The sequence below is a fragment of the Alosa pseudoharengus genome, unplaced genomic scaffold (assembly GCF_046254945.1).
Source record: "Alosa pseudoharengus isolate Yale_2024_CS ecotype anadromous, Long Island Sound unplaced genomic scaffold, YU_APseudo_1.1 YU_APseudo_1.1_scf_6, whole genome shotgun sequence".
Classification (NCBI taxonomy): domain Eukaryota; kingdom Metazoa; phylum Chordata; class Actinopteri; order Clupeiformes; family Clupeidae; genus Alosa; species Alosa pseudoharengus.
The window spans coordinates 19,740,656-19,801,603 of NW_027468848.1; the positions used below are offsets into that span (position 1 = coordinate 19,740,656).

The 60,948-nt window shown below is 42.6% G+C and overlaps 1 protein-coding gene across 1 annotated transcript; it reads left to right on the plus strand.

The window, feature by feature from the left end:
- The first annotated feature begins 9,789 nt into the window (after window positions 1–9,789).
- On the plus strand, window positions 9,790–57,391 carry kcnt1b (potassium sodium-activated channel subfamily T member 1b). The gene is made up of 31 exons (XM_076270263.1): window positions 9,790–10,171; window positions 11,235–11,283; window positions 11,817–11,987; window positions 27,601–27,680; window positions 31,792–31,894; window positions 32,218–32,268; window positions 32,395–32,443; window positions 33,615–33,674; window positions 33,973–34,047; window positions 34,959–35,042; window positions 35,879–35,973; window positions 38,273–38,453; window positions 38,703–38,867; window positions 39,414–39,550; window positions 39,929–39,992; window positions 40,118–40,226; window positions 40,346–40,454; window positions 42,617–42,766; window positions 43,516–43,751; window positions 44,676–44,889; window positions 48,195–48,300; window positions 48,856–49,028; window positions 49,613–49,684; window positions 49,994–50,128; window positions 50,482–50,593; window positions 51,098–51,199; window positions 51,338–51,421; window positions 51,558–51,686; window positions 52,849–53,146; window positions 56,851–56,935; window positions 57,224–57,391. The coding sequence occupies exons 1-31, from the start codon at window positions 10,141–10,143 to the stop codon at window positions 57,339–57,341; spliced, it is 3,627 nt and encodes a 1,208-aa protein (XP_076126378.1). The 5' UTR covers window positions 9,790–10,140; the 3' UTR covers window positions 57,342–57,391.
- The last annotated feature ends 3,557 nt before the right edge of the window (window positions 57,392–60,948 follow it).

Below are 60,948 nucleotides of genomic sequence, written 5' to 3' on the forward strand. Positions count from 1 at the left end.
ACAAAAGAAGTATCCTGAAATGTAATTGAAGACATGCACTGTCTTGTAAAAAAAGTCGTCATTTTCCCCTCTGCTTTTAGTTTCTAAGAGTTATGGGCCTTCAACTGGCATGATACAGCCTCGATTGAACAATCTGATCTGTTATTTGAGAATGAATAGGGGCTTTGTTGTTCTTTCCAGAACAGGACATTTCAGCCTGTTGTTTTTAAACAATGTCTTCCAGATTCCATTAAGTATTTCAACAAAGAAGCAAGAGAGAATGAGCTATTCTTAAATATTGTGTTCATACAGTGAAAAGTTTGTTTTTCTGCAACTCTCTCTCTCTCTCTCTCTGTGTGTGTGTGTGTGTGTGTGTGTGTGAGAGAGAGAGAGAGCGTGTGTGTGTGTTTGTTTGTCTACGTGCACACATGTGTGTCTCAGTGTCTGTGTTTCTGTTCATGACAGTATATTGATATTTTGTCTCTGCGTGTAGCCGTTCCCATGCTGAGAAGATAGATGGAGGCACGCTGTTCAAGAACCCCACCTGTTTTTGTAGGTCTTCTTCTTTACTGATTTCTTCTGTCCTTTCAGTTGACTTATTAGGACCTAAAACATACAAATCAAATACTCGATTGACTTGTTTTGCGAGTTTGTAGGCAGACATGGTGGCAGGCATACTTTTCGAATGCATTTATCTGGAAAGTGCTCAAAAAGTTAGAAAATGAAAATGGAAGGCTTTTCTATATCTTTTCCCTCTTTTCCCTCCAGGATACATCATAAACTCCATAATCATATTTACCCATTCCTTTATCAGGGTCGTTCAGCCCGCTATCACTCTCCTCACTCAGCTCCAGCTCAGAGGTAGAGCCGCCACCAGCACTGTGGCCGTGTGAAATACGCTCCTGTACGGCTAGTCTCTCCTGCTCTAGGTGACAGAACAGCAGACACATCAATTGGGCCTGTTATCAGCTCAACAGATGAATGAAAAAGGACAAAAGGATGTTTGTTGTAACCATAAGAGGAGCTTTCATATTTCATGTATACCAGCATTAATTATAAAGGACATGGCATATAGCAATGTCTCTCTAACTAATGCATAATGTGAAAGCAGAAAATTGCTCAAATCGACATAAAATTATTCTTTACTCACTGTGTACTTTGAACCAGATTTTCTTGTTTGGGATTGTTTCTAGGCTAGAGCTCATTTCGACACATTCCTCATAGAAGTCTCTTCCTCTGGTTATGCCATTGCTCCCTAATTCTTCCTCAGTCCTCTTTGTCTTTCTGCCCTGCTTCTTCTTAGCTCTGTCACGATGCACTGGACCTTTTCAAGCATAACAGTGGTGTGAACTTTTTTATGAGCAATTTTAGGAGCAATTAGAAAAACTTCTCAACCATTTGATCTTCTGACATCTAAAGAGTAGATAGATAAGTCCATTAGACGCTGAACTTACCAGATGCCTGGGTTTGATGTACAAGGAATGGATTGTCTTCCCGTTTGATATTCTGTGGGTTCCGTGGGCTGAGAGTTTGTGTATTAGGGGCATTAGATTTGTTCTCTGTAAGTTCTGGTTTGTACTCTAAAATGGTTGGTCTATTCTCTGGAAGATTCTGTGTGTTTTCTCTAATATTTACTCTGTCCTCTGGGATATTTGGTTTATCATTTGGAACACTCTGTCTGTTCTCTGACATATTGGTTGTATTGCCTGGGACATTAGACCTGTTCTCTGACATGTTGGTTGTATTGCCTGGGACATTAGTCCTGTTCTTCGGGGTACTAATTATGTTTTCTGGAATATTCTGTTTTTGATCCAGAGTGTTTGTTGCACACTTGTGGACATTTGATCTTGTCATATCATCTGTGTTTTTCCTGACATTTTCTCTGTGCTCGGAGACATGTGACCTATTTTCAGTAGCATTCACTCTGCTCTCTTGACCCGTCTGTCTGTTGTCTGGGATGCTCTCATCTTTGTGGACTTGGGAGACCTCTGATGCTTTGCTGTTCTTCCTTAGTCTGGGCTGCTGCTTGCGGCTCTTGGCCCTTGCCCTCCCCCTCCTGGTACCTTCCAGCTCCTCACTGTCCGTCGATGTGCAGTTCCCGTCTTTAGAGGGCGCTCTTAACCCTCGTAGGGACTGCTCAGTCCCGATGGGAACAAACAGAGGGGATGAAGGGCATGACTCCGGAACATCTGCACACAAATGTACTGAAAAGGTCATCATCATTTTGCCTGGGAAGCTTTTTGTTAGACAGTTTTTCTGTCATGCAAAAGATGTTGATTTGATCTTTAATCTTTGCAGAAAAAACAGCTATTCAGACTAACAAAGAACAATTTTGTTACGTACTATTTTGGGGGAGGGGCTGCGGAGTTGTGACATATCTTGCATTCACACACCTGAGTTAGAGCAATGCAAAGGTTATTGGATCTTACAATGGCATTCCACTACTGCTCATTCTTAACTACCGTAATTTCCCAACTATTTGCCGCGGCTTATACATTCATTTTGCAAAATTTCTTCAGCTATGTGGTTAATACACGGGGTGGTAATATGGTATTAAAATGGCTTTGTTTCTTTTAACTTGCATAAAACACTGTCCTGCGGCTTATACACAATGAGGCTAATACATAGAAAATTACTGTACTGAAATCTGGTAGTTGCTGAAATGTTGTACCTGGTGGATGTTTATGATTACACACTGACCTATAGCAAGGCTTCCCTCCAGCGAGGCGTGTCAGTCTGAAGCAGCTCTTTCTCCCTTGATGAGCACCAGGGGTGTAGCGGTACTCACAGCAAGAGCTAATTCTTCGTGCCATGATGCCATTCACGTAGAGCGTAGCACTGAAAGGGAAGCCCATGTGCCTTTGGGATCTAAACTGGAATTCCTCTGCAGGATACACGCAAAAGGAAAAATGCACATACACTTTACAGACAAACATAAACAATGCCTAAATTTTTGAACAGTTTTGGGCATAGTTTACATGCTCAAAAATACATTATGGTTATGGGATTTTGCAGACGCTTTTGTCCAAAATGACTTACAAATAAAACAATGCAATAGTTAAATTACCAGTGAACAGTTTTAAAAGTTGGTAAGACTACATTAAGAAGAATAGCAATAATAAACAATAATATCAATGGCCTAATGAATAGCCTAATCAATAGCCTAATGAAAATAAACAATCAAAATAAACAAATACTATAATATACTATAATATAATATACAAACCATAACTCATAAGAAACGCTAATTAACTAAGTGCATGCTGAACAGATATTTACATATACATTATGTATGAATATACATGTACATATCAACAGAGTATCTGTAGTTGGTCCCACCTCCTGGCTGCACAGACCCCTTGAAGACACAGAGGTTTTCTCCTCCACATACTTGCTGCAGAACTTTCACATCGTCCTGGGAAGTCTTGCTCAGTCCCTGGCCCATGTACATCATGGTCACTGTGACATCTGATCTCTGACTCTGCTTCTTTGTCCTGGTGGAAGTCTAATCACATTATGTTTAGATTGTAATCAATGAGCCAGCTGCCACTGTCACCCTTTCTCATATTACATCTAAACAAAGCTGTAGTAAATAAACTGTGGTCAATGGTCATTGTTTTCATTCATGTGAAATATATTTAGATTCACATAAAAATGATGAACACCACATCAATATTCATCTCTCCCATTTCCTGGAAGAAAAAAATGTATTCTCCAGCATGGCTTCCAACCTGTTTGGTATTGTTGGTGGCTCTTTGTAAAGTGGACGAGGCGTTGGAGCTACGTCTGTTGTACAAATAGGGGCAGGACTGACTAAGTGTGCTTCTGACCAGCCTCCCAGTGATGGATGGTAAATACTGCTCACCCAGCTGGCCACCCTGCGGTAGCGGGCTCATTCTCCCAGCCTGTGAATACAGGACACCAGACTGTGAGCGCTGAAAGAGGCTTAACTCAACACACAACCAACTGTTTAGCTTGACAACAAAACACCTACAGCTGTATTTCTTTTTTTTTTATCAATGAACAGAGTAGTTAATGATAAATATATATTAATTGAGTGCTAACACTGTTAGCACAATAGAACAAAAACAGTTAAAATAATTCAAAAGATTTTCAGAGGATGCAAGGCTGAATCACTGGCAAATTTGAAATGGCCCTGTTAGATACAAGTTTGGAGAATGTCAATGTGTCAAGGAGTGGATCATATTAACTATAGATTTTTTTATTAACACTAGATAATATTCTATTGTATTGTACTATTGTATTGACTACATCAAGTTTACTAGTGATACGCAGTACAGCAACCTTAAACGGCCAGCTGTAGCTATCCGGCCCCGGGCATTTTGGCCCCCAAAAGAAGGAACAGATGTGCGCACACAGATTGGCCTACGTCAACGAACCTCCAGAAGAGTCAGATGTTCGATGCTGGATCTGGGTGTTTGAGAAGGATCACTATCACTAGGTTTGCTAAATTGGACTAAGAAAGTCTATCTGTCAAATTTTGAGACCAGTCACTTTAAGATAACCAATCTGGGAAATTATGTGCCATTGAATTACAATTGTCACTGAATAGTTTCTACAGTCCTAAGTGTTCGTAAGTGTTTCCTCTGGAACAAAATGGAGGGGGGTGAATTTTCAGTCCTGGTTCTGGGGATGGGCCTCTGGAAACATCCATAAGGGAGTTGAACAAGCAGCAACGGGTAAACCAGAGACTTACAGGCAGACCAGGGCTGTTAGGTTGCTACAGCCCATCTTATTTTTTCCCCCCTGGTGATTCAGGCCTTAGCCCTAGAATAAGACATACTCAGAGAAGCCTGAGATTCTAATATACGAAAGATCTGTCGGCAAGGTCGCTAGACAACCCTGCTCACCACAAGTAAGGTAACAAACCACCAACATTTGATTAAGTGACTACCCATTGGGAGTAGTCACGCTTGAGTTGTATGATATGGGTGTAGTTATGCTTGACTTATGTAGCCACTGAAGTATATAAGCACTCTTAGAATGTGAAGCTCTTTGTTTCAACCAGCTGTGTTATACAATCCTCCATCTTTGCAAAGATTCAATATAATTGGATGATTTTGATCACTGGCTCCTGTCTCATGTTATAGCTACAGCTGACCGTCTAAGGTGGCTGTACTGCGTATCACTATAGGACTTGCAGTTTCCACAGTTTCAGTGCAACATCCAGGGAATATTAACATTAATTGTGTATTATTAACATGTCATGAAGACTGAGAAGCCCCAGACAAGCAGCATCATCAGCTAAAGCAGCATCAACAAATGGTGGAGTTACTAGGGCTTTACAGTACCGGTATATTAAATGGGGTTCTTTCATTTACAGTAGATACTATTGACTACTGAATCTAATAAGCCATTAAGCTGTGTTATTAACAAGTAGAGTTTAATTGGGCTTCTTAGGTTTCAGTGCAACATCTAGGGAATATTAACATTGTAGGCCTATAATTAAAATGACTCATTGACTCATCCTTGCCTTCAGAGGCTGCACCTTGGCCACCATTGGAGGGGTGTTGAGGAGGAGAAATCCCCTATTAATCACATAGGGGTCCACTGCCAGGGAGTGAAGGTAGAAAGGTTTGGACATTTTCTCTCCTCTTCCTGACAATGACTGGGTCTGTATTCCGGAATAAGAAAGAATTTAGTGAGTCAAGTTAGGGTCTTGAGAATAAGGGGTCAGTTTGGAGTATGTTTACAATTAGTGTTTCTGCTCTCTTTAAAATTCCCATGACATAATGGGATAATGATAACAAATTGATATATGCTCTCCGGGATTGCGTCTGATTGACCACCATCATTTTTTAAGTATATTTTGGGGCTTATGCCTTTATTTTTGAAAGGACAGTGAGAGGAGAGAGAGAAGGTGTGGGATCGGGAAAGGAGACTTGACCCCGTACGGGCGCCACAGCGCCCCCCTGAATGACCACAATTTTAGATGCCTTTTCTCAAGTGACTCTATGGTCTTCCTGGTGACTGACCCCGATTGAATTAACAAGAGATCTTTTCCCATTATATTTTCCAAAATAACTGGTGATAAAGTATTGTGTGTCCCAATGTAAACAAAAATCATGGGAATGACATTCAGCTCTGGTTGAACATCTGGAGTTGAGTTTCCACACTACCTACCTCCATGTCTTTGCCTCGAATGTGATGCTGTTTGAGAAATGGATCCAGGTGGAGATTCAGGCTATAACTTCTGGATCTTCTTAATGGCCTTTTCTGAGAGGAGTCCATCACTGTTCCTTTATCACCCAGACGAATGGAAAGAACTTGTTCAACAGTTTATGTCATTAACAGCCAACAAAAAACATGATCTGTAACATAATAATGGATTGGCAGTTGTGCCACAGGGTTGTCCAATGGCAACAGAAGGCAAGAAGCAGGCAGCAAACAGGTACAGTATCCAGTGGAAAATGCATTATGCATTACGGCAGGTCTCTATCAGATTTGGTCAGAGAAAGGACTCATTTTCTGGCCAGCATTGACAAAATCTGTATTTTATAAAAGATAAAATCAAAACAACACTTTGTTCAGTGTTGAATGTACCTTGCCATGAGCTATAAATATAGCCTATTAAATTACAGAGACCATTACACACACACAGATAGCATCAGGATAGAATGTCTGTTGCTTTTGCTTCAGACATCAGTGTTGTATACTGTAGTGTTGATGGAAAAGGTTAAGGAAAACTTTCCCAGCGTTCGTTTGCCCTCCACATGGATGTTAACAGGATGGATAAAAAGTCCTACACTCCATTTTGTAGCCCTTTGAATGTACATACACTGCATCACCTTTTCCCTAATATTTAATAGCAACTTGTCAACTGTTCACAACAGTCTACAACTGTCACTATTACTTCAAATAACCATAATAACCTGAACGTCTTACCTAGTGCGTCTTTTTAAAAGTATACTCCTCTCTTGTGCGGTTGGCTCAGTGTTGCCTGACATGCCTCCCGGTTGTTGATCTTCTCTCACAAGTGAAGCGCTCACATCAAGGTGACACCCGAGAGCCTGACAGCTTGGAGAGAGGGCCCTGCCTCTTCTACACTAATTATTCATGCATCTGCTCCAAAACCTCTTGGCTCTCTGTCCTCAATAGGAGTTCATGGTGGTGGCAATAATGGACTAGAGTGCATTAAGTAATTGTTGTGCTTTTTGTCATGATAAATGTTCTTATCCTGCATTACTGTAAAGTCACAAGGTCCTCTCTCTAAATGTGTGGGATTATCATGTATTCCTATACTTAGTGAATATGTATTGAAGACACATTCTAATTACCTAATGCCAGTAAGAAGAACAATAACAAACTGCTTTCACACAGATTATTGATGAGGATGTTTGCAGTGGTGGGGGTTTCATGAAACGCTGTAAATTTCTGACTGACATAATTTATAAATGTGAACTCCATCCCCACAATAACAGACCCACAACCACCCTCCCAATCACCCCCACCCGCACCACACACACAAAAAAGATCCAAAAATATAACCCTGCCATAACGGGAACTCTCTCTGTGGGAAAGGGGCCACAGGAATGTCTCACAGAGCAGACCAACGGCAAAAAGCTCAGCCAGAGATGAACAAGCAGTGATCCAACCTTGACACTTCTCACGGACAGAGCAAATGTGAAACACTCGTGATGTCATTGTGGAGGACAGTGTCTTTCCAAATATAATTCTGAGTATAAGAAAACATCACCATCACAGTTGTGAAACTAAAATCTGAATGTTTAGGGACTAAAATACCCCATGTTTATATTTAAAGATTTTAACACTAAAAACAGATATAATTCTCCATGTTTTTGCTTTTTGATGGGTTTACAATCTAGATTTTATGAATGTTTCATACTGGGGACAGCAGGATATTACTAACAGTAGAGCACCTGTCATCTCAAAGTATAAGCATCAGTAATGAAAAGGTCTAACCAGGAGAGGTGCTATTTGATATGATGGATCTTTGCCTTTGTGAACAACAGGCCCATCTACTGTATCAGAGAGCACTTTATATCTCTCAGCTGTGTCCTATTCGACTGGGTGTGTGAAACTGCCTATGTTATTTTCAAGGAGAGTGACAATATCCACATATTCTAACGCATGATGATTTGAATATACTGTAAATGCTTAGCTGTCTTGAGAGAAAGGGGAATTGAAAATACTGCTACAGTTAGGTTGAAGTGTACAAAAATTGGGCTGTTTCAATCCATATTCTTATCATATAACATAAAGCACCAAATGTCAAGAGAAAGTTTTCAGCAGTTCACACTGTCTCTAAGGCTCTCGAATATTGCTGCAGTAGACATTCTATAAAATGACAAAAAGGATTAAAAAGTGAACTTGAAAAATACACAATCCGTTATGCAATATCAGCTAAGAAGCAACACTATTCATAAGGCTTTCATTTATAATTAGATGCAATACCAACACCTGGGAACCCTATCTGACTTCTTATATGAGTCATATCACACAAACCATCTGGACCCATTTCACTTTTAACACCTGCACCTCACGGTGTGATACTGAGTAATCACCATTGGACATTCCCTTTACACATTGAACCATCAACCTGATGCCATTCAATCTGACAGTTACTGACTTAAGCTGTTTCCTCTCCTGTCCATCACCTAAAACCCCACTGGGACATTTAGCCATGGTCGCACTTTTGAGGCTGTGCTCTGTAATTGCACTCGGTTCACAATTTTTGACAGGAGCTGCCAAAAATGTAACCAGTGAGCAAAACTTTGAATGTACTATGAACTATTTATTGTCAAGATGACACTCATCATTGACAAGATGACAAGCATTTTTGGCATATACTTTGCTTTATACGGGTAGACAATGTCAAAGCAATGTCAATAAGTATGTGTAATGCAAATATCCAAAGCTAAAATGTTTGCATAGATACAGGCAAAACACAAAGCATGTACTTTAATAGTTTTGATATACTTTTTGTGTAAGTAAATGTATATTAAATAAATAAAATGCTTTATGTATGACATTGTTGTCTTATTACATGTTCATAGTAACAACAACAACAACAACAACAACAACAACATATTGTATTTATACAGTGCTTTTCAAGGCACCCAAAGCGTACCCAAAGGGGGTACCTCACTAACCACCTCTAATGAGTAGCACTGGGTGATGCATGGCACTATGCACTATGCCATTATGCACCAGAACACTCACTTAAGTGCCACTTACTTCTACTACTACTCTGCTACAACAAGCAGAAATCTGAAGGCACCACATTTCTGTTTTTTTGTGTCAAGACAAAAGAAGATAAAAAATGGTTGTCACATTGCTATTACATCCACTGCATTTTACTGAGAATACACAGCTGACTACAAAAGGTTGTGTCAACACTGTCACCACAACACACTACTTTATCTTCTGGTACCTAACCCAACCAACCTATGATATCAGAAGATTTGGCCAATTACAGTCAGTTTCTTTGAAGAGAGAGAGGGGGGCGGTCATTTTAAGGATACCATTTCTCCCCTGGGAACACATCTGTCCCCACATAGGCTACATATCCCACTATGAGGCGAGCACCTGAGCAACCACTGTGCACATCATAACCGCGATGGCGTCATGTTAATTTTCTGCCAGAGTGGCTGTGTGCGCATGTCCACCAACCAAGAGCATCAATGTGGTCAGCATGTCTACATACAGACTTTCACCCACGGCCACTGTGCTCTAATGACTGCGGAGGATAAAGGGTCGGCCACCGCTCAGAATATAGTGCCGCGCTGTTTATAGTCGTCGGGGTCTACGTTCATTTTCCAGGAAGCTGTTACCTCAGAGTGCCGAACCTTGTCGCAGGGGTAGAGCGCGTCTCTGTAAGCGCAAATGTTGAGTTCCAGAAGTGACAGAACAGAACAGGGAGCATGAATATCAGACTGAAAGTAAACCAGTACTAAATTAAACCTAGCTGCTGCGGTGACATAAGGAAGTTTCGTCTCACCCCCTTGGAATACATTGTGGAGCTTGTGGAGGTATGGCGACCTTCATCTTTCATGCAATTGTCCAAGGAGGATGGAGTTTACAAGAGGACGCTACAGTAGGAAGCCTTCAACGGTGACTGGGTTGTGGGGATAAGAAACATGTGCGACGAGTCTGTCAGAAACAAGACATACATTTACAATGATGGGACTTCACGTTCACACACAACCAGGTAAGGGATATTACATGTTTGGCATTCATATCAACAAAATACGGTCTTCTACAGTCTTCTAGTCGTTATTGTAAGTCGGGCTGTTATTTCAAGATCTGTTCTAGCGGTAGCGTCATTGCATCCTGAACAAAAAAAGATTTGTTTTGATACTGAAATCGGTGTTTTGATATTTTTTCGACTGCTCTTTTCCTTTCCCTCCCAGGAGATAATTCTGAATCTCAGTGTTACTGTAACTCACTTGAGGACATGACATATTTCCAAGTGTTCTGTTAGAAAACAGATCAATGTCAACATAATAATATTGACATTAAAGGTCTAGACTCTAGAATATACAGAAGGACAACAATGGGAAGACATTTAAGTCTCGCTGCGCTAATTGCAAACGTCACCCCATTTGAAACAATTTCCCGGTAATGGAATGATCACTCGAAATGACCACTGATTAGGCTACTCTTGGCTAGAAGCACAGGAAAGCGCCTGCAGTTTTCTTATTATCCTATCTCTGTGTGCACGAGCCTTTTCAAACTCGCTTTCACATAGATTATCGGGATTTGCCAGCTACATTGGAACTCTTCTGCTTTCCCCTACCCGCTCACAGAGCCCAGCCGAGCTGCTTTGCCAGCGTCAGTAAATTATGCATTTAAATGTCAAGACAGTTTTTTTGGGAAACAGCTCACCGACTGGGCTGGCCAGGCTTGTGACGGCTGTGTGAAGACTCCTAAGATAAATGGGAGCTTAGGGCCTTCATCTGCAGGCGCACTTAAACCTCAGCAACTGATGCAGAACGACAGAGCAGCTTAGATATCATAACAGTCATTAATACATGATTTGAACTTTCAGGTGGAAGTTCTAAATAAAAATAGATTGATGCATGACTGTGTGCCTTTTATCTGAAAAAAACAACAACAACACTTCTATTGCTATACTGTCAAAACTGTTGCAATGTGCTGTACTAACAACTGCTGTCATGTGAACTAACTGGAAGTGTTCAGGTGCAAATGAACCTCTGATATTACTGTTGAGCACTCTTCCTTCACTCTTCCTCCCAAACGCTGCCCTATAGACACAGCCACGGCACTTCCCCAACAGTCCCCCAGTTCCACTGGTGACAGGTAAAACAAACACACACGCCCACGATCGTGGGCTACACAGTGTGCGGTCATGAGCATCTCCTCAGTATTTCAACAGACTTCTGTTTAACAGACATACAGTAGAGGTCCAAGGCATGGAGGATGTAGAATTTAATTAGCAGGATGAATTTAGTGGGAGCACAGTGCCACACTGAGTGCAGTGCCTGTGATATCACTTCTCCAGGGATGGGCTTAGGCAGTGTAGCAGAACTGCGCTTATATAATGCACGCATGCACACAGTATTGCAGTGACTTGATATGTGTATTAACATTGATTTGGCGAATTGAATGTGTGCAGAAAAGCAATAAATGTGTGTGGTTAATTTCATATTATCTTTGGTGGAAAATAGATTCAGTTTAAAATGGACATTACAGTGTGAGCAGCTTTATAACCAACAAGACCACGAGGAGCAAATGAAAAGTTTTGATTGAGAAGCAGTGGTGGTGGCTTATCGTAAATAACGGCCTCTGCCCCCCCCCCCCCCCACCACCCCACTCCCTTCCATCCCCTGCAGGGGCTCCACGGAGTCTGTCCAAAAGAAGACCAGTGGGGGCAGCACGGGGGTGATCCTGGACATCAGCAACCTCAAGATTGGCGACGGGGAGTCGGGGGTGCCCCCTCTGCCTCCACGCTACAGATTCAGGGACCTGTTGCTCGGAGACCAGTCCTTCCAGAGCGAAGACAGGTATAGGCTTACGTTTACTCACTCTCTCTTTCTTTTTTTTTTCTCTCTCTCTCTCTCTCCCTTGCTGAACAGCTCTTAGCACGGCCATATATACTGACGGCTGGAAGAGCTGTCTACTGTACTGTATTGCCACTGAACACGCAATTCAATAGTAGCACTGCTTTGTCTGAATGAGGCTGAGTCCTGAATACCCCAAGGCCATAGATGTTTGAGTGGTGTAGAGGCTGTACAAGTTTGAATACTTATTGTGTTGGTTTAATATGCTGATGTGTGGTAACAACAAGGCAGATGTGGGTTTGAGCATCCCTGGTGAGGACTACTGTGGTTGTCATTCACGTGTATCTCTAGATATTCCGCTGGCTGATACTCACTAGCTTGACTGTGGCTTGACATGTACAAGAGATATAGCCTACCTCCGTATATGTATAAGGTTTACGTTTCGGCAGCCATTCTGGTTGGCAGTGTATTTCTTCAGTGTTTATAATCCCATACTATCTGTATGTAGAATACATAGTACATGGCAGAACACACCACAAAACATGTATTCAGTAGCCACAATGAGTTCATCATTACTATTATTATTATTAGTTAAAATAAGGTTGATGTTTATAAATGTATCATGTTACTCTGTCCCAACATATGACCATGAATGTGGAAAGCTTCTGTCAAACATAATAATGTGCAGCTATTCTTAGATGATCAAAAACCTCCATGTAGGGTGCTAATTTGTATTTCAGCAGGGTGGTGGGTGACAATGAGCGGTTAATGGCACAGCTTTGAAGACAGCTCAAGTCAGCTAAATCATCGTGTGAAACTGGAGGATACGATAACAAATGTTTAATATTCATTCTGTTTCTTTTCGAAAGACATTTTGCATAAGCCAGCATACGTAAACACCCTGCAAAAGGAGGAGCATCCCTGACAAAAGCCCTTCTGCCTCTGATGGTGGTGGACACCATAAAACCTCTCTGAGTATGTGTTAGGACGTAAATGCCCGTTCCAATGTGAATACTCTCTGACAGCCTTGCTATTGCCGGCATAAATACTTGTGACAGTGTGCGTTCCTATTTGCACAGGAGTGCTTTTATGATGTGTTCGTGTGTTGTGTGCTGTATGCTGTAGGGCATGAGTGGAAAGCGAGTCCAACTGCACAGTCCTCCAGTGCTGCTGCTGCTGCTGTTGCCGTCTGCCACTGCCTCGCTGCAGGTTAATAATGGGTGGCCGCGGATGCAGCTCACTGCCCACATATGAGTGAGCTAGAGATGCAGTCGTGTTGGGTACAGATTTAATCCTTGTCATTATTTCTGGCACAAGACGCAGTAGCATCATGTAAAAAGGTTTTAAATTGTGCTTAAGTGGCTGTTCATAGTGTCCTTTGAATGTACACACATATGCGTGTTCTGTATTGGCTGTTCTGTAGAGGAGGATATTGTGTGACCAGCTTCTCCCCTTGGCCTGCTTTGTAGAACAGTGAAAGTGCCTATCTCAGCAGAATGGTTCTTCCTTGGGAATTGGTAGGACTTGGGGCTTTGCTGAGAGTTGCTAATGTCAGGCTTCAGCTGCTTAGCGACAGTTGGTCTTAAATTTTAATGATTAGTTGTTGCTTTGAAATTGAGAAAAAAGAGAAAACTCTTTGTTTTGCATTGCTTATTCCAAAGCATGGTTAAAGCGGCAAATTTTTTGTCGGCCAGTTTGTTTGTTTGTTAGACTGGAAACTGGTTTGCCTTGTTTGCCTTTGGATGTCGCCAATTATAAATGGAATTTCTGACAAGTAGGACATCATCCGTGTTCACCATTTAATACTCCAACAAGGACCTCCCAACAGACAGGCATGAGTGCGTCTGTGTGTGTGGGTGCGTGGGCGGCTAGGTGCTAAGAGGATCATTACGAGGGCCTCACAGATTAATGTTCCCTCGCTCTCCCTCTCCCTCTTTTTTCTCCACATTCCCTTTCAATTTTTCTGTTTGCCCCTCCACACACACTCACACACTTACACACTCTCCCTCTCTCTCTATCTCTCTCACACACACACACAGACACACTCACCCACTCTCTCTCTCTCTCTCTCTTTGCTCTGAGCAGTGAAAAAAACAAAAAAACAATGTTTTTACTCATGCATGTTTTTACTCATGCATGTTTTTACTCATGCATGTAAGCAGCATATCATTGGTCAGCAGGCACAAATAATTTCCATCTGACTGACACAAATATCCGGATACATTCCGTTAAATGAATTGTACCGTCAACAGGAAGAATGTTGATAATGTTCCCTCAAGGCACAGAAGTACTGTGAACTCTGTATCATGGCCATGCAATGATGAGCACAATAGATGAGCTTTTTGGCATGATGGAAGACACACAAAGAGACATGTCCTTCAGCACATTGTTCTGAGCTGTTTTCTTCTCCCTCATCTTCCAGTGGACAATAACCAGTTTCCTTTTTGCTCTATGGCAGTTCTGCCTGTCCCTGGGAAATAATGACTGCTCTAGCCATGGTACAGCTGTCAGACGAGAGAACGGCGTATTGACACTGGCCTGCCTCGCAGGCTGCCCCTGCCGCCTATTGTAGTCTAGACTATAGTCGAGATTAGTCACCGGTGCAGAGTGAGTGAGTGGGTGGGCGTGTGTGTGCTGCTGGATGCTTCGAGCGAGCCTCCACGCATATATTTTACACAGCTCGTCCAACAAGTCGGAAAAAAAATAATAATAATAAAAGCAGTGCAAGAGGGAACAAAATAATTTCTGTAACAACCTAGTGTGAGTCATGATGCACATGCAGAGGTAACTCATGTGGAGTCACATAAGCGTGCACTCATGACATTCACATGTCCGCACTCTTCTCTCGTCAGTTGTTGCCGCACGACTGCAACACAGTCAGTTGCCCAGGGCACTGTAACAAATGGATGCACTGGGCTGTCTTGACAATTAAATGAATGCATGCAGCCCTGCTGTTTCTAATAAGCTCCTAATGAGCCGGGGTTGGGGGGGGGGGGGGGGATTGATGCCCTGTCAAAAACTCTGCCTCCCCATTATTGAAATTAAGTTTCCTGCTGCTCCCCTGAAGGAGCATGGTGCCAGTAACACCCTTCCAAAAGGCAGTGCTTTCCTTAGCCAGGAGTTGTCAACAAAAGATAAATCACAAGACTTTTCTATATCAAAGCAGTTTCAAAAAGACAGCATTTGTTGAGTTCTCCATATATAAAAGAGCAGCATGACTCCAGACTTTCAGCTTAAACTGTAAATAAACAAGGAACAGATCTGCCTCGGTCTGCCCCTGCAATCACTGCTCCTGCTGCTGTGTGTGTGTTCTGGTGATTGCTTGTCTGTGATCAGCGGTGTGGGGACACACTTGTAGGAGTATGGTACTTTAGTGTGTAGGATAATAGCCCTCTTAAGGATCGGCAGGTTACAGACCTCCCTCTCGTGGGACAGAAGAATGAGAGGCAATTACTCTCCTCAAAATATGTGGGCAAGAAGTGTTCTGCGTAGCAACAACCCCAAGAAAAGCAGCAAGCGGCTTCATGCCACTTGATTGCTTCTCCAGTGTTGTTCCGAAATTAAATCAGCATTAGAGATTTAATGACGTGAGCTCATTGTTCCATGGGGATTTTCATGTTGTTTTGCTAAACGCGTGACAAGTGAACCCTCTCACATATGAGTCGCATTGTACTTTGTTTTAAATGTATTCATGAATTTAAGATGAACCTTCAGATAATGAAAAGCTAACTGCTGAGAGCTCAATGACATGTTGCATAATGCAGCTTCCTTTAAAAAAAAATAAATAAAAAAAACGTGCTCTTTGGTATTGATCGCTTTAACAGCCCACTGTAATGAAAATGACATCAGGGAAAAGACAAAACGTTTTTCACTTGAGGCGATGATCTGCTGGAGACAAGATAGATGACCACAAGCAAAAAGCCTGGCGTCTGAACAGCACCGGTTAAAATGGAACCCTCTCAGCTGTGGCAGGATGAGTCGAGAACAGGGCGAGAACAGAGTGAGAGGGCAGCAGGTACAGCAGGGGCTAGAGGCCTCAGATGATGTGCCTATCAGAGGCTGCTGCACACAGGAAGCCAGGCATCGCTTTATGGCATGAGTTGCAAAGGGATGCCACCCACACACACACACCCACACAGCCACACACACACACACACACACACACACACACACACACACGCACACACACACACACACACGCACACACACATACACTCATGCACACCCTAGTCATGAGTATGTCAGCTCATTTCCTGTAAACTGAACAACAGAAAATCTTGAGGGTGCAATCAACCCCATACCGAAAGATACTTTTAAACTTTTGCATTTGCAAGAATTAGTCTAATTGTTCTCCTGGTGGTAAGTCAAGACATTTCAGGCTGTTAAAATCAAAATGACATGCAATGAATGTTCCTCCCTCAGTGTTTGATATTTAGACACTATTGTTAGCATTGTTCAGCATGCCACTGCACATTGTCATTGTATATTGCCTAGTGGTCCTGGCATATAAAAGCTTTATTACAAGAGTTTCAGTGTGATGACACCCGCACACACATCCAAGTCAGAATAGATAAACCAAGAAGACATGGCAAACATCAGGATACTCCCATAGAGAGTAAGTTATTACATTATACAAATGAAGGCTCATTTGATGTTCTAACTATGAAATAAGATCATTGTCATTTGAATGACTTGAGATGGAGTTCTCAGGTTGCTAAATAAAACCTTGCTCATGATTATCTAATGGCCCTCCTTATTCACCGCACGCTCTTGGCATCGATAGTGCGGCGTGCCACTGGTCGAAGCTGCGGGGATTGCTGGGATATGATGACGTCCGGGAAGTGCTTGGCCGGACCGCTCAGGTTCATGCTCCACTACAAGTCTGGCTGGCGGCAGGGGACCTTCAACGCCCAGCCGGGAGGCCACCTGTCACCTCCCCACTGGTCCCCCACACCAGGCAGGCAGGCAGGCGCATCTGGCCTCCAGCCAGGGGGATGGTGGTGGTGGTGCAGGGTGCAGCCGTGGTCAGCATCATGCTGCTCTGCACACCTGCACTCCACTGCAATCAGGGTGTCCTGACTGCCTTACTAAAAGTCACATATGAGCAAGGTCACCGTGAGCTATATTTACTGGTGAATTGATGCTACCTTACTGACTGAGTAATAGCTCCGTCTGGTGACTAGCGCTCCTGTAACTTGGCTGGTAGGGTGAGGCATAAAGCATAGTGCTAAGCTGTGGGATATTATAGGGACTTGTAAATGCAGATCACACTGTTTTGATTGCATGAAATTAACTATTTTTTACATGTATGAAGTTGGCACAGTATATAGTTATGTTTTATGCATGCAGTTTTATGGGTGTTTGTTATTCTATGAGTTTTTTAGATAAAAAAAAAAATACCGGTACAATATTGCCTTGTCAATACGCAGCTTTTTGGATGAGAGTGTAGTGTTAGTGATCAATGGTAAATTAATTGCATTTAAAATGCGCTTTTCTACTACTCTGAGCACTCAAACCGCTTTACAATTTCATGCCTCACATTCACCTATTCACACACACACACACACACACACACACACACATACATCGATGGCAGAGGCTGCCATGTAAGGTGCCAACCGTGTACATCGGAAGCAGTTTGGGGTTCAGTGTCTTGCTGAAGGAGCCAGGCTCAAACTGGCAGCTTCCTAGTTGCCCAACGACTACCTCTACCTCCTGCGCCACCGCTGCCCATAAACACAGCATTCATGTGTATGGCAGATCCTCCATGTCCCATATGCCCTCTGGATAACCCTGAGGGCTCCCCCTGCTTCCTGTCCTCTGAACAGCACCGGGAGTCAAGTGCTTCGCAGACGGCTCTGGTGTTTTGCTCCCCAGGGTGTTTCCTGTGCTCCACCTGCCTAGAATGCAAATAACCCCACCAAACACACACACATACACACACTTTACACAGGCACAGACACACAGACACAGATACACACACACACACACGCGCACACACACACACACACTTCACACAGGCACAGATACACACACACACACACTTCACACAGGCACAGACACACAGACACAGATACACACACACACACAGAAACACACATACACACACACACAAATATTCAAATTATGTCTGCACCTGAGAAAGTGGATTTATGTTAGGCAGCTGGCACTTTGGAATGAGTTGAATAGTAGGGCCTTAGCTTTAATTCATTGTGAAAAAGATGGGAATGGCCTACGCCCAGCTGTGCCTTGTTTTTGTTTTGCCCTTACTGCAATTGGCTCTTTGTAGATGGAGCTGACAGATGAGATTAGGTGTTTGTTTGAGACAGTGTGTATGTGCAGACTGACTATATGTATGTATGTATGTACGTACGTATGTACAGATCATGGTGCTTAGCCAAAGGAAATTAAGTCATTAGCTTCTATATAAACTATACAAAGCATATTTCTTTCAGTCAAACACTTCTTTACTGTCTGTAAACCACAGGCAGAGAAATTATACAATGTATTTTATTGATCCTAACAGGATGTTCTTTATTATATTGATATGCATGACATCAAAAGGTATTCTGGATTGCATTTCAATATTGTATGGTTGATTTTCTACTAAAATTTACTCTAGTATTAGTTACCGTACTATACCATACAACATGTTATAATTAGTTACAGTTTTTTTCTGATTGCTTAAGCACATTTTTTGTAACTATTGGCTATTTGCAAAACTCTACACACAAATAGGAAAACCTTTCACCAAACATTGTAGTTCTCTTGAAAAAGCTAACACACCTTGCTTAACTCTTCACACCTTCGTAAAAATGGTGTTTTCGTATCAAACAGTAAACACAAGCCATCACAATAGTAAGCACACAATGTGCCAACTACATGGTATGAATAAAAAACACATCTGGCTTTTGCTTTCTCTGTGCACATGGTAGGCTATGTTAGTTTGAGGTTATACTTTTGTCATAGTTCTGTAAAGATACAGGGATCCAAACTTCAAGTATTGGTGTTTATTTACACACAAGTGTGTTTTTCCAAGTCAAAACACAAAATAGTAATTTCTATTCGTCTACATCGTGTCGTCTCTCTCAAAATTCCGTCTAAATCACATGCAATATCCTCTAGTCCAAGGCACCGGGGAAAATATCTTCTGGAATGCCGTATCCAGGCCTGACATGATGCCTGGTCAATATCCCCACATGCCTCCTCCATTGCCTGTAAAAGGGCTATGCATTGATGGAGATGACGGTCATAGACCTTCCAGCGCCAGGCAAAGAAGAACTCTTCAATTGGATTCAAGAATGGAGAGTATGAGGGGAGGTTGAGTACAGTGAAAAGTGGGTGACCTGTAAACCAGTTGCGGACCAAAGCAGCCTATGGAAACATTTCAGTTCAAGTTAGGCTGAACCCGTTCCCTCAGGCTTCCCTCAGGGTCATTCCGTGGTTGATTACATGGTCCACTATTGTAGCTCTGATGTCATCAGTAATTCTGTTTCTTACTCTTCTTCCCCTTCCTCTTCCCCCCCTTGTCCTCTTCCTCTAACTTCACCTCCTTGTCGTCCTCTTCCTCCTACTTCTTCACCTCCATGTCCTATTCTTCGGCCTCCTCTAATTCTTACTCTTCTCACTCTTCCTGCTCCCTCCATTGTACGCTGTAGCAGCAGCCGTGGCCTTCTGGTTAGCACTTTGGACTTGTAACCGGAGGGTTGCCGGTTCGAACCCCGACCAGTAGGAACGGCAAGGCACCTAACCCCATGCTCCCCGAGCGCCGCTGTTGTAGTAGGCAGCTCACTGCGCCGGTAATAGTGTGTGCTTTACCTCACTGTGTGTTCACTGTGTGCTGAGTGTGTTTCACTAATTCACGGAGTGGGATAAATGCAGAGACCAAATTTCCCTCACGGGATCAAAAGAGTATACTTATACTTACTTAACAAAGGTTATGTTATGTGATATGTCCTAATAGGGCCCCTCAATCATATAACATAGGTTATATTATTCACCCTGATATCTAAATGGGGCCCCTCATTCAAATAACACGGGTCACGTTATATGTGATAATCATGCTTTGCAATTGCCATCTTTTTTCACAGCAAGATGCCTTAAATGTGTTGATGGTTACTGTATATCAATCTGTCATTTATTTGCACAAAACTTGCCAGAAGTTCTAATTTAAGGGGTTATTGCCTTTTAGCACACTCAACTGCGACCCAGCTAGAGAATAAAATGGACGCCTATTTTTTCCACTTCATGTGAGTGGTTCTGTGCAGAAATACAAGACCAGTTGATAGTCATAATTTGTGTTTAAAAGGGGAAGTATAAGGCTACATATGCGCTATAATGTAGCAGAACTAAGGTGACCACCAAGCAGACTCTGAAAAGGAGGACAAGTTATCTATAAAGTGAGGACAAATTGGCAAAAATGAGGACCCCCCCAATGTCTGCTCATAGGCTTATTCCAGTTGAATACCTGTAGCTAGCTGGTACATATCTGTGTAGTGTGTATACTGTGTGAACTTCCTTCCTAACACCTTAAGAGTTGTGCTAGTAAGGGAGACAGCAGACCGGGCTTTTAGCTCGATTGTTAGCACGCTTGACTCCCGAATCCAAGGTGCTGCTGTTTGTGGGTTCGAGTCCGGGCGAATGCAGGGCTGAGCCGTGCAAATCAGCACAAGGCATTGGTGCCATGACCCAGATCAGCAGTGAGGTTTAGAAATGAACACGCAATTTGTGTTAAAAAGGGGAAGTGGGGGCTACATGTGTACCATAAAGTAGCAGAAATAGCATTACCACAACACATCTTTGGGCCATTCGCTCAACCCAGCACAACCTTGCAGCAAGTGCAGCTTGCTATCTGTAAGCCCTGTCTCTTTTATTCAAAGTATTTGTAAGCTCTTTTTTATTCAATGTATTTAATTTTTTATTTTTTTATTTTGAAGTAATCCAAAAGTATTCAAATTACGTTACATTATTTTTGTAATCCAATGGATTACGTTACTGATTACAAAAATTGGTGTGTAGGCCTACTCTGTAATGGATTACATTTCAAAGTAATCTGACCCAACACTGACTATAAATGAGGATGTTGATTGATGTTGATTGTGTTTTTTCCAGTTGTGTTGAGATGGAACATGTTGGATTTGCGCTACAAGTAAATAACTAACTAGAACTGACATTGGTCCATAGACAGGCCTCAGCTTTGAGCTTAATTTTTTTCTTATGTTTTTATAGGACTATTCAAGCCTACAGCTGCAGAGATGGTTTATGGCATGGGGGAAAGTATCCGTAAAAACCTCATTTAATGGATGATTGATGATGCTCATATAACCCATTTCCCCTTATTTGGCAAAGCTCTCCGTTCAGATGTCCTATTAAGAGGTGTTCACGCGCTGCTGGTACGCTTTGGTCAGCAAGGATGCATCGTTGCTGTCAACAATTTTCCAAGCCTCCCGTGTCCAGTTATTTCATTCCGTGGTGTGGCGCCAGTGCAATTACTTGTTTTGTTTCAGAGAAGTGTGACGCCCTGTTTGTGGCAGGGAGCGATGAGTTGTGCCTTCTTTTACTGCCTCCAAAGCCATCTCAAGAGTCTGACCAGCACTCCTGTCTGTTCCATTCCCACTAATTGGTTTACATGTATCTGGCAAAATCAATTGGGATCCTCAGCTTTTCATCTCATTTCGGCTGCTCAATGACTGTGTAATGAGGAAAAAGCTGGAAGTGAAAAGCACTGGGGAATTGTGGGATTCTTGTTGGCATGCACGGAATATGCGGGCGCAGAGAGAACCTCTCCAAGTTCTCTCAGGCTCATCCGAGGAGCCTGCACTGCTTCAGAACATGCGTGTTCCCTCAAACCATGATACATCTTGTGTGTGTGTTGACAGGCTGAGCCGGCTGCCTCCGCGACAGCCCTGCTGTTATTAAACTGCCTTATGGGTGCTGCAGACTGACACGTCGCTCATTGCACAAGGTGTGCAGCTCCTCATTACTGAGGTCTACTCCCACCTGCTGCATTGAGTGGGGGGAAGTGATGTACGACCAATTATTTTGCTGGACTAGTGGTGCCTCACTGTACCACAGATTATTTATAAAGAAGCCTAGGCTGTACATATAAGCGCTAATGGTCTGAAGTCTTATGTATACTTTTGTCAATTTCAATTCAATTTAATTTCACTTATAGAGTGCCAAAACATTACACATGTCTCATGGCGCTTTACAGGGTGTAAAACATTCAGAGAGGGCCCACGAGTAACAGGGGCGAGGAAAAACTCTCTAGAATTGGAGATACATATAGGAAGAAACCTCGAGCAAATCCACAACTCAAGGGCCTGACCCATCTGAAGGGTAGTCAGCACTAGCGCAGGCAGGGATGGATTACTGCACAGGCCTACCGGGCCCAGGCCCAGGGGTCCAAGGGGTCAGGGGGCCCTGAAGCCCAAGCCTTTGCATGGAATCATTGCCTCAATATCAACAAATCAGGATGTAGGCTATGAATCTGATTGAATTTAGTATTGGCCATCCCCAAAATGCACCAGAATACAGGAAATCAAAAAAATCAAAAAAATTCTGGGGGAGGACCCCCAAACCCCCCCTTCCACATATACGACAATAAGTGGGGGGCCCTTAATACATCTGGGCCCAGGAGCCCGAAAGTTCATAGTCCGACCATGAGCGCAGGTATGGTCAGTGACCACCATCGCACGCATGACTGGGGTGCAGTCACATGAGGACATAGCAGGGTGGTCCATTCCAAAAAAAAAACCTGATGTGGTTGAAGTTCCACACTGCACCATACCTGAATATTATGTATAAGCCTTTTACTTATATGTTGTTGGCCTATACAGTAGCTATGTACTTCCTTACATAATTTGCTTCTTTAGTCATTACACAATTCCAGACCTTTCCATATATTCATTTTCATGTATGTCCACAGTGCATGAATGATGACTTGGTGATACTTGTGGTTGCATCGCCACGGGGAGTCACTGTGGTATAGAGTAACCTCTCCTGTTTCTCGATTCTCCATCGGCGTCTTCCTCCAGAGTTGCGTGTTACGTAATCCATTCGGTTTTCAGCACCCGTGTGGCGTGAGACTGTGCGGAGGATGCAGTTCTTAAAGCAGACTGTTTGACTTGTCAGTCAGTGTCTCTGTTTTGGTCGGGCAACCGGTTCGAAAAACATTTATTTTAAACGAGCCTGCATGCATAAGTCATTTTAACATCTCAAGAATAGACTGCCACACACCAGTTTGTATTCTCTGTTCACTTAGTACTACGGACTTGTCCTGCTTTCTATATTTAGATTTTGCCATACATTTCCTTAGTGTCCGAATTAAACTTTAATGTGGTGTAGGGGAAGGACTTCGATAATTGGCAATAAAAACGATGGAAATATTTAAATAAACAATGTGCACTGTTAATATAAAATGCGCTAGCAGTTAACTGTGTTTGTAGAGTTCTTTACATAGCTTAATTAAGTGTGAAACCTTAGCGCAGAGTGGCTTGCGCGGTTCATTCGTCTTGCGCAGTGTAAAGCATGCAGCGTAAAACCAATGGAGCTCCGAGCAGAGATGCGCTTGAATTTGACAGGCTATTTCTGCGCGTCTAGACCTTCGAAGACTGAGAGGATATAATAAAATATATTCCCTCGACTCGTCGGTCCTACAACTTATGTGATCATAGCTTTCAGCGCTCGGCTCTTGATGAGCCATGGGATTGCAATAGGTCCACGGGTCTGATTATCCTCCTTGGCTGGCGTGAAGTAGCAGACCGAAGGAATGGCCGGTGCCAATCTCGCAGAATCGCCGTCGGAGATCGACACAGACGTGCGGACCGATACGCAGAAAGCGCCGGATCAAACATGGGTCCATCCATCGATGCCAATTCGAACCATGGGCTCACTGGGGAGCGATGCTGGCCAAAGGTACTGCAGAACCTTATCCAACTGTATCGGTTTTGGCATCGATCTGTTGCATTCTGCAGAGTGATCCAAGGACCTGACATAAATCATTAGATTAGTCATTCAAAGTGCGATAAAATAACAACCGGAAAACTGTTGTAACGCAAGACTATTTTTAGGAATAATCTCGCCTCGTCTTGAAAAGAAATGAAGCAGTCTGTCGCATAGCCTACTGTGTTAGTCATTCATTGCATTTCAGATAATTACGCAGTTCCTATGACTGTTTAATGGACTTGGGAAATGGAAATAATAATGAGGTAACAGTCTTAGCTGCCATCGACTTCTTTCACGTTTTACATAAATACGAGAATGCTGCAGTTTTCTATGAGCTCTGCACCAGTGTGAACCGTAGTGATGGGATGATCAGTATTTGAAATTCTTCTCCCATTCATACATTAACCTGTACATATGCAATTTCACATTGTGGTTTAATTGCATTTTCATGCTTGCGCATTTAGCGATTTGATGGATACACGCTACTGGTTTTAGACCAGGCTGCGGGAGATTGTTATGTGTGTATCGGCGAGAAATATGATGTGGGCGGGAAATGTTTCATGCTGTTGGTGTGTGCTGTGCACGACTCAAATGCATGTGCGCCTTATCAAAACAATACATGTTTCATGACACCATTCCGTTGAAATCGCCATGTCGCATGGTCTCATGTAAGTGACCATGTGACTGGACCAAGTAGAAGGCTTCCTATGAAGTCTTTGTCAGTTACTGAGCATCTTGCCATACCAGTAATCTGATAGCTTTACTGAAACAAAAAGCATTTCCTGCTACTGTCTGAATAACCAAGGTCACCATTCCCATAAACCTATAAACTCATTTTAGATGAGCAACCACACTCTTGATCTCATTATTAAAGGTTTGTGAAAGCCTTGGATGGATAGATGTGGGGGGAAAAACATGCAGAGAGGAAATGTCTCCAGAGTGCATTTCTATCTTGGGATGTTTTTCTGTGTCTGATCAAAAGCATTATTGAAGTAGGCTATCTGTCCTTGTCCATTTCAATCAAATATGAGAACTGAACTCACACTGCTATTGTGTCAAGTAGTGTGGAGTTCAGTGCCTTGCCCTCATCCTCTGTCTGTGGTCTTTAATTTTCAGATTATGCCCGTACATATACAACCAGTACAGAACAAAATGTACAGCCACCGCCAACCACATGTGAATCTTCCTAAAATGAGTTTTGCTCAAGGTTTCTTCTTGAGAGTTTTTTGAGTCCATCCAACTCTTACCAACCAATGCCATGACTCATAGCCATCATGGGCAGTTCTTCCTTTCAGAGGGACCACCAAGGACATGCCAGTCCTGCTGGAAGTAGCCTAGGTCTGTCACACATTAGCCATTAATTAAACAAAATGTACCTTGGGTCATTCATAAAACATATATAAATTATTTTACAAGTATTTGTACAAAGAAGGGGGGGGGAGTAGGAATAAAGAATAGTGACACAGTTGTCTTAAATTTGTTATATTCAAAGACTTTGGGAGGATTACTTGTCTGCCCACCTAGCTTCACAAGGGCGCAGTGGCACTGGTAAGGGCTACATCTCTGCAGTGTTTTGTCCATTGCTGCAATGGGCTTAGTTCAGTTCTAAAGCCAGAAGTAAACGGGCTGACAACAGAGTGCACTGTGTTACCGACTGCCACAAACTCCCGTTGTCTTAGTCTACAACGACTTCATAAATCCCTGGCCCTGGAGAGTGTCTTTGCCTCAGACAGGAATGGTGCCAGAGGCGTTTGCTGCACTTTGCCTCTCCTAGTGTCAGGTCTGTGTGATCTGGTGTCTTGCCATTCTGTACAAGAATTTACCATTTTCAATAGTCATATATCAGCATATTAATGAGAGAATTATTTGTTGTTCTTACATTTCAACCCACTTGTAAACAATCCAGTTGCAATGATTTCACTATTGCGTAATTTGCTACTTAACTTGCTACAGTGTCATTTCATCTGGTCTCTTAATTGCTTCAGAGGTTGGTTGAGCACTTTTAAAAGCAGCGAGAACCTCATATTTCTTCAAAGAAAAACAAATTTGTGGTTTTGTATTGAGGATACATATTTTGCATGCAGATAGCTCTCAGTATAGTCACGTAAAATAGATTTACAATCATTTGTACTGGTACAAATGACAGAAGTTCAATAGTAGCTGTACGGAGAGGAGCATCTTTGCCATAAGAGACCCAGCAGGTATTAATAACCTAAACAGTCATAAATATAATATAACAGTCATAAATATAACTGTTTTCTCTGAATGTTGAGACTGGAATAGGGGGAGATGAAGAACTTAGTCGCTGGTCCTACCTCCGAGATATTTCTGTCATTTGTCTTTAGTAATTGTCACTGGTCCATTATTGTTTATGAACAATATAACGAAACAGTTGAAGGCTATGTTTAAATGCTTTTAAGTGATTACTGCCACACAGGAACATAATTTGTTTTTGTAATTAAGCTGGCTTGAAAAGTCCAGACATTCTAACCATTGTGAATATGCATTCATTTGTATGTTTCAACCATTCACTGGCTTCATGGACTATTTTTGCTTTCTGATCAGTTGGTATACACAGACATTGTTAAAGATTTCTACTTGAATTCTCCAAACATGATTGTTTGTTTACAGTGATGTTATTGAGGATGGTGAGTCATTGCTCAAGTCGAACATCATTTACTGGCACCACTCAAAGCCCAAAAAGATACTTTAAAGGGGTTTCTCTTCTTAGCCGTTCAACGAAGCAGATACCTTTTTAGTAATGAGCACATTCGGACCAGTAAATTAGATTCCAAGGCGCTCGGTAAGTGCTAAAAAAAAGTGCTGTCTCAGTGATTACCTGTTTCTCTGTCTCTCTCTCTCTCACACACACACACACACAGCCACACACACAGACATACGCATACACACACACACACACTCACTGAGAGAGAAAATTGAGTCATCTTCACAAAAGCAGCATCCACAAACACACTCAGTATTCCATCAAGCGTGCGTGCCTGATAATGAGAAGCCATTTCATCCAGCCCGCTCCCTCTCTGTCTCCCTCTGCTCCTACCCTCTGGCAGGTGAGGGGATGCCTGCCTGTCACTAGATGGACACACAAGAGACCTCAAATGGACACTTCACCCCCCAGCAAACCCAACCCAGAACATCTCAGTACTACCCTTGAGACCCATATATAGAAACAAACACTTATATTTTGGGGCTTTTGCAGTTGTTTAGATTTGACAGTGGAGAGAGACAGAAAAAGAGTGGGCAGTAGAGGAAATGACCGTGACCTTTGACCTGCATATGACTGGGGTGACACTGCTTGCACTAGAACTCTTTTAAGGGATCCTTGCATCACTTCACCTGAGGGGATAAATTAGACTGTGTTCATCTCCACACACACCCTGATAACTCATTTAATTTTGTCCATATGTTGTAACTGTGCTGATGTTTGTGCTGTCTTTCTGCCATACTCTGGGGAACAGAGCTAGGTGCCGCTGTGCAGAAGCACAGTAATTTGACCAGCATCACTGTGTGTAAATAAAAGACTTGAATCTTGGTGTTAATAAAGCAGCATGATGCTCCCATATTCTAGTGGTTTGTTTGTTTTCATATTGTGATGATAATATACTGAGAAGATTATGCTGTTTCGTGATGTTTTTTGTTTTTTGTTTTACAGGGTTCAGGTGGAATTTTATGTTAATGAAAACACCTTTAAGGAAAGGCTGAAGTTATTTTTCATCAAAAACCAAAGGTCAAGTAAGTAAAATTGAGCAATGAGCCAATCATTCTGACAAACAACTTAAATGACCAAGCAAATGATTATGTGGGCTACTATCTGTGTTGTTATGGGTGTTTGCTAGGCAACTATGTGAGTGCAGCAGAGTTACAAAAACAGTATGTATTGCTGACAAAACATTTGAAAGACTACAGAAGTAAATCTTTTTTTTTTTTCTGTACTCATTTTTTATTGTATTTGGTGGGTAACAACATATATGAAAGGCGTTGTTACAATACAGATACACAAACCCAAACATACCCCCCACCCCCCTACCACATGGGATACAACACAACTATCAGTGTAGCACAGTCAGTGTACAGAAGTAAATCTAAGTTTATAAATGAAGCTAACAAACTCCATAAACGCACTGTTACTCACTGTAAGTCTACTTATTACCCCAAAGCCATGTTCCAATAAAGGCGTTTGAGTCAGAGGCTAGAGGGTGCTGGGGAGAAAATAAGAGCTGTCAGAAGGGATCGAAAGTGTGAATTGCAGTAAGATGTATAATTTACGTGTGGCCCCCAGGTCTTTGCTCCCGCCCCCTGTCAGGTCCACCCAGTAATGAGTCAATGGTGAAAGTGTGGTAGCAGACACGCCACGGCCAGTTATGGGCTCTGTGCCATCTGTGCTTCACCCTTAAAAGCCCTGGTGCTCTTAAACGCCCTGGTTGACAGGAAATAGTGCAATAACTGCCCATTGGGCCCCAGCTGATAGCGTGGCTCCCATATCCTAATGGCGCTCTCTTCCCACCAGCAGTGAGTGGAGGGGGAGGGAGGGAGGGAGGGAGGGCCGTGGCCTGGGCGGTATAACGACTCAGTGATTGCCTGCCCCAGCTCCCTCAGGTCCATCTGTATTACTTAGTCAAGGCCGCTGTCCGTGGTGCTGAAGCGGTGTGCAGTCACCCTGGTGATGAGTGAGAGGAGCTCCAGCTGTGCTCAGAAAACCCCATTAGATCTCTGGCACTTGCAGAGAGAGATAATGCACTTGCCTCAATTCAGTACAATATATTCAATTAAATTGTATTTACATAAAACAATTGAAATTGTCTCAAGGTGCTTTACAGAGCTCAGAGCCTGAACCTCATAGAGCACTAAGGCAAGGAAATGCTCCGTTTTAACAGATATCATCAGCAGAACCGTGGCTCCAAAGGGGTGGGGAGGGCCAGCCAGATAGTGAGGTGGTCATAAAAGGTGTAGGTGGGGGGGGTGGGGGGTTTCGTGTGGACGCAGAAAGCAAGAGAACTTGTAGACAGAATCTATGGATGCTTGATCTAATCTGTGGATGCTTATCTAATTTACTAAATGGCCAGCCACAAATTATATTGTATCCTATTGTGTAGGGAGTACTTTGAGAGTTTGTGTGAGTGTGTATAAAGTATTGAGAGTGTATTGAAACTGTCAGCACTGCATGAAGGAATCTAATGTGCAGTTACTCATTTTAATTACATAAAATATAATCCAAAAGTCTTAAAACCTGTGTGATTAACTGATTAGTTCTGTGGTGTTTATATGGGCACCCCAGCTGGTTCATGTACAGTAAATGATGATTGGAGGAGATTGATATGAATGCAGTGAATGGATAAGCTGAGGATGCAGGAGCAGGAGGAGGTGTTCCTTCCAGCTAGAGTGGATTGCTTTTCTAATGCAAGGTGCTGTTGGATGCAGGACAGGGCCCAACATAAATTGTGATTGTTTCACAGCTGTTGGCCGATTGCTCATAGTTATTGTGGAACAAAGTAGAGCCTTTCAGTAGTAGACAAAGGGATATGCTGTTCTTTTGGATTCCAGAAGAAAGAAAACTATTAAATATGAAATATTAGATAGAACTACTTCCTAAAATAAAAAAATATAAACAACTTTGACTGCGTGGCTTCTTTCTCTGTGCACCAGTCAGGATCTAATGCCTTAATTATACCAACTCCAGAAGTGCTGTAGGGTTTGGCCAGGGCTCAGCGTGGGTTTATTGACGTCAGTCTCTGACTGATGGTCTCAAACACAAGCTCCATCCATCAAAGAACTCTTTTACTTAACATTATAATGGGCTTACTTTTTTTTGTTTGTGAGAGTTCAACTACATTTATCCAAGAAGGGAAAAGCCACACATGCTGTACATGTTTTATAGACATAAACATTATATATTATATACATTATACAAAAAGGCAAAAGGACAATGTCACCACCATACCACCACCAAATATTGAATCCATCCTTCATGTGCTTTACAATGTTGTGCGAAGCAGACCCTGTCTTCCTGTCCTGGTTTCAAGGTTTCCACCGCCACATCTGGTACACAGCTGAAACAATTATTTGCTTACTTACATTTCCTCAAGTCACTAGTTTGTCATCCCGTTGCAGGTGTCGTAGGGAAGCTTGTGTGAGGCTCAGGTGCTCAGATATAACAATATCCATCGTATACGGATGGATTACAGTGATGATTTAGGAACAGAGAGAAGGTGTCTTATTTGCATGAGCCACTATTGATGCACATTGTTTACAGTCACCTGAACAGCATGGATTTCAGTCATCCTCAATATCCAACGTAGTCAGATATGTTGGTCCTTGGTGAATGCATTACTTTCAAAGCTAATGCTAATAGCTCAGACACTCAGAAAATTGCCTGTGTTGTTCATCCTCGACCTCCACAGCCCCATAGCTTGTCAAAGCCTCTGCCATTTGCTACACAGATAATATGGTACTGTAATGACTGGTTTTGCTCTCGCCATCTTTAAAAATAGATCTAAAGTGGAATATATTCCAAGCAGAAAATGGCTGGTTGTCATAGAAAAACAATGGAGACCTCTTTTATGGGGTGCAGACAAAAACTCAAAAGACTTTTGAGTCATAATAGCACATTTGCCTGTTTTTATTTTTATCGAATCTAAGCTGAAAATAGTAAGTGTATGTTTTAAACTACTTTAAACGCCCCCACCCCCCCGCCCCTCCCTCCTTTTGAGCAACATCAGCACTGAGCCAGAGAATGCTCCACGTAAACATTTGGATGTTCTGAAAATGGCACACCATCCTTCAGGCTTTTCTGCATCATTGAAGCAGAAATCAGTTTTCTCAAGAAATGCAGAGAAAACACTATGGGGTGTATGGACCATTTGTATGAACCATTTCGTGAATTCTTGTTTATTTATAGTTGTATGCGTACCATACAGTGTATGATGTATGGTTATGCCTGTATTCAATTGTACGCTATATACTTGTCAGAAGTCACACACAGTCAGTGGCACACTATAGGGAAGAAAGACATTAGTCATGCTTTTGTGACCTTACATCATGACTACTGTCCTGTTTACGTGCCTAAATGATCATAGCATTGCTTAACTTCATCAATATGATCACCTTAGATGTGCGTCATAGTCTGGCTCCAAATGTCATTTTAAAGCTTCAATATCCCTATGTTCCCTCGAGCCCCTTAGATCGATTCTTCTTGGTCTTGGTGCTGGCGTGTGTAAATTCTAAAAGTGATGGCTCCTGTAGACTTGTGGCTTTTAAACAGCCTGACAAATAATGTGAGATTTTTTCATTTATATATTTGGACTTCTGGCTTTTATAAAGAGAGGACAGTGAAGAGTGACAGGAGGCGAGTGGGAGAGAGAGATGGGGTGGGATCGGGAAGTGACCCGGGTCAAACTCAACTCTGGGTCCCCATGGGCACTTGGATGTGGGCAGTGTTTTGGGTCAGTGTTTCATGACGTCCTGTAGGTTTTGCTTCATTTAGATTCATACACTCTTTTTAGGCATAATTTAATTGAATAAGACATTCATGGGGTATAATCTAATTCAATTTGGGTTCCGTTTTCTCTTATTTTAATTGGTTTTAGTGAGTTTTCTATAATTTAATAGCGTTCCTTAAAGAACCACATGCTCATCGCATCAATTGACTTTTTTATTGTCAAAGTACTTTAAAAAAGTGTCAAGGTGTCTGAAATTCTGTAACAGTGACAGGCTTTAGAGATGTGAAAATCAACCTGCAAGTGAACCTGCATGGAAGATCTCTTGGCTTTTTAGTCATGTTGACCTTTTGAAAGGAATCCCAAAGGAATGGATGAAACCCCTTTGTCTGCTCTCTTTCATGTTCCAGGCCTGAGAATACGGCTTTTGAACCTGTCTTTGAAGCTGCTGACATGCCTTCTGTACATAGTGAGGGTGTCTCTGGACGATCCCACTGAGGTCACACGTGCAAGGTACTGCCCAAGACATCTCCATATCCTTAGAATATGCTACACCATAGTCAGGGTGTCCCTGGGACACAGATGGTATTAATATTCTGGGGAGGGGGTTCCTAATAAAATGATAGTAATTATGTACATTTTGTTGTGACAGCCATAGAGTGTGATGAGAGCCATGCAGTGATTATGGTTCATTATCACACTAAAAAGCAAGTCACATCAAAACTGTGCCACTGTAAAGTTACCAAGGCAACCCTCAGTTAGATTAAGAAGCTTTTTTTGTATTAGAATGTGTTGGTTTGCCCTCATTTTACCTGTAATTATTTTTGTCCGAGCAGCAACAGCACGCACACGTACAACATAACCGCTGATCCTTCAGATATCAACTGGTAAGTCCCAGAAGTGGGCCCCCCTGTTCTCTCTGCTGGATAGAAATACACCTCCTAATATACCTGTAAACTAAGGCTAGTCTTTGTCTTTTGTCTTGTTTTTGTTTTGTTGTTTCTCATGGGAAGGGCATTAATTATCTGGGTAAACAGAAGAACACCTGTCTGGGCTATTCAGGTAAGAGGACTGTTGCAACTAGAATTGCGGTTCCGAGGAACTGCAAGAGTGGGTTTGATCTGGGGCACGGAACTCGGCCTCATCCAAGGATTCCAACGGTACCTCATTTATGAAAATCGGACATACGGGTCAAAAGTTACATGCACACACCTTCATATACACAGACAGCCCAGCCCAGCCCATTAGAGCTCTGCCAGGTGGCTTAGAACTCTTCCAGGTGCAAGCTTAAGCAATTAGAGCTGTGATGTCACAATCGAAATTTGAATTCTGAACATTCCGCCATTCATTTCAATGGGCCCAAAAAACGCAGAAAAACGGGAATACCGCGAAAACGACAAGGGCCAGCGACACGAAATTAACAAGCAAGTTACACCGGTTCGGGCCTGAATTTTTGGAGTTCGAACCGCGTTGATAGCTCAAACGGTCTAGGAGCAGTAGTTCGGCCAAAAAGTGGGTGAAAAGGAATAATAAATAAATAAATAAAGTAAACTTAAGAAGAACAATAGTGGGCTTGCTCCGCAAGCCCACAGCATGGCTTCGCCATGCTGTGGTCTTGCTGGATCAAACCCACTAATGAAATGCCGCAGTAATGAACTTGACAGCACAGACTGAAAATTGGCAACGTGCACCTCACTTTAGCACAATAATTACACTGAGGTGTTTAATTCCTGCCCGAATCTCCAGAAGGTTATTCCATTGTGGGTTGGGGGAAACTCACACTTTATTATCACCATACATCAGTGCCTTAGAGATTGAATGGGTGCTGAAAACCAATTACCTGTCTGCTTTTAATTCCCCATTACTGTTATTGTTGACTGGTCAAGTCTGTTTCCCCAGGCCTCTGTGAGTTAGTCTCATAGACTCATGTGTCACGACAACTGTCCCTGCTGTATGGCCTGGCAATGAATGACACAACAAAGCAGGGATTCCATTATTGAAGCTCTTAATTAGTCCAACTTTCCTGCCCTCTCTCAATCTGGTGGAGATGCTACAGGCCATCAAGTAGTATGCTGGTAGAAATTCCTGTGTGTGTGTGTGTGTGCGTGCGTGCGTGTGTGTGTGTGTGTGTGTGTGTGTGTCCAGGGGAGTAATTCCTTAACCTCCCACTCAATCGTATCTCTCTCCCTCTCTCCCCCCCTCTATCTATCCCTTTCTCCCTCTCCTGGTGTAGGTGACAGTGGCCTTAATTAGTTTCCTAGAGGCAATGCTCCTCACATATCTAAGTTACAAGGTGAGACCCATCTCCTTTAACCGTTTCTTAATGCCTTAATTATAATTTTAATGAAACAAAATCCCAGATGGATTAAGTTAATTAAAAAAGTCAACATATTATGATTGTTTAGTGCCAAGCACTAACCTTGTTAACCTTTGTTTAAAAAAAAACATTGTCACGTAACTGATGTATTATCACTGAAAATGATCATTTACAGCTCTGTGTAACATTGAAAGAGTTATTATGGCAGCTGTGTTCATTCTTACCTCCCTGTGACTCATTGGTGATACTCAGTCTTTATCTGTGTGTCTCAAAGGGAAACATCTGGGAGCAGATGTTCCAGATCTCCTTCATGTTGGAAATGATGAACACAGTGCCATTTATAATAACAGTAAGTTTGCAAGACAGATTCACACCTCAAAACAGAGACAGCTTTTGTTGCAATACAGCCGGGCTGCACGGGGTGCGCAGTTGAAACGCTCCATGCGCAGAACTTAGTTTTAGAAGATTGGTTTTCAAAAATACACGCCACTATCACATCTGGTGTAGCCAGTTCCATTGATTATAGTGGAAGCTAAATGTTGCAGCATATGCTTCATGCCTGGTGTAGCCTGCCTGTTAGTTAGCCTGTTAGAGGTCTATCAGTAAAAATGTATGATTTCAATGTAATACTCCATTGCTCCTATTTATGGGTCTGAAGCCCTTCAATTTGACAGTTTGTAATTAGCGACTTTACGCCTGATAAAACCGCTTTATAAAACACTGTGAAGAGGAATGATGAATAAGTAGATCAGATGCAGGTTACTGTATATTCTTGCAACTGTGTTTGTTGTTGCTATTGTCATCAAGTGAAAGACAAAATTATGTCTTTGTAATGTTAGAGCTTGACCAAGATGGCTATTTATTTATCGTCTCTTATATTATGTACATCACTATCTTATGCTGTTTACCCAAAGCTCCTTAACTGAGAATTGTGCCCTTAAAATCCTCTCCAACTCTCTGTAGTGCAGTGTGTCCTAGCGTGCGTCCCTGTCGGTCATGATAGATTATGGTCAGATTCAGGTGTGATGAATGAGTCTAGAGACAGTTGTAGTGGAAAGGACACTAGGATAATGGATTCAGCAGGTTAATGATTTAGTTTTTGAAGGATCAAATCTCAAACCTGTTCTTTAGATGCCCTCTGGGAAGGTTCCCAAAGGCAAAATGGAGCTCAATTATGTTTTATATGTCTGTCACTCATCTGACAAAATAATGCCGTTTTGTGTGATTGTGTTATTAAAATATATTGCCATTGGTCTACAGATCTTCTGGCCGCCATTGAGAAATATATTTGTACCTGTGTTCCTCAACTGCTGGCTGGCCAAGTGCGCTTTGGAGAACATGATCGTAAGTGCTTTTATGGCAATGACCTTTTGTTTTTTAATCAGGATCACATCATATGAATGAAAGTCACTTGCGGCAGATTGTTGTTGGAAAACCTCCTGTTTGTTTTGCTGATAAGGCAGCCTCTTAGGTGAAGGGTCGCATACGACTTGGCAGGGAAGCGCTGCAGGGGCCAATGAGATTTAGTTCCAGCTAATAGCAAATCATTAGATGTCAGAACCTAGCAAGGCATGACAGTAATGATCCGTGATGACTGTGTGGGTAAATAACAAAAGCCAATTAAAAGACCAAAAATTAAATAGCAGGCAGATATTTCATTTTCTAAACATATCACAAATCATATTATAATCAGCAAGCCCCCTGTATATCTATTACAAGTCCAACCCAAACCGATTCTTTGTTGCAAAAGCATATGGCATGTAAGTAAGTAAGTATAAGTATATATACTTTTTTGATCCAATTTGGTCTCTGCATTTATCCCAATCCGTGAATTAGTGAAACACACTCGGCACACAGGGAACATACAGTGAGGTGAAGCACACATTAATCCCGAGGCAGTGAGCTGCCTGCTACAGCGGCGCTCGGGGAGCAGTGAGGGGTTAGGTGCCTTGCTCAAGGGCACTCCAGCCGTAACAAGTCCGAAGCGCTAACCACTAGGCCACGGCTGCCCCTTCATTGCACATCAGGAAAAGGAGAGCTTAACTTCCATACAAGTCTTACCTGTATTCTTCTGTCTTACACGCAGTAAGATAGTGTATAGATCACTGGCACATGGAATCAAGAGAGACCCTGTAATTAAACATGTCCCCCCCACCCCACCCCACCCCCTCCACCACCAGAATGACCTCCACCGTGCCATACAGCGGACCCACTCTGCCATGTTCAACCAGGTGCTCATCCTCATCTGCACCCTGCTCTGCCTGGTCTTCACCGGGTGAGTAGCCACCAGCCTCCGCAGTCAGCCCTCAAATTGCATTACATCGGCATGCAAATCCTGTCAGTCCTTTGAGAAGCAGTGAACAGAGGGGACATCAATCAATTAGGTTTTAGCAAATCTGATTTGTCAGGGCATTGGCCATTGTTCTTTGTCAAAGGGCAGATGAAAGAGCTACCACTGAAACACCTGACATTGGCTGTATGGCCGCACACCTTCATCCAATCAGTGTTAAGAGTATTTCAAGTGTCCTGTTTGCTTATCTCACCGTCATAGTAAATCTGTGCCCTGCATAACATTCATCATACGGTGAATCAGCCAGCTCTAAAATGACTAAAGCATTCTTGACTGTAATGTACGTTTTGTCATAGTGTTGTCTGAACAAGCTAGTTATTCCATTAGCAATTCTATGGCATTCTAGACGGCAGGTAGGCCATCAATATTCTCTGCATGCATCTCTCACTAAAAAGGACGTAAGGCAGCTTGATGCCTCAGGTTGTCAGTTCACTGTGCTGCTTCCCTGTTAGTGGAACTCCAACTGGTTTTGTCAGATGCCTCAAGACTCCTGCATTATCTAGCTTCTGTAGCCTTTCCTCAGCTCTTTGTGATTGTAGTAATGATATTGGTCAGACTGTTGCAATTTAAGCAAAACTAAGCTGTTGATCAAGCCCTAAGGAAGTATAATTGCACCGGCCCCATGCCATTGTTGGATATTACATGGCAAATTAGCCATGTGTCTAATTTAGCTGCTGTTACCATGGCGACCTTAATACCTTGTGTAGCCATGGCAGCTTTTTTTTATGGAGATAAAGCGAGGCAGTCGGCTGAATTCAGTTCAGTGATAAGGAATATCTGCACAACTATGCAGAAACTGAAAGCAGATGCATAGAATAAAATGGCAAAGCTTCACTTTCACTTCACCTAGAAGATAATAGTTGAGTAGTCTAAGTCTATTTGAATATTAGTCTATTGGTGGTGGTTAGTAAGGTCCCCCCCCCCCTTCACTGGAAAGTGCTTTGAATATCTAGAAAAGCGCTATATAAATGTAACGTGTTGCTATTAGGACTTGATTTGATATTTTAACCTTTTTTACTTTTAACTACAATTGGCATTGTAAAATGATAATGAGTGTTGAGTGATAAAATGGTTGAAATGAGTTTCTTAGAGAATAAATTGGTCAACAACAAAGGGAATTTCAGCTCACTTTAGTTGTTATTTACTGTATTAACTCACTGTAGTTAGTTTATTTTTACAAGCCTGATGATTCAAATATCAAACAGAGAACTTTCATAATGAGAGCAGTGCCCTTGTTGCACGTCCCATATCACCATGACAAATAGCTGTAAATAGTTTATTATGGGTGTACCTACTAAAGCTAGCATGGCACATAGAGAAAGTTGTTTTCAAATCCCAAGATGTGGGCTTGCAGTAAATAGTAGGAAAAAGATAAATGTAGGACACTGCTTGGTTTCACTCTAGAAACAGAATTCAACATTAGAGAGAGAGAGAGAGAGAGAGAGTGCTTTCATCTTATATATGGAGTACAGTACTGCAAGCGCATGAAAGCTGATCGAGCCATTATTTGACCATACCATCCAACTGATCCCTATGTACAGTATATGATGCACAAACACTAGATATGTGTAAAATATGAAAGTGACACAAAAATCAAACACAAAAATAATGATATATTAATGAGCTGCGGCTGGTGAACTTGAATATGTAGGCCTACATCTGTCAGTGGCTGGTAGATATCGTAACACCTCTAATTATCACCCAACAACAATGTTTTTTAATACTTCAAAATAAAATTTTTCAGTAGCCATAGGTGTGTAGATTTGAACAAAATCTGGTTTGGTTCTTACCGGGGCTTTTACTGCCTGAAATATCCGATTTTGTTTGCCGCGCTCGGAGGTTAGTGCTGGCCTGGTGGGTCGTCTACTTCCACCCTTTCAACGGCACATGAGCGGTTAGACTGAGAATTCTCGTCGCTACTTCAAAATTCCACTGGAGCTCCAAGCGGATTTGTACACGCATTTTACAAGACTGTTTACAGCTCTTCGAGTCACGGTAAAATGTAATTTTTGGTACATAGCTAATTTAGATACACTTATGGTGTGGGTGCTTGCGTTTCCTTAGGAATCCGCCGTCTTGGTTTGTATAGAAATGAATAGTAAGTGACACATACACGTAAGAGGACAGAAACACGGGACTGGTGGTAATAGGGGGGGTTCCGATACATTAGTTTCCCACGCTGCTGTATACTCATGCGCCAGTCTTCCGTTGTTGTCATTCCTAGTGCCTGTGGAATACAGCACCTGGAGAGAGCAGGGAAGAACCTGTCCTTGTTTGACTCTGTGTACTTCTGCATCGTCACCTTCTCCACGGTGGGCTTCGGGGACGTCACCCCTCGCATCTGGCCTTCCCAGCTGCTCGTGGTCATCATGATCTGTGTTGCGCTGGTGGTCCTTCCCTTACAGGTAACACTACCCTCCGAAACGCACTGACTGACCATAGGGACAGACCTCACTATTTTGTAAGGTTTTCTTTCTTTTTATAACACATGGCATAACTGTGAGAATCTTCCCGTTTTAAAACATCACCAAAAGGAATCAATTCTTCCAGCTTTAAGACTATGATTCACATTCATCAGTTACTTTTTGTGTCTGACATAATTGTTGATATTGTAACCACCTATGTATGTACTGTATGTTTTGCGCTTGTCTCAGTTTGAGGAGCTTGCCTATCTGTGGATGGAGCGTCAGAAGTCAGGAGGAAACTACAGCAGGCATCGAGCCCAGACTGAGAAGCACGTGGTGCTGTGTGTCAGCTCGCTCAAGATCGACCTCCTCATGGACTTCCTCAATGAGTTCTATGCCCATCCCAGACTGCAGGTGCGCAGTAGTATACTGTAGGCACGGCAGGGTTTCTGTGCTGTCAAGTTGGCATCACTAAACTTTGTTGAGGCAGGAGAAAAAAGGTTTTATTGTCTTTCTTTTCCCCCTTTTTTGGAACTTCTTGTTCACCTATAGAGATTATACCATCCGGAGGAAAGACAGAAGTTCTTTTTTTGATAATGGCATTATTAAGTTGAATTACTCACACTTGAGGTCATGCATCTGATATAGTTGGACTTTCACATGTAAAGCCCTATAGCCTTGTAAAAACGCTTGCCTTTATATATAGCTTCTCTACACTTCCAAGCACTCAAATCTCTCTCTCTCACACACACACACACACACACACACACACACACACACACACACACACACACTCAGGCTCATACACCTATGGTGTAGGCTGCCATTCAATGCACCAACGTGCACAGGAACAGTTCAGGGTTCAATGTCTTGCTCAAGGACACTTCTGGTTGCCAGACGGCATCTCTACAGTAGCTCTTGAGGCAGCAGCGGCCCTTTAATAGCACTTCTCTCCTGCAGGATTACTACGTGGTCATCCTGTGTCCCACGGAGATGGACATCCAGGTGCGGCGCGTGCTGCAGATCCCCCTCTGGTCCCAGCGGGTCATCTATCTCCAGGGCTCCGCACTCAAAGACCAGGACCTGATGAGAGCCAAGCAAGTCATTCATGTCATTCGTGTTGTGCTGTTCATGACTCACTAACTTTGATGCAGGAAACTGCTGAGCTGATGTGACGTTCACTGAATGCTTTTTGATAGCGGTAATAATACACAGAACAGACTTCAAACGGGGCTTACACTATAAGGCCATCACTCACTGGGTTTTTAACTGGGTAATTTCTTTTGCTAGACACACACCACACACACACACACACACACACACACACACACACACACACACACACACACACACAAGCACAGACAAAAACATGCTTACTTAGAAACCTCAATTTTTTAAATTGATGAATGGATATGTCTAAAAATATAACTTTTAGTGCTCTCTCTCTCTGACGCTCTCTCGCTGTCATCCTGCAGGATGGACGATGCGGAGGCATGCTTCATTCTCAGCAGCAGGAATGAGGTGGACCGCACGGCTGCCGTACGTATTATTAAAATCAATAACGCCCAACCAGTAGTGGTCAGGAATGTAAAATTGGTCATTATCCCCTGAGCTGTGTAAAAGGCTGTGGTTTATTAAGGACAGGTTGTGATTGATCACCCCAGGATCACCAGACCATCCTGAGGGCCTGGGCTGTGAAGGACTTCGCCCCCAACTGTCCTCTGTTTGTGCAGATCCTCAAACCAGAGAACAAATTCCATGTGAAATTTGCTGGTTAGTCATCTGATTCCAGCCACTGCATAATAATAATACCCTCTAAACAGGTGATGTAGTCATGTGGTGTATGTGTGTGTGTGTGTGTGTGTGTATGTGTTTGTATTTGTCTGTGTTAGATCACGTGGTGTGTGAAGAGGAGTTCAGGTACGCCATGCTGGCCCTAAACTGTGTGTGTCCGGCCACGTCCACCCTGGTGACCCTCCTTGTTCACACATCGCGGGGACAGTGAGTAGTCATCAGCCATACACAGGTCAACATAAAAAAAGACCCAACTAGAATCTATTATGAATTTATGAATAAAATTATAGGTATTTATGATCAAAGTTCATCTTTAATGATGCCTCTTATTATGCCAGTGTTACGATTAGTTAGTATCTCATTTATTTCAGTTTACATTTAAATGTATTCAATTGGCAGAAGCTTTTATCCAAAGTGCTCTTTGTTCCACTTGAAAGGTTTAGGTTTTGTCTGCGTGAGTGCTCTCTAGATTGCAGCGGCACACCTCTTTTGTATCCGCTGGGGATATTTATTATTTCTGACGCTGAGGAATGACAAAAAAAAAAAATTCTGCATTGAACACACTCATACACAAACATACATACATTGCATACAGAAAGTATTCACAGCACTTATGTATTATGTGTAGAATTTTAAGAGGAAAAATAATTTACTCTATTTTGGAATAAGGCTGTAACATAGCGAAATGTGGAAAAGTGAAGCGCTGTCAATACTTTCCATATGCACTGTAATCATAAATGTACACCTCCTATAGGACTAATGTGTTGCTCTCAACTTTTATTGCAAGGGAACTGGATGGAGGCGAGGCGGGAGGAGAGTGTTGATGTGTGAGTGACTGACGTCCCGACAGCTCTGTGTGCTGCTGTCTGGATCTCCAGGGGAGTTATCAAAGGCAGTGGATTTACAGAGCTGTGCACCTCTCCCCAGCGCATCCAATCTGTTACTAAATTTACCTCTCCGGAGGAAAGAAGCCCTGCTTGCATTAGCGAACCGTGAACAGCATCGCAAAACTGATAGGGAAAAACACGCAGAGGGGAAAATAGCTGTGTTGTTTTAAATTATGTTTTAAATACTATTGGACACAGTGGTGCTGGGAACTCATCTTTACTTGTAGGTCAGTTTGTGATTATGTAAGTCTTTATTCTTCAATCTTAGGTTGCCTTGGTTGACGGCTGAAACGATGTCTTGTCTGTCACCGATTTCATGTTTGTGCAGCGGTGCTGTGCTGTGCACTGATGCGAATGTAATTGGCAGCAATCAAAGGTGGGAGACAGAGTGGCGGTTCCTGCCCTTGTTGCCACCGGATCAGAACAAGGTGTGGCCAACTGAGAATGAACACGGGCCAAATGCACGTTTTAGAACAACACAGCTGAACAACACCAGTTTATGACATTTATTTTCATATTATTTTATTTAGATTATTTTATACTATTTTATTATATGTTATATTATTTTATACTTTAGTGCTTTTGTTTTTGTTATCTGATCCAAGTTATTTGTTATTTGAGCATAGAGAGTGAGTGAGTGAAACCCAACCTGTAGACGTGTTGGGTCAAATCTCCTCAGGTGACTATGAACGTGGCAGCTCACCGCCCTTGCAATCAGATAGGCAGAAACCCCGCTAATACCATTTCTCACCGCCCTGCTCTGGCTCCCTGTCACTGGCCATATCGTGTTCACTGATGCCCCTAATACTCATCCACAAAGCAGTTGCCAGTCTTCGTCTTGGGGCTCGTCCAAGGTAATGCTTCAACTTTGGACATAGTCATTATGGTCTGTGACTGAATGAAATTGTCTGGGACTGCCATCACAGTGTGCTATGAAGTCTCAATCTAGAATCCTCTTCTCGATGCTCCAAAGGTTTTGAAACTGAAGCACGTCTGGTTAGTGATGAATTCTGATGAGTCCTTTGCAGACACTGAAAAGTATAATATATATAAACTGTAAAACTATTCCACAGTCAGCCACACATCTATCGGGCTTCAATCACAAGTCATAAACACTAGACTTCTCAGTTTTAAACTTGCCACTTTGGTTTCCTTCTAATGGAGCGGTTTGCTTTTTTTCTACTCTACTTCACTGGTACTCTGCCTAATTTGTACTTTGGATAAAAGCTCCAGCCAGCCAAATGATAAAAAGGGAAATGGCCAGCATAGTAAACCACAGTTTATTACTTTATTGCCTATTTTCTGTGTAATGGCAAAGTATTTCTGAAGTAAATACCAGTTTGACTTCCTTAAAACTACACGAGGAAGCATGTGTATGGACTCTTCAGATGTTTCCTCGTGTAAGCTACTGTAGGTGGCCTGTCGTTGTCTCTCAAGCTCTGGTTTTCTTCTCAGGTCAGGTCTTGATCCTTCTGCTTGCAGGGAGGGCCAGCTCTCTCCAGAGCAGTGGCAGAGGACATACGGCCGTTGCTCGGGCAACGAGGTCTACCACATCCGTCTGTGCGACAGCAAGTTCTTTGGGGAGTATGACAGCAAGAGCTTCACTTACGCGTCTTTTCATGCTCACAAAAAGTAAGCAGGAAATATGCAAGTTACTTGAAACAAAGTGCAAGACATAAGGTTCAATTTCTCTGAAATGCAAAGGAAACTGTGGTGGTCTTAAGAAGAAAAACAACACCCAGAGATGATGTCTTGTGCAAACTCAACCCTCACCAAACAAGTGAGACACTTTAATAGGGACTGAAAGGAGAAAGGAATGGAGATCAGTGATTTCTCCGTTTTCAGATGGTGCTTCAGTTCATTTGCATCAGGGTGTCAGTTCTTCTAGAGGCTATGCTGGCAGCATTTTCATACAACGTCCTGTTTCATGACTTAATATCCCAGGGTTTAATAACCCATTAATGTTAATGTTCACAGAGACATATTATGTTTCATGAATATTATTTTCCCCTTCTCTTGTAATATTTCAGCTATTTTACCATTTACATTTACATAGTCATGCTAATCTGTTAGTATAGGGGTAGTTTCACAGTCATGTGAAAATAAACCTTTTTGAAATATCATTATTTATGTTATGTTATGTTATGCTATGTTATGTTTTCCCAATTATCAATGTGCTTCTAATTCTAGTCATTAACAGTGCACATACAATTATAGAATCCAACATAATCACATATATTAAAGTACACAGATATATACAGTATGGATAATCTCGAGCGCTCACTTTGACTGTGGAACTACCCATATACTGGCACCATTCAGCTCCTGGGTGGGTTTTTTTAATACTCCAGTAATAAGTGATGTTTGTGCGGTTCCTCCAGGTACGGTGTGTGTCTGATCGGCGTCAAACGAGAGGAGAACAAAAGCATCCTGCTGAACCCGGGCCCGCGCCACATCATGGCTGCCACCGACACCTGTTACTACATTAACATCACCAAGGAGGAGAACTCCGCCTTCATCTTCAAGCAGGAAGAGAAGCACAACAAGGGCCTGGCGTCCGTGGGGCTGTACGACGCCCCCTCCCGCCTGCCCGTTCAGAGCATCATCGCCAGCATGGGTGAGTGTGTGTGTGTGTGTGTGTTTGTGTGTGTGTGTGTGTTTGTGTGTGTGTGTGTGTGTGTGTGTGTGTGTGTGTGTTTGACAGAGACAGAGGGGGTAGTAAGTGCCACCTAGATTCATTATTCTTTCTAAGATTAGGGCATTCAGATTGGTAATAATGATATCCACAAATGGTTTGTTTATGTTTTGCTATCTCTACCACATAAATATTTCAGTGGCTAAAGTTGTCCCCCCGCTTTCATTATAATAAATTCATACACAAAAACATTGGTAAGTTGTTTGTTGTTTTTTATTTAAATTATACATGACCAACAACTCCACATATTTTCCAGGCATTTAGAAATGGAAAAATAACAAAATGGTCACTGCATGTCTGTATTTAAAGCAAAACAGTGTATTTTTATTACCTTAAAATAATGGCTTCAACCTCATTTTGACGCCACACCGACTCAGGAGAATGGAGTCTCTGACATTGCTATTGCAGGCATTAAAACATTTCTTATTTTAAGCCCTGAAAATGGGTACCCAGCATATAGAAAACAGTAATTTCTACATTGTGTCACTTTAAGGCCTTTGCATGCTTTTCCAGTCAGAGTGTAGGTGCCTTCACCTCTTGTCTTTAATGCTGCATCTGACTCACTCATGCAGTCTGGTGGTGGAGTCTGTGATGGATGATGTTCACAGTCCTGCAGGGCCAGCTGAACAGTGCAAGTAGTAGAACTCAAAAGCCTGCGTAACTCTTGCTGATTGGTTTATTAAGCCAAGACATAATGAACACAATAAAATATGCTGCGGGAGTGTGAACAAATCCTTTCAGCCCTGTTAATGTGATTAATCTACCTGGCTCGAAACGTTGGCTGAGCGACAAGAGTCACATCTCCCCGTGTTTCACGCTCTCGCCCACCTCTCACTGCTGCTGCAGGGACGGTTGCCATAGACCTGCAGAACCCCGTGCCCCCGGAGGACAGCAACAAGCTGGGCGTGCCCACGGAGAATGGCGCGGGCAGCCGGCGGCCCAGCATCGCCCCGGTGCTGGAGATCGCCGACTCCACGGCCATCCTGCCCTGTGACCTCCTCACCGATCCGCTGGAAGACGAGACGCCCCAACCAGACGAGGAGGGCCTGCCCAGTGTAGAGTAAGTCACCACACTCACATGTCTAAAGGTGATGGATGATACACAGGGCAACTTTTTGAGCAATGGTGCCGCCGGGCAACTTACTGTACTGACCAGTGCTGTTTTGACACATTCCCTTTGATATTAGGCTGCAATTTCTTTCTGGAGAGCGTAAACAACCAGCAGGCAACTTGTTGTGATCCTCCAGCCAGAACATAAAGAATGGCTGATGTGATTGCCTGGTAACATGGCTCAAAAAGTTGCCCCTTATATCATCATTTTTCCACTCATCACTTTTACCCTGCTAAATTACTGAACAAATGTGAACCACTAGGATGTCATCTAACAGGCAGACTGTCAGGGCCTAAAGTTCTCAGCACTGTGCTGGAATTCAGGTTGGCCTATTTAAGATTTGAATATAGTTAAATATATGGTGGCTAATGGCTTTGCATTTCTGGCACAAGTTCAGGCACTGAGATTTCCCTTACATTAAGCCTGGGGCTGTCATTGTTTCTCTATCATTGTCTGTGTGCTAATTATATTAGAAGCCTCGAGAACGCTTGCCAGATTCAGTGGAATGTTTTCTGGGAATAGCTGATGTAGCTCTTCTTCTTGTTTATACTGCACTGCCAGGAGTTTCCTCTGTCAACTTCAGTGCAGTACAGCCATCTACTCTATAATATTCCAGCAGCACCCCATGTTTAGCGGAGAACCCCATGTTTAGCGGAGAATCTGTCACTTTGAGAAACTTGTGGTGGTTCATTTGGCAATTACAGCAAAGTCCTTTTAGGCAAGTCCCTCCACTCGGCAGCCATATTGCATCGCTTTTTGGGCACTCATCGGGCATCCGTTTTGGCAGAAATGCGCGTGCGCAAGGCTTCACGACACCAATCTTGCTCCAGCGGCGAGATCACAACACGATTGGCATGTTGTCTTCACAACACACCACATTATTGGCTCAATGTATTCACAACACAGCACATGATTGGCTCAATGTAACATGTCGACGTTTTGCCGCAGAAGGGGTGGGATATGTGTAGACAACTGCCATATTGGCGTTACAAACTAACCCCATGCATTTCTATGGAGGATTTTTTGAGTGCTGTGTCTCCTCATTAGAAAGTCTGATTACAGTGGTTTGGTGAGCTTCTGTATCTGTGCTGGATGTTGAGGTCTTGAACCCTGTAGCTAGCTGCAGCCACATGATTTGTGGTTTGATTCACCCTTTCACTGGTTCTTCTCAAGGTTGCTGGTTGTCTCTGTAGCGAAGCAAGAGCATATTCGCCAATCACAGCCTGAGTCATGCACTCTAACGGTGTTAATTACCAGGACTTGTTAGTGTGACTAATAATGATGGTTGGTCAGACTATCTTCTTCTTCAGGAAGCACACTGAAAGTCTTCAACACCCTGTGGTATCCCTCATGCATATTCTATATCCTGCACTCTTAAAACAAATGTATTGAAAACAACACAACTTGCGTTGTTTTTTAACACATCTCTGTGTCCAGATAGGGACAACACATTCGTTTTAAGAGTGTACTGCTCCCAGTGCAGGCTGACCCATTGACCCCTCACGTCTCACCTCAAAGCCATCCTGAGGGGTCTCAATATCCGCAGGCCGACATCCTGACAACAAATCCCACATCTGACACCATACCGATAGAAGGGACACAGCAGTGTCTCCTACTCCTCCAATAACTCTGACCACATCAGCAAAGTGCAGGGCTGTAGTCAGAGAAGACATGACAGTAGCCTACATTGTCCACCTCTCAACATTGTCAATTCAGATGAGTCATAGCAAAACAAGCATCTGCTAAAATGAGAGGATTGCTTTCTAGGGGGTTGACACTAAGGTCAAGCAGTCATCAAAACATCTTGTATCTCGATGTGACCAGCCAGTCCTGCATCTAAGTGTTTTTTTAAACAAAGGCTCATGATTATGGCAAGTCTCTCCCTTGTCTCACACCAGCAGGCACACAGTCTCTGTAGGTGAATTTACGTCATGGGTGACTTTAGATTTCATTTAATTGGATTAAAATATATTGGAATTGGGATTTTTTTTCTCTCGTCAAATTCTAGAATCCCTGTGTTTGTCGCCCACTGGAGAGACCATAAAGTGGCTGTGAGAGCTGCAGTAGAGTGTAGTATGCAGCCTTAATGGCTCATTATCTGAAGCCCTTTCCTGCTGTAGTTGCCTTGACAAAACAGATAAATGAGGTTGTTTGGCAACACCATTAAGACAGTACTGCTCCTCCTCATCCTTGGTGAAGAGTGCAAAATCAATCACCCAGTCTAACACCACACAGGCAGACCTTGGCTGCTGCTTTTTGACAGCTCAGATACAGTATTGTATTCATATACAAAGACCATCAACACAAAAGGACCCCATCTGCCAAGCTGCCTATTTATTTGCTCTGAATAAATCAACACATTCAGCAACTGCAAACACCTTCAACACAACAAGGTTGCACTTTGAGAATTTCATGTTTCAGATCTGTGTGTCCTCTGATTGAAATATACTGTATGTTATCGTGACCCAATACCAACATTGTTAAGAGCAGAGCAGACTTGACAGGCTTGTTGCTCCCAGAAAGACTGTCCCAGAAAGCTCCACGCAGCCAGCTATAACCAGCCTGCCAGATGGCAGGAGAGGCAGAGGCACAATTGGAGAGAAAAGGTCACATAGTGTCACATCAAATCAGAGGATCTGGGGGGCATTTTCTTTTGACTGCAATACGTAGTGGCAGCTCTGCCTCGAAGATCTGCAATGGACAGGAGACACAACAAGGTGACAGGAAGTGGCCAGTACACACATAGCGATGACAGACGCTGCATCAGCAGCCGTGCTTGCAGAATTTGTTTTGTTTTTGTTTTTGTTTTTGTTTGTGCGTTAAATGGCTGTAAAACTCCATTCTCTGACCAAGAAAGTCCCTAGTGTCCACCTCCTCATCTGAGACATCTTTGGTACTTCCCACAGAATGGCTGACGGCGGTTTTCTAGGGACAGGCTTCCTTAATGAGCCTCCGTTATGTGCTTCTCCCTCCAAAATGCCTCTTCTAATGTGCCTCACTGGGAGACGACTAATGCAGTGTGGCGAACACACACACCATCTTCTGCTAACGTGGGTCCACAGCGCCTACCTGTGGTGAAACATTAACATTGCAGTCCTGCCAGTAGGGCAATTCAGCTCTGCTTGAGAAGCGTGGATGAAGTCGTTAAATGTGATGCAGTGGAATGTATACTGTCTACTGTCGAGAAGGAAGCAGACAAAATGCATCTGTGCTCCCTGATGAGGGTTTCAACATTTTATTTATCTGCATTTCAGATATGTGAAAGGATATCCACCCAATTCGCCGTACATTGGGAGCTCGCCAACCCTCTGCCACCTCCTACATCAAAAGGCTCCATTCTGTTGCTTGCGACTCGACAAGGTGAGCCGCCCACCACATCCTTCCCAATTAGCATGAGAAAAAAAAGCAGCCTTGGGTTTTGTAAGGACAGACTGTAACAGAGTGTGCTCAAGAAGGAGGAGATAGAATTAGAAATTAGAATTTTTACAAAAAATAAGGGGTGGGGAGCAGCCCCTGCATACAGTAATTTCTGTTCGGTTCTGTGTGCACAGCTAACCTACTTTCCACACAGCACAGTGGACTGAAAAAAGTGTTAAAGTGGGCCATTATAATTTGTTATTTTAGTGAACAAAACAGACTGCAATTATATCGCTGTCTCCGAGGAATTGACTTTTTTATTATGCAGGAGTGATGACTACATTTAAATGAGCCCTATGAGTACCATTAAAATAATTTTCCTGGCTTTTCCTGAATTTTGACTGTCACAGCTAGCCTAACCCCCAGTCCTTATGCTGTACAGACATAATGACCCTTGATTCTAAACCAAGTAAAAAAGTATAAAAAAGTATCAGTTTTTTATATAGCTGTCGGTGTGTATTCTGTGCTGTAACATGGAGTCACTGTCCCTTTCTACAGGGTTGCAAGCACAACAGCTTTGAAGACGCCAAAGCGTATGGCTTTAAGAACAAGCTCATAATTGTGTCCGCCGAGACGGCAGGGAACGGCCTGTACAACTTCTTAGTGCCGCTGAGAGCTTATTACCGGCCAAAGAAAGAGCTCAACCCCATCGTGCTGCTCCTGGACAATGCGTAAGAGAAGCCAACGCTCCCTCACCAACTGATAAAGGGGTTTTTAAAAACTAAGCTCTAACAACTCTTGAGGGGTTGGTTATGAGAAAAGAAAACTGTTTTCACTTTTTTAATGGTCAGCCTAATTCAGTCTCCTTAATGCTTTTTGTGTGAGACCAATTGTTTGAGATGTTTAGGGTTACTGCAGAGTTTTGGACCTGGTAATTTCAGCATTAATTGTTTGGAATGTTTTTAGCCTACTCTTAGCTGTTTGAGTCTACTTCATCAGTTCAGTCATCATAATGTTTTGTTCTTGAGTGTATGCTGAAGGTCGTATTGCCTCCTGTATGAGGACTAATATACCCAGTGAAGTTTGTCTATCCACAGATTATAACTCTTAAAATAGTAAGGATTGATATACTTTTAATAATGCCCTTTAATATACATAGTTCAGCTGCATATTCAATCAGAGCCAGCCTACTTCTGAGAAGGAGCAGAAAATGGGCAGTTAATTAGTCAGACAAATATGTAAATAAGGAGTTTGGCAATGCTCCATAAACATGGTGAATGTGCTGAAATCTTAACTTCCTTATGTTCCCCTGCAGGCCTGATAATCACTTCCTGGAAGCCATCTGTTGCTTTCCCATGGTATACTTCATGGTTGGAAATATTGACAAGTAGGTCTGAGTCTTAGTCGCCTTGAGAAACATTAGCACAGTTATTTGTACTTTTATGACTAGTATTGTTGTCAGTTAATAGCATATCACAATTTTTTTGAAACTTAAGTTGAAGCATTTGTTGTAATGAGTTGTAATGAGCTGTAATTGCATACTGTAGGCCTACTACTGAAAATGACAATAGTGGTAGCAGCTGATGCTTTGCTGATGCTGTATCATTGATTGAAGCGTTACTCCCCGTTGACAGCACACGTTGCCTTATTGAGCTCTGAATATGAATGATTGATTAGCGTGTGCTGTCATTGGCAGCCTGGATAACCTGCTCCAGTGTGGGATCATCTACGCTGATAACCTGGTGGTGGTGGACAAGGAGAGCACCATGAGTGCAGAGGAGGACTACATGGCCGACGCCAAGACTATTGTCAATGTGCAGACCATGTTCAGGTAGAGCGACTGTAGACGGTTCACCCAACTCTAGTCATACTACATCCTAAGACTGCTGTCTTACAGACCCATGTTCAGGAAAGGTAACCGTTTTCCCTGTGTAAGTTCTCTATGCTGTTCTCTACCAATCTGTAATTGTAATTGCCATGTTTCAGGCACATGAGGGAACTGGCCATTGTAATCAGTGATCATTCTTACAGTGAAGTAAGCTGTGTTTATCCCCATTCTCTGCCTGTGTCCCTCTCTCTTTGTCTCTCTTCATCAATCTTTCTCTCTCCCCTCTCTCTCTCTCTCTCTCTCTTCTGCTCTTCCTATATAATTATTTCTTTCTCTCTTTTCTTTTGAAACCTCAGGTTGTTTCCTAGTCTCAGTATTATCACTGAGCTCACCCATCCGTCCAACATGAGATTCATGCAGTTCAGAGCCAAAGACTGTTACTCGCTCGCCCTCTCCAAACTAGAGAAGGTAAAAGATGGACACTGACCACAACACACATGTTTAGTCAAGTCTTCAGCTGTTGCAGCTGCATTTAAAGGAACCATATGTAAGATCGTGGCCAAAACTGGAACTACAATCACTTTCAAATTACTGTAGAGCATTGTATCCCCTCCCCCCTGACTCGAGGTTGCCAACCTGGATGCCGAAACACTACTAACTTTGTGATTAGTAGATAGGTGGAGGGTGGCGCATGAGGCCAAAACACAACATGACATGAAAAAACACAACAGTTGAGGGCTGCAACTTCACTTTTTAAATGACAAATATCCTGGCCAGACTACTGTTGTCAGTGATATAAGTATTTGAAATGAACATGATTTCTTAATGTCTAGTGACATATCAGGGCCATTTTATGATTAAATGAAATACATTTCTTACATATGGTTCCTTTAAGTGGAAAGAAATCACCTGAATATTACATGGAATGCTGATCATATAACTGGCTTGTAATTTTTTATTTTATTTCTACAGATAGAGCGTGATAAAGGATCAAACCTGGCCTTCATGTTTCGTCTGCCATTTGCTGCAGGAAGGGTGTTCAGTATCAGCATGTTGGACACACTCCTTTACCAGGTTAGTGAGAGAATTACAGTGGAGTGCCAGTTTACTGTAGATCCAGTGATGTGCTGCTGATGTGCTGGCATCCCATTCTGTCTGCTGAGCACTGCCTGTAATGTGTGTAACTCCCTCCGTCCTGCTATTTGTGCACAGTCCTTTGTGAAAGACTACATGATCACCATCGCCAGACTTCTCTTGGGGCTGGACACAACGCCAGGCTCGGGATACCTCTGTATGGTAAGAGCAGCAGAATGACTTGAGCCTCTCTATCTCATGCACAGTGTTAAGGTTTCCTGAAGTGTGTGTGTGTGTGTGTGTGTGTGTGTGTGTGTGTGTGTGTGTGTGTATGTGTGTGTGTGTGTGTGTGTTTTAGATGAAGGTGACAGAGGAAGACCTTTGGATCCGGACCTATGGGAGATTGTTCCAGAAGCTGTGCTCCACCAGTGCAGAGATTCCTATTGGGATTTACCGCACCGAGTGCCACATGTTTTCCTCCTCAGAGGTACGGAAGGGCCCTTCATAAACAACACCCTCATTTTAGTTCTCTCATGTCGCTATGGAGTTATTATGGTATTTTAGGCTCAGGCTATCTCACTGTGAAGGGGTCTTATTCTGTGGTTTGGTAGAGGACATTTGTAGCCATTTCCTTATGATTATGTGTTCGAGTAGCACATTCATTTCCTCTGAAAATGCTTTGTATTCACAGCAAATCTAGTTATATAATAATTTCCTTTCATTGCTATGAAATTGGTTGTTATTTTTTCAGGGTTGAAATAGCCACACGCTGGCACATCGATACATCACCGGTCTGTGTTTACTGAAATGTGCTGTGCTATGGCTCACGGTCTGAGAACACAATGTTACACATGATAATGGTCCCACGCTAATAGCTCTGGTAATAGTTTAACTGCGCTGTGATATTCTCTCAGGTCTCTTCATTCCTGACAGAGCATGTAGCTAAGTGGTCGCATGTGGTGTGGTCACCTTTTTTGGACAAGGCAGTGTACTTGCATGATCTCAATCCACCCAGCTGTAAATGGGTGACGGCTTTGGCCTGGGTTGACCTGTAACACAATGGTAATCCATCCTGGGGGACTCTATGGCTCTCACCTGTATTGAAACTGGTTATAAGCACTAGCCTTGTTAGCCTTTAAGGCTGGGGAATGATTAAAAGGACTATGTGTAAAATTTGAGTTGTTTTGAATGCACTATTATGTCCATAATGGTACTCTTCCATTGACTTGCATGTATGCGAGAAAGCACCTCTTGAGATAAAAAAAAGAAGTGGTATTATGAGAGAATACCATCTGAAGCTAGCTGGTTAGCACACAAACACATTATTGCTTCACACATTGCTATTTAATTTGTGAATGTTTCAAACTATTTGTGGATCCAAAATATGTTTTAACAGGTGCCAGACAAAACGTGTCAGAGAGAGAGAAGGAGATGGTCTGCACACTGTATATGGGCTACAAGAAATACTTTATTTATTCTAAAAAGGCAACGTTTTGATCTCAACAGATCTTCAACAGAAGTTCTTATTTGCCTGATTAAGATCTGTTGAGATGGAAACGTTCCCTTCAAGAAGTATTTCTTGGAGCCCAAGTACAATGTTTCAAACTAAACAAATCTAATCTCAGTGCCCACCACGCTTCCCTTCGCAGTCCCAAGTGTCCATGAACATGGAGGAGTGTGAGGAGTCGCGGGACCGCCGCGAGTCCTGGAAGGAGAAGCCGTCGCACCGCTACTCGATGGGCAGCGACCAGTCGGACCACCCGCTGCTGCGCAAGAAGAGCATGCAGTGGGCGCGGCGGCTGAGCCGCAAGAGCGCCAAACCGCCGAGCCGCGCCGAGCGCATCAGCCAGCAGCGCCTCAACATGTACCGCCGCTCCGAGAGGCAGGAGCTGTCCGAGCTGGTCAAGAACCGCATGAAGCACCTGGGCCTGCCCACCGTCGGATACGGTAATCTCCCCAGGAGCATGCAGGACCAGAAGGATTCATTTCATTATTACAATTTAAAACATTAGTCATAAAATATTACAATTCACTTACATATTGAATGTTAAATTGTAATCATGAAATAAACCAGGTTAGGCAGTATTAACTTGTGCAGTTATACATATAACTTATTTCACTGTGGTATTTTTAGAACATTTAATAGTAGATGCAATGCAATAAGGCCTATCCATCTTTTAACATTGTCCCATCACTCATCGTTACATCACATTACATCTTGACTTCACTTTTTGTGACATCTCACACCTTTCCATGTCTGTGTGTGATTAGAGGTCAGAATAGACTGGCAGATAGTCAGATTGATCATTTATTCAATTTTTTACTTTAAAAGTTTGCTCCACGTAATCATTTTGGTTCAACAAAATATACTGAAGAGAGGATAAGTGTTCTGCTTCATCATTTTAATACTGTACTCTGTCACTAGATTTGAATAACTTTCAGATTACCCTTAGTTCTTCATATTAAACATATTGATCCACTATCATATTTCCCACTAAAGGAGTACCGATACTACTGTCTATTACATATGAATCATGAATAAATGATGTACAGTTGGTTGCCCATGACATTAGTCATATGCAGCAGAGATGTACTCTAAACCATATTAGACCTTTTCTAAACCAGTGCTTCCCTCTTCAGCGTGTGCTGTCCATCCATGCATATGATTTATTTCACTGTGCATTTTGCACTATGGCCCTCTCTCTTGGCACGCTCTTTTCACATTTCTGATTCTTTTCATGTTTATATTTTACGCCATGCTTTGTTTTTCTTAAAAGAGAACAACTATGAAGAGTATGCATCTCCAGCACATTGGTATGCTTACTTATACGTCTCAAAGAGAGTTTTTTTTTTTTTCCACAGAGTGTGCCAAGTGTGAGGGCTTTGATTACATTTAATTTCAATTTCATTTCAGCATGACACGCTTGTAGCACTCTGTCCTGCCTCCGTCCTTTTCCTGTTCTTGTGATGAAGTATGTTTTATGTATCTGCTGCTTGGCTGACCTCTTCTCTCTCTCTTCTCTGCTTCCTCTCTTTTCTTCTTTTCCCCCTCTTCTTCAGAGGACGTAGCTAATTTAACCGCAAGCGATGTGATGAATCGTGTAAATCTAGGATATTTGCAAGGTAATACCTTCCAAGGACACGTCACTGGGGTGTACCTGTGAGAAGTGTTTGTGTGAATTGTTTTGCTGCCTTGTTTGACGCCCCCTGCTGACAGAGACCACAAATAACTTCATAGCACCACAAATGTCCAGAATTCCTCCAATTAACAGTCTCTCATTTATTTTAAATCCACAGTAATCTGATACTTCAGATATGTTCAGTATGGATATAGCTTGATGAAACAGTGGTAACTGGTGGGAACATTTATACGAGCAATTAAAGCATTATTCTCTGCATTTTAAACTCAGTACTTAGTATCTGACGGTTAATGAGCATTTTGATTGCATTATCTATTATTAGTCATGCAGATTTTACCTCTTTGTGGTATCACATGGAATCGCTATAAAACACCCTACAAAAAAAAAACACAAATCTCTTAAACTGCAATCCGTACTAAAATGTGTGTGTTGGGTCCTTAATTTGGTAGGAACACAATTGGCTTACCATTGTGTCTTAATTACTTAATTTCCCTTTGCTTAAGAGAGCAGGTGTGATGGTTTGATGATGAAAGTGAACAGGGGTTTGAATAGAGGCCAAGATGGTATCTGGGAAATCTGCATCACTAAAATCAGACTCTCAGATAACACTGTTTTTGAACCCAGTTCGTAACCACCTTCAGTCAATCTGAAGAGATAAGATGTGTGGCCTCAAATGTAGAAGATACTTTCACACACACACACACACACACACACACACACACACACACACATACTCATACATATGCACACACACACACACACACATCCTCACAAACATCCGCACAAACACACATAACATATACACTATATATACACACATATACTGTACACATGGACAGTCCAATGACACAGGTAAGCCGGTCACATAAGCTTAATTTCTGACCCTCACAAAACTGTACGTATGATGACAACACCAATGACCCTTTAGCTCTGGTTCCCAATGGTTTATTCCCCATAGAGGATGAACAGAAATGGGCTGAGACAGGTGACATGTACACACCTGGGTTTAGCACCAGGCTTTGAGGGAACATGGTTATTCAGGAAGGCCATCTCAAACCCTTCAGTATACAGTGATATACACCATTATTGCTCCATTTAGGCTAACAACAATCTATTTGTATTTCCTCTGTTTGGTACTGACTGAAGGTACTGACATGACAAAGGTTACTTACTTGACAGGTACTTGCTGAATGTACCGTCACTTACAGTACGGACATGGCGAGGGTCTGACTGCAGGATGTTTGGTCAGAGTGGAGCAGAACACACTGTGTCTGCTTGAAAGGACACAGTCGAGCTCTAGTTTACTGGCCATACAGTACACATTGTCTTGAACACATGCTCTTTAGGACCGAGCATGTGTTTTGAGTAGACACACTTCCTGGTTGAGGGTTTTCAAGCAGCTGAAGTTGTGAGTGCCGTGGGTGAGAGCTGGTGGAGCATGCCTGATAACTCCAAGGTTATAGGCGCGGCCCTGCACAAACACTGTTGTATGTTGCACCGCCAGACAGTGGACAGCATACAATAAGTACAGGGTAGACGTTCCCAGACGAGGCAGTTTTATAAGGCACTATACTCACTCACACACACACACGCACACTCACACACTCACACACACACATACTGTAAGCCCTCTGCTCATATGTCCTGGTATGTGTCCTTTCAAAGCTCACACTGAATGTCTTTTGCTTCACTCTGATCGGTCGAGCCTCAACGAGCTTGGCTAGGTTACCTGACGAATGCTGCAAGCATGCCTCTGTGTTGCTCTTGTCAGTTGGCACTTGTCTGTTGGGAGCTGTGTGTTGGCATGGCAACCTGGCGACTTGGTGACGTTGTGAGACTCAGTGATTGACTTGGGGGAAGGGGGGGGGGGGTGGTTTCGGGGACGTGGACTTTGGTGTGGGGGGGTGGGGTGGGTGTGGACTTCTTGTTTCTGTCCTTGGATGCGGACGTTTTCTGCATGCCCCTCAGCGCATGGGAGATCTTGCAGCTGCATGGGCGTCCTGTCTTAAGCCGTGCCCTGTCAGTAATGGTCAGTCCTTCTCTCTCTTTCACTCGGCTTGGCACACGTTAAGTGGCAAACACAGGTGGGTTCGGAGCAGTGAAGTACTTTCCAGTAATGCTTAGTTCTGTTTATTTCCACTTTCCGCCCCGCCAATGCCAAGCTACATCTACTGTACGTCATTCTCAGGTCGACCTTCCGCTCAACAACACGTAGACACAACGCTTCAGACACCTGCACCTAGTGCACATACACACAAACACAGGCACACACACACACACACACACACACACACACACACACACACGAGACCACACACTTACATGCCCCCTGCCCCCTGCACAAACACATGCTATTGTTTTGCCCACTTGGATTATGTTATTGGAGTGATGTTCTATCTATATTTAATCTTGAATGCTTCTGATTAGAAAATAAGACATAATAACAAATAGAATTGACTTTGTCATGTTTGACAGATCTTCCCCCATTTTGATCAACGTTTCTTTTTCCAGATGAGATGAACGATCAGCAGAACACTCTCTCGTACGTGCTGATCAACCCTGCGCCAGACACCATCCTCGAGCTGAACGACATTGTGTACGTACCTTAGCTAGATCCCTCCGCCACTTAATCGCTGAAACCAACACCGGAGGTTGACGCACAACAACCGTCAATCAAACATGAGTCACATCTCAATTTAGCAGCAATTGCATGCTTATGTGAACCCAGCCAGACCTCTGTATCTAATGAGTTATCAGTTTCGTGACTGTGAGATGTATGGTGAGTCATGCTCATGGAAGCAAAGTGGCAGGCAACCAAAAAAGTTCCTTGCAGCCTATGTAATTATCCTCCTATTTGTTATTTTTCTGTCTTTGTTCTATTTAGTTACATAATTCGCTCCGACCCATTGGCGCACATGCCCGATGATATGCCGGCCGGGCAGCCGAGTGCCAAGGTTCACCAGGAGTACACCGCCGAGACTCGAGACGAGACCGACCTCTGAGCGTCGCCAGCATCCCCCCCGACTGCCTGAGTCCCTGACCCCCCCCCCCCCCCACCTCCACCCCTCCAATCTCTCCGCCGAGAGCCACCACAGAGCCTTGTTCACTTTCCCTCTCCAACCCTAAATTACTGTAGCGCATCATCCCACCCACAGCACCCACACACACACACACCCACACACACACACACACACACACACACACACACACACATAACACTACCAGCTGCCATGAGGTACACACACATCCCACCTCCACTCTTCACCTGCTCTTCTCCCCCATCTGCTGGAGTGGGGACCTGCTGCTACTGGAGAAGAAGAGGAGAAGCCATCCATTTAGTGCTCACCTGATTCATACTATACTATTCATACTAAACAATACACTCGCTTCACATACTCAACCCCATGCAGAACTCACATCACACGCTGAACTCATGCCATACCAATTCCATAATACAATATTGCTACACAGCCTTTCCCACACATCACACACACACTCTTAAATCACAAATACATACTGTACACACAGTGCATAACACATGGGTACACAGTGTACACACACACACACACTTCTTCATTTCATTTCAACTTCAACATTCATCACTTCATATTCATTCCATACTACAGGTTCAAGCCTGTAGCCATGCACACTCTGGCCTCCAACGGCTACTGGCAGTTACTGTTCAACAGGAAACACTTTCTAGTTCCATGTATCACTTTTATATGGGAAGGTTTGGATGGTGAAAGTGTTTGAAGGACCAAAGAGGTCAGTACAGTCCTTTTGTACCAGTCCAGTTGAGAAGAAAGGGATCTTTACTGTGGCTGGCACTTGAGATCAGATCAGATTTGAGTTATTTCTGTCACATTTCACAGATTTCTGTACATTTTGTAAAGCACAAATCCTTAAAGAGATTTCATATCTGCACTTTGCCAAATCTGAATCACATTGATAATCTATATGAATGTCCCTCAATGCAAAACTTGAATTATGTAAGAATAATAACACTGATGTTCGCAGGTAAGAAGAGTCGCTCCTTCTGAGAATCTTTCAAAGCAAGGCTTTTATCTTGGCACATAGCTTGTCAGCACATATTGCTATATTTTCCCTCAAGCTTGTTAAAGCTCTTCATTTGTCTGATCTAATGCATGTTTGTAAATTAAGTATATGTTAACTTAAAAATGTTAACTAAAAATGTATCAAAATCCTCATAACAAACCACTTTTTTTTTAAATTCACCAGATTCATTGGTTTTGGCCAGAACGGTGGGGGGGGGGGGGGTCTCTGTGTAGCACAACAGACCTTATAAAACCACTTGCATGTTCAGTGGTCCAAACACTCTCTGTGTCAGGTTCATTACCCCTCCCCGAAGTGTAGGGCAGTGAACACACTGACCACACTGACACACTCAACCATGGCCACATTCCCCGAGAGGTGGACCGAACCAGGGCTCTCTGTCTCTCTCTCCCTCCCTCTCTCTCTCTCCTATTTCAGTAGACCAATCATTCCTTCAGGCAAATGCCAGCTCTCCTCGTGTTTTATAGGACTACAAATACATGCGGAGTGGGCAGTTTTCTTACCTCATAGGTTACAGGCTGGTGTATGGTACTTTGTATCGAACTTTCCCCACACATATGACGAGAGGAGAGCAGTACGGGCACTGGGGAAGAGGAACAGATCTTTCCTAGTTATTTTTTAAGAGAATTTGGGATGTAGACGGTTGGTGCTGTGGCTCATTGCCAGAGCATCAGCGTTGTGAAGTGCACTGGCTATATGTGAAAATGATACTGTCATGTACAGATATGTAAATGCTTTCGGTAACATGAAATATTTGATCAACTTTGATCAAAGTGATAAGCATTTATTTCTTTCAATGTCCATTATGTTATATCTATAAGCTGTTATATCTATAGTTTGTGATTTTATTCATTGTATATATTCATGAGATGAATTCAGTGATTTCTATGTATGTTCCTGCTTATTTAAATATTATTTCAATGTTAATTATAGGACATGAAAGGCATTTAAAAAACTCTTGCACTAAGATCTACCTTGAGAAAAGGAGTGGAAAATAGCATGACCCTTTAAACTTTAAACCACACAGTTGAGGAGCGCAACATCTTAATCTCACACTGGGCTTGGCTCATTAAAAATCTTTTTTTTTTTGCATATAGACACAGCTCAAAGGCAGTCATGCTACTCTGCAAAAGGTTTAATAGGGCATGGAGAGCAACCCCAGTTTAGAGGGAAAACGTGTACGATGAATCTTTTTTATCAGAGCAATTCAGCAAAGACACATGATGGGATGTCTGGACTGGAATGACTTGAATATCATAGACTTTATGAAAGTGAATGTGCTTCGTTTCTGTGTCTCTCATTAAAATATCTTAAGTTATGTGCAGAATAATCCCAGATCCCAGCTACACTTGTTCTGCATCAGCATATCTTTCAAACTAGCCATTGGCAAATATCTCTTGTTTAATTTTACCTGCGTCATAAGCCTTAAAATGAAACATTTTCCCCATCTAACTTTGCCAAAACTTCTTCTCTCCTGGGCTAGTTAACACTAAAATGACCCTTGCCATTGAGATCTAAAGAGAACCCATTTAGATCAACAGCCATATCCAATACTGCATGTTGTAGTTGATCAGTAGTGCCTGAGGGTGGTTCTGATGTACCCAAAAGACATAGTGGCAGCATGTGCAGTATGTCAGACAGACAGCCAAGTAACACCTGACTAAAAGGATGGAAGGCCATTCCACCCAGTATGCCCTGGAGCATGCCACATCTAGTAACTAGTGCCAAAGCATCAGTCGTGGCCTTTGGTGAGGGCTCTATAGTTCACTGAAAGCTAAGCCATTGCTCGATAGCATTCTCTAACTCATAAAGGCCAGTACTCCACTGAAAGCTTACCAGTGTTGCTCCTCTTGTACCATTTGTCATGAAGGATATGCACATAAAGCATGTATTTTGAGGTATAGCTTGCTTTTTTTGTTGTACAATTCTGTATCATGATCCGAAGGTGATATTACACATCACTGTTTCAGTTTTTTGAAGTACCTTGTGAGTCTATGAGTAGAAATAGTTCACATGGACCTTGCATGCTCATTGTTTTGCCAAAATGATCAAAATATTACATTTGTAATGACCTATTTATGTTGTTTATTTGTTTTGTTATGTTGACATTTTTTAAATGTCCAGAGAACAAATGTGTCAAAATTAATTTTGTACAATTTCTTATTGGAAGTATGTGTTCCTCTTGACATGCGAGACTGAAATAATAAATGCTGCATGCAGCTAAAAACAGTGTGTTTGTGTGTGAGAAGAACCATGATTCATCTTAAAGTCTGATCACTATGACAAGAAGTATCCATAATTATATAGGGCACACAGATACAGTGGTAAACTTATCCAAAACCATTCACCATTATATATACTGACATAATAGGTTAAATACATACAGTGATTAACAGTGTCATCAGTTGATAATTAAGCTAATATTTCACTTGAAACTTTCGTCTGTTTAAGTGAGTCTGCTTCCATCTCTCTCTGGTCCAGCGTCCTTGGTTCTCCACCACCTCGTGCAGGAGGTCAATGAAGACGTACTCGTTG

Excerpts from the sequence above, each read along its gene's own strand:
- kcnt1b (XM_076270263.1), top strand. The coding sequence starts at position 10,141 with ATGATGGGACTTCACGTTCACACACAACCAG. Across the intron at positions 50,129-50,481 it reads AATGTGCAGACCATGTTCAG|GTTGTTTCCTAGTCTCAGTA; the intron begins GTAGAGCGACTG and ends TTGAAACCTCAG. Across the intron at positions 51,200-51,337 it reads TGGACACACTCCTTTACCAG|TCCTTTGTGAAAGACTACAT; the intron begins GTTAGTGAGAGA and ends ATTTGTGCACAG.